This window comes from Cryptomeria japonica, chromosome 11 (assembly GCF_030272615.1).
Source record: "Cryptomeria japonica chromosome 11, Sugi_1.0, whole genome shotgun sequence".
NCBI classification, from domain to species: domain Eukaryota; kingdom Viridiplantae; phylum Streptophyta; class Pinopsida; order Cupressales; family Cupressaceae; genus Cryptomeria; species Cryptomeria japonica.
This window is the reverse complement of record NC_081415.1, coordinates 43,571,539-43,643,627: the sequence shown is the minus strand read 5'-3', so window position 1 is coordinate 43,643,627 and position 72,089 is coordinate 43,571,539. Positions and strand designations below refer to the sequence as shown.

Sequence of the window (72,089 nt, the reverse complement as noted above, 5' to 3'; positions counted from 1 at the left end):
AATGCATTTTACTTCCTTTGTGAATAGTAAACCAGGGATTGGCAACTCTAGCTTTCTTTGGAGTGGGTGTTAACATGGTCTTGTTTTTTACAAGAGTCCTTCAGCAGAACAATGCAGAAGCAGCAAACAATGTGAGCAAGTGGACTGGAACTGTGTATATGTTTTCTCTTGTTGGAGCCTTTCTTAGCGATGCGTACTTGGGACGCCATATGACCTGTGTTTTGTTCCTAGTTATTTTTGTACTTGTAAGTAAATCCACATACCCTTAAAAATGTGATTTTCTTTCTTGGTAAATCTTGGATTAGGTTATGAACAACATTTCAGAAGGTTTTGGGTAAGGTTGGACTGTAATGAGTTTAAGAGTCCAACATATTTTATACTGGTTACATCATTAAGTTGGCAAAAGGATCTTGAATTTATGGGCCCCCTTGTTGCAGATAGATTCTAAGCTTAATATCATTATAAAGTGTTTGTGCTCAGCTTTTATTCCTTACAAAATTAAGTAATATATTTTAACTGCAAATTTAAGAAGTAGATAGTGAATGTTACCTTTGTCTGTAAATATAAATCATTCTCCTATACACACAATAATCCCAACATATGTCCTGTGGAGCTGGACTGATGGGCAGTCTTGATGACACATATTTTAGGCTAATTCGCATTTTCACAGGGAGCAATCACATGTTGTATTTGTCGATATATGTTGTTAAGTGACAGACTAATAAGTACCTGTTGTTTCTGGATTGAACTGTGTACTTAGATTCATTTGTATCAATGTTTCAGATAACACTCCATGATCTATCGTCAAGATGTGAAAAGGGAGCTGAAGGAGAAAATGGATTGTCTCCTTCAGCTCTCTTTTCACATCCTGATGATGGATCATGGAGTATGATCCAAAACGTTGATGTAAACGAATCTTACATGGTTGAACCCAGAAACAACAAAACAACACGTACTTATAAGTATGGACTGTGAAAATCTAATGACTCTAAGTGACAGTCTATTAAAGAGGTTGCTTGGCTCACTAGAGTCTACAAAGCATCCATTCTTGTCGATAGTTACCCCTCTGACCTCTGCAGCACTTAAATAGATAATGATAATCAAAACAATATACATTTTTTATCAAGTAAAAAATTTGGAGATATGAAAACTTCCATTTTAATTTGAATACTCTATGAAAATATCTATTGATTTGATTATCATTATATGAATTCCAAAAGTAGAAACTATGGAAACGCTTACACAAGTATAGCAGCAGGCATCATCTAAGAGGAAAACATCTAGCCAGAGGATTGACAAAGGAATCTATGCAGGGGCTTCCTAATTATATTCAAAAGGGAATATGAATAGATTTAGGGGCCTTTTGTGCAAAAGGCTGCCATGAAATCAGAAAATTAAAGTTTTTTATATTCCATATATTTTCTTTTTGCCTTTCCTGCAAACTTGTCTTAAACATTGACACACAAGCTGCCAATTTGAAATGATTTTTTTGAAAAACTGGTAAAATTGTGAGCAAACAATATTTACCATTTCCACAACAAATCTCACAAGCTATAGGACATTAATTTTCAAACAAAAATCCCTGCACCTGTATTGCAAGGTTAACAGTGGGTTTAGCCTCTTAACTGGGAGAGTTAATATGCCATAACTTAAGGGCCCTCTATTTTCTATGATCAGAGCTAACGTTCATATGCCATGCTTTGTGGGCCCTTTCTTTGCTATGATCACAGCTAAGGTTTATCTGTTCTTTCTTGTGGACCTTCTCCTATATAAAGAGACATTGCTAACTTTCATGTTACATCTTTGTTGGTTTTTGCTTAAATATTAAACATTGTTGTTTGTATCACGCCTCATGGATTTTGTTTAGTTTGTGGTTGTTATTTAGGTATGTTATATTGGTTATTCTGTACTAACACGTGTGGATGGTGGATTTTAACTGACGGAGTGAAGCCAAAATATGACAAACATTTAATCATTTCACTTCTATCAAACCAAAAAAAACATACTATGATTTAGGTTGAAAAAAATTGCAGGGGGGCAGTTTCTTCTAAAATATCCCACATCAATTAAACCTGTTTTGCCATAAGTTTCAGCCGTTCTATCTGTTTCTTGTTTTCTCCTCCTCTTATTTGATATAACACAAGGCTGAGTGGCACTTTTATCATTTCAGCCGTTGCTATCAGTTTCTTGTTCTCTCCTCTTATTTGATATAACATAAGGCTGAGTGGCACTTCTATCATTTCCCGTGTTCATCTTGGTGGAAGATGACTTCTCAGTACATTGGTTCTCTTTCACTCCCTTCAAAGCAAAGTAGCACCTTGATCCATTGTGGTTCTGGGAAAAGAGACACCACTGTAAAGGACTCCCCTGCATTACCAATCCAATCGAAGCCTGCTACCATTGACCCACTAGAACAGTATTCCTCATTCACCAGCCATAGGAACAAAATACCTCTAAATTGAAAATAAAAAACAACTCTTTTTTTTGAGCGGTTATAATGAATTTATAGCCTGGCCAATAATCAGGGGAGACCAAAAATGGGGAACCTCATCCCCTGCATTAACACAACAACAGCAGCTCAGACCCACAAGCACAGTAACATCAGAGTCCGCGAGTGCACCAGCCCAGCAAGGGTCTGGCACAGGCATGAGTACCTGTGAAACCATCAGCATAAATGTCATGAGCACCTGTGAAACCATCAGCATAAATGTTACAACAGTTCACAGTCTGCAAGCACATTGGATCAGCAGAGGCACAAGCCTATGATCACAGTAGCCTAGCAGGGATTTGAACCTTAATGACACTATAAAAAATGCCACAACTTAACCATCACAAAACAGCTCTTTTTTAAAAATAAATAATTTGATTTCAGTTTATTGGATAGAGTAGCTTATCACTTATCATTAACCTATTCTCATTATCCTTAACTGTTAGTAAACCAAACATTTAGATTAGAAACAAATAACTTTTTTTATGATATCAAAAGCTCAGATTGGAAATGGCTTCCAATTAACTTAGTCTCTCTGCCATTAATTGACCATAGATGGAATTTATCTGAAGGAAGTTCTACATTTGCAAAAGGTTCTGTGTATCCAATTTTAAAGATTCTACTCTTAATTCAAAAGTTCTGTATATCAACATTTTAAAAGTTCATTTTTTTTGTTTTATTGGGAACTAATGTGAAGACTCCAATTACAGGGTATAGCAATGCTGGCTCTGTCTGCTCATTTCTTCTTAATAAACCCTCCTGGTTGTGGAAAAGTGGGTTTCAACTGCCAGCATACATTACCATGGGAGAATGGCATATTCTACCTATCCATCTACATGGTGGCCCTGGGGAGCGGAGGATACCAACCTTCCATAGCCACATTTGGAGCAGACCAATTTGATGAAGAAGACACCATAGAATCTGCATCAAAAGTCAGTTTTTTCAGCTGGTTTTATCTGGCCCTTAACTTGGGGTCTCTTATTTCCAACACAGTGCTGGATTACCTGGAAGACAATGGCATGTGGGCATTAGGGTTTTGGGTCTCTTGTGGGGCTGCTGCACTTTCTTTACTGATATACCTGTGGGGTACTCCATTTTACCGTCATCATAGGCCTCGGGGCAATCCTCTCACTCGTTTTGCTCAAGTGTTTGTGGCTGCTACAAGAAATTGTAATGTTGAGGTTGCTTACAGTAAGCTTTATGAACTGCCCAAGAAAGAGTTTGGCCTTCAAGGAAGAAGAATGATTCTGCACAGTGATGGATTCAGGTTCGTGATTTCTTAAAATTATCCACATTTTTTTCATCTTGAAAATTATATTAGGAAAACATTTTAAAAAATAATTAGCCAATATTTTTCCAATTATTCATTATTAAGTTCCCTCCTTTTAGTAAAATTTTGGCTATTAGCCCTCCTACATTTATAAAAAACATATAGAAGTTGTGGAAAAAAAATTAGGTGATTTCTTTAAAGATTATTTTCAACTCTTTTTAACAAACAGCATAGCTCCCTCTCATAAAAGGTATCAATTAATGATATCGAATTTAAACAATCCATAAATTTAATCAGTGTTAAGTAGTCATTACATTAAGCTTCTAGATTAGATTGAGAGAGCTAAGAGACATCAAATGACCAATTGCAGATGGGACCTTCGACTAATAAAGGAGAGGAGGGAGAGGGGTGACGTGGTGGTTTTAGAATTTTTGAAACAAAAATTTAAATTAAACAATGTAATAAAAATCTATATATATAAAACTAACAATGTATTTGATTTTAATTACATATTATTCAATATAAAATCATGTTCAATCATTGATAAATCACAAACTCTTTGAGACCCACTAATTAATAAGGTTTTTTTTGGTTTATTTTTTTTAAGTTCATATATTTATTTTATAAATTGAAAATATCATATCTAATATTTTAATATTATTTTTTGTATATAGCTTTTTGTTTAAATAAAATGTTGAATTATATATACTATATATATATACATGTACATGTAGATAGATATACATATACATACATATGTGTATATGTTATATTTTACTAGAATAATACAATTTTATAACTTATTTTTTATTTGTACACATCAATTTTATTAATTCAATAATTTATTATTTAAACTCATTTTCTTTAATTAAAATTGTTATTTTAAAATAAATTTTCAATTCAATTTTTTTTTTTTAAATTTATTATAATAATATAAAAAAATCTAACATAATAAATTTGAACTAAAGCTAATTGTAGCTTTTTAAAATTTAAACTAATTTTAACATATAATTTCATGTTTGATTGTTGTAAAGGTTTAACAATGACAAATCTTGAACAAATGCATAAGATACATTTTTTTTCACCTTTAAAATTTTAACAACTTATTAGATGAGATAAGATAGAACATAACTAGTATAAATATCTTAGATAGAACATTACAAATATAAATATCTTAAATATATCTATCTAAAAATCAAATATTAATCTTGAAGTGTATATATATATATATATATATATATATATATATATATATATATATATATATATATATATATATATTTTAAAGTTAGACATTTATTTAAAATATCTATATTTGTTAATACTTTTAATATTTTTGTCACCTTTATTTAAATATCAAACTATTTAATTGTAAAATAGTTGATGAACGTCCAAAGGGTTGAGCTTAGTTGGTTAAAGCATTGTTGTGACCTTTGGTCTTCCAATTGTTGTTTCTAGTTTGGTGCTGGAAAGGAGCTAGTATTTGTAATAAGTTTGGATGCTGGAATGAGCAAAAAATGAACTTTGTGATTCTATGATACTTAATACAAAAAATAATTGAAGAATGTACAAATTTTATTTTCAAAATTTAGAGCAGTTCAACAATGTTCTAGAATAATCTCTTTGATAAGATACTAAGAAGTTTGAATTCTGCCTGGTTTTGTAGGTGGCTTGATAAGGCAGCAGCAATGGAAGAACCAGAATACTCACCTAATCTTAACAACAAAACCCAAGAAGATCCATGGCATTTATGCACAGTAACTCAAGTAGAAGAAGTAAAATGCATACTGAGAATGCTACCCATTTGGCTATGCACCATAATATACTCAGTTGTATTCACACAGATGACATCTCTATTTGTAGAGCAAGGCACCACAATGAACACCCACCTGGGAAGATTCAGAATACCACCAGCTAGCATGTCAGTGTTTGACATTCTGAGTGTGGTCACATGGGTGATGTTATACAGGAGAGTTCTAAGCCCCTTTGCCTCTCTTATCACAGGAAACCCAAAAGGCCTCACAGAGCTCCAGCGCATGGGAGTGGGCTTAATAATTGGCATGACTGCCATGTTAGCAGCTGGTCTTGTGGAGTTGGAGCGCCTTAAGAGAATAGAAAAGGGGGCTGGTTTTAAGCCCCTGGGCATATTGTGGCAAGTCCCACAGTATGTTCTGATAGGTGCTTCTGAGGTTTTTATGTATGTTGGGCAATTGGAGTTTTTCAATGCACAAGCACCAGATGGGCTTAAGAGCTTTGGGAGTGCTCTTTGCATGACTTCAATTTCACTTGGGAACTATGTTAGCAGTTTGTTGGTGACAATTGTGATGGATATTACAAAGAGGGAGAATAGCCCTGGTTGGATACCTAGGAACCTTAACAGAGGTCACATGGACCGTTTCTATTTCTTGTTGGCTTTACTTACAACAATTGACTTTGGAGTCTATGTAATTTGTGCTAAATGGTATAGGTGCATTAGTTTATATAGAAATCCAACTATAGAAGATTTAGACCAAGAGCTCATGTGAAGTGTAGATATGGAAGACCATTGTATACTTTCAGTGTAGAGGTAGATCCATATAGATTGTGCTTCATGTGAAGTGTAGATATGGAAGACCATTGTATACTACTTGTTTCAGTGTAGAGGTAGATCCATATAGATTGTGCTTTCATTAAGACTTTAGTGTAATCTACATTTATTGTAATAATGTTTTAAACAATTTTATAAAGTGGATAGGTTTTCATCCTATCTAGTCATTGGTATGAACAAATTGAATGGAGATTATGAGTTTCTAGTTTAACAAAAAAAAAAACCATTTTTTTAATAAATTTTGCTCACATCTTGTAATGATCATTCAAAGGTAGATCTTGGCATTTTGTGAAACTACAATTATAAATTAAGCATTAATTTTGTGCATATCTTCTAATCATCATGATATTCGATGAAATAATATTTCATTTAGGCATTTTGTCAAATAGTTTAGGTGTCTTCAGTGTGCTTTCACATTTCACATACATTTCTTTGAGGTGTTTTGTCAAACAATTCATACATCTTGTCTATAATTTCATATTTGGATACATGTCTCACCAATTTGGAACATAACATAGTTCTCACCAACAAATCTCACTTGCTCTATTACACAACCCAATTATCCATGTAATTATATAATTGAGATACTAGTCTCTAACCAATTTTCTTTTACTTTCACAAAGAAAAAATCCATTTATTTTTATACATTCTTACTTACTATTGTAAGCTAGGAATAGGAAGTATAACAAACCAAATACTAGAGTTTCAACATATGATATGACAGTCTTAGATATATGTGTTCTCATTTTTATCTAAGATGTAAGGAGTACAACTCGATATGTTTGTTTAGGGACTTGTTTGCATTCATTACATAATCATTGAATCTCTTTTGGGGGGTTCAAACCATCTTATTTCCACTGCCCTAGAAGCAATGCAAAAACAATGTTATAAGCCATTTAAAATACATATGTCGATACTTTCCTTCAACTCTTTGAGTACAAATACGTAAACCTTCTTACAACTTGGCTAATACAATATTCAAAATGAAGATAAGAAGGTCTTGCAAGACCCAATAGCTTCAAGATTCAATTTAATGGGAGAAAGGCTTCCCAACCATGTAGAACCACGATCTCTACCCCACCTTGCTTAGGAGAGTGGTACACCTGGGAAAAAGAAAACACCATTCAAAGAACACAAGTTTTTGTCACATAAACAAACAAATACATAAAAGGGTATTCTCAAAGCACAATTTGGCAAGGAGATGTAGGTGAAGCAAGACCATCGAGTGTCTTTTACTAAAGACCACCAAATTTATTTGACAAGTTTAATGGATAAATCTTAAGGGTTTCAATCCACACTCCATATCTCCTACACAAACTAGAAAACTCTTACACGTCTAAATGACATCAAAACCATATAGATGACTCTCAATAAGGTGTCAAAATATCATTTACACAAGTAAATCAACATAAAATATTTTCTTTTCAACTATGAACACTTTTTTTTGTAAAGTTCATCTTGGTTAAATATTAGAAACACTCTCATAAAATTTTACATATCCAAATCACTAGAACTTCATCAAAACATTCTAAAGATTTATTTCTAGACACAGAAAATAAAATATTAATATTTATTTTTAACACATTCATGATAAGAATCATTTCATTCCATCATGCAACACAAAGGAAATATTAAAATAAGTGAAAAAGAATAAAAAATGGCATACCTCTAAACTTCTAAATATTTCCAAAATAATGTGCAACTCTCTAATTCTTTTTAAGGCACAATCCTTGCATTACCCAAGCTCAAACATGGATTCCCTAGCTCAAGATATATTCTTTAGCACAAGAAGTCTCTCTCATGAGCTCAAGAACTCTACTCTCTTTTTCTTTTCTCTTCTCTAATCCCGAGAAAATAAAAAATAAAAGTGAATAATCAATCCAAAAGTGTCTACCCCTCTCCCTAACCCACCCCAAAGGTTAATAAAAATCAACTTGCCTTTCTAATATTCACCAATCACAAGATGACAAGTGTTCCTTTTCACCCATGAAATTAAAAGGTGGCAATAAAGAAAATAAATGATAAATATCTGTAGTCCATAACCATTAAATGCAAATACAAGTAGTAAAGACAAATTGAATTTCAACATATTAAAGGCTCTTACAAAATTACATGTCTCATGTAAAGAGTGCATAGTCTTCAAAAGACCTTCCAAAACCATTAATATTCCCTAAAAATACATGGAATATCTAATCTAAGTGGTTTGGGTTGCCCAATCTTTCTCATCTCCAGTTTGTGGATGATACTGCTCTTATGGAGATTGTGAGACTGCATGAAGCTGAGGCCTTTAGGAGAATGTTGGATATTTATTTGGCTGCTTTAGGTTAGAAAGTCAATGAGCATAAATCTTCAATCTATTTTTTTAATACTTTAGAGCATGTCTAGAGAAGGATTGCTATCACCCTTCGATTTCAAATTGGATCTCTCCCCCTATGTTATTTGGGCATTCCTATTGTTATTGGCAGACAACCTAGGCTATTTTGGCAGGATTTGCTAGATAAGTTGCGTCGGAAGGTTAATAATTGGACCCATCGGTGGCTTTCTACTGTTGCTCAGGTGACCTTTCATCAATCAGTGATTCAAGCTCTTCCTATTTATACAAATATGGTCCTCGTTGATTCTCTATATTTTCTTAGGGAATTTGATGCCCTCTCGTGCCAATTTCTTTGGAGTGGTACTCTGCAGAAGTCCAAATGGAGCCTAATTAAGTGGGAACTTGTATGTCGGCCTAGGAAGGAGGGGGGTCTTGGCCTTCATTCTAGTATCTTGAGTGGCCAGGCTCTTGCAGCTAAGTTATATTGGTGTTGGTGTACCAATCAACATCAGCTTTGGACCCGTATTCTCACGCATAAGTATTTACCAGGAGTTGACTATTTGAATGTTTCTTGATATCTTTTGGAGCACGGTGGATTTATGGTTTGGAATACTTTGAAAATTGGCGCTCAGTCGATTAAGAGAGATCTTTTTTGGATTTGCAACAAGGGCTCTGAAGCTCTCTTTTGGATGGATTCTTGGAATAGTAACCCCCCTCTTCTTTCCATGTATTCGCATTTGTAGGCTCTTTGTGATGTTTGGCTGTTGGTTACAGATGGAAGGATTCTTCTTGGCCATCGGGTGGGTCAAAGAGGGATCGAACTAAGTTGACTCAGATTTAGGATTTTAGGATGTGTAGTTCCTTGGGGGGACCCAATGTCCTCGCCTGGGGTAGTGAGTCATCTGGAAGATACTCTGTTTTTGCAGGGTACTTGGAGCTTAACAGACAGGTGTTTGAATGTTGAGGTGCCTTGGTAGAAACAAGTTTGGAATAAATTTTCCTGGCCCAAATGCAACTTCTTCTTGTGGCTTGCGGTTCACAATTGTTGTCTTACCTAGGATAATCTTTGCAAGAGGGGCTTTCAAGGCCCTTCGATATGTGTTTTTTGTTACAATAGTGAGGAATTTGTCTCTTATCTATTCTTCCAATGCTCCTTTGCTAAGGAAATATGGCACTTTTGGTGGGGTGTTTGGGGTCAGACTTGTTGTCATGTTTCTTCTTCCTCTGAACTTTGGGCATGTTGGGGTAATTCCCATGTCAAAACCCATTTTCTTCATGTTGCTTGGGCTCTTGATCCTTTTATCATTTGGCATGTTTGGCTAGAAAGGAATCAGAGAATCTTTTGGGATTTAAGGATGGATTCTATACACTTGTGATGGAAAATTATTCATTCTCTTCATGAGACTGTTGTGGCTAAGTGTGATTTGTCTGGTGGCGTGGATCCTGGTGATGTTTCTATTTGCACTCGTCTTACTTTTCCTCTTCAAGGGGGTGCTACAGTGTTTAAAGGGTAGGGTGGTAGAGGTAGGTGTAGACATCCATTACAACAGGTCAATCGGGAGGGTTGGTGGACACCCCCTCCCCTCGGTGTGTTAAAAATTAACACCGATGGTTCATCTCAGGGGAACCCTGGGCATGCTGGCATTGGTGGAGTTGGGTGGGATAGTTTTGGTGATGTTCAACTTATTTTCTCTATTTATAAGGGTTTTAATGGAGGCTCTTGGCATTTTGTATGTTGTTCAACATTGTTCTGGTCTTGGTTGGCGCAAAACTATTTGTGAGTTTGATTCTCAAGTGGTGGTGAATTTGCTAACCTAGCAGGAGCATGAAGATGTTAGTTGGCACCTGGCTTCAGTTATCAATCAAATACTTTAGTTGTGTAGTTCCCTGGATTTAGTTTCTTTCACACACATTCCTAGGGAGTGGAATGGTGTTGCAAATTGTTTGACCAAATGGGCCTTAGATCAAATGTTGGGTTGGAATCTAGTGGATAGGGGGCAATTGCCTCTTGATATGGCTCTTATGCTAGATCAGTTAGTGGATAGGGATAGTGTTCTCTAGTTCTCTTTTCTTGACTCTCTGTTTGCATCTCTTTTGTGATTGAATAAATTTCTACCCCTCTTTTAGTCTAATCTAAATGGTCTATAGGGATTTCTAGAAGCCTTTAGATTATTTATAACATATCTACCATTTTTCATAAGTCAAATTTCACACTCAAATGAAGGAAAAATCATGTTATGATTATTAATCACTACTACAATTGTACATTTATCACATTGAGATTAAACAAAACCTTATCACATGCCTACTAGAATTATCCTAGAATTATTACCTTACAACTCTTATAGTCTTTCTGAATGTAAGAAATTACTAACCACTTGATTGTTAATTTCCATTAATGGGGTGACTATTGGACCATTAAACATTGTTGATCATCTCAAGAGGATTTAAATCCATGCATTTACATAAATCCAATATTTAAATGAGGCTCCCAAAAAAATATCAAATAAATAATTAAATTCATAGATAGATATATTGGCCATAAAAGTTTCCTTGATTATGGGATTGTTTTCTTTGGTGAAGAAATTAGCCTTATCAAAATATAGACCATCTGCTAACACAACCATTATTTGGTGGTGAGGATGGGACCTCTTTAAATTGGTATGTCTTAGGGAATGTCACGAACCCTATTTTTCCATAATTATTTAATTAGGAAAATAATGTTTATTTTACGCAAATGAATTGGAAATGAAATGAAATTAGAATTTTCAATGAAATAAGATAGAAGATCGAATGTACTGAAATGATTTATATACAATCGAATGATCAGTAATAATTTTTATTGCAAAATTTGGATCGTCATTGCTAATGAGCAACTGAGTGCAAGTGAATGTAGGAACTGGTGAACGCAGATGAAGGCGAGAACATGGTTCAGGTAGAGTTGTATTAGCTCTTGTATTTTGTTAGAATAGATGGAATCTCTCACACACCACATTAGGATTTATAATTTGCATCTTATAACGATGGATGATTTAAATGACCTTATTTGAATGTTTGTTTAAATTGGAATAATGAATTTAGAATGAGTAGTAGATTTATTTAAATGTTTATACATGTGCATTGATTGCATGATTTGAACGGTGATTGAGTTAACTCTAAGTTACATGAGTGATTGTGAAATATTATGCTTTATTGTTAAAAGAGATGAAATGTGCAAATAATTCAAAAACGAATATTGACTCTATGTTTATATGTTCTTTTGTTCAGATATGTATAAATGTATGAAATATCGTACTAATGAGTTTACTATGGTAATTTGAAAATAGTATAACATATATGTGTATATAAGATATTGATTCAATCATATACATATATATCTATATAGTTAAAATATAAATATCCAATTATCGTGAAATTTGATTACATCATGAATTTTGTTTATATCTATACATGATCGTTTGAGATTAAATAAATATAGATATGTATATGAGTTCCAATAATTCGATCATGTACTTATAAATACATATGTAATTATGGTATATGTAAATAGATATATGAAATTAAATTATTTTATAAAAATCAATATTATATATATATAAAATATGAAAAGTCATTATTTATTTATATTTAGATATAAATAAAATTAAAATTAAAAAAAATAAAACAAATTATTAAAAGTTAATAACGAGGGTGGTCGATATTGGCGGGTTAAGTTTTTAAAAGAAAATTTAACAATAACGACTATCAACCACCCCCCCCTTAATTAAAGGGAGGGGTTGGTATTACCACCGACCACCCCTCGTCCCTTTTATTTATGCTACAAACCACGTGCATCCACATACCCGATAGGGTGGCAGGGGTTAATGCGGTCATAGTCAACTTTAGTTTCACACCACTCCTCCCCCTATTTAATATGTTAAACCACAATGGCTATTCCATGTAATGTGGCATGAATTAATAGAGACGTAAACCCACATGGCAGCCATTAAGACTTGAAAGATCACTTGCAAATAATCGATAGTTTTGGAGACTGCAAGAAAACAACGAGTTAAGAGAAGGAAGTCGATGAGTTTAGGGATTGTTTTGTATGTAGCAGAAACCGTTATGAATAAAGTCGACTATCACAGCATAAAAAAATGGAAGTCGACTTAAAGAAATCGTGTTGGCATTAATTGCATGGGAGATCAAATTGCTAAGGAGACGGTATGACTTAGGTAACCATTAGCTGAAACTTAGTAACAGTGAACCGCAAGTTAAGTGAATGAAGATTGTTATCAAACACTTGGTGTTCGTATTGAACAGGATCTGTAGATTAATGAGAACTGATTAGATGTGGAGTAATCAACATGAGGTGGGTGATTAATAGCAGGATTCTCAATGATTAAAACAATATTTGCAGTTCATGGACGACATGCAAGCATTCCATCATGAGTTTTAATCCTTTTGAAACTGAAATGAAATTATGACTAACAGATGTGGCATCATGACTGATTATAATAGTTAATGAAAACCAAAAGAATAGGAGAAAACATAGCACGATATTAGTATAAATAGCAACATAAGCTTGATAGAAACACACAAGAAGATAGGAAGTTAAGCAAGATAGAGGAGAGCAAGAATGTAGAAGAGCGACAAAGAGATAAGAGAGAATAGAATAATGGAGATTTTGATGTGTTTATGACCGATTCGTAAAAGATCGACGATGATCATTTTCGATTTAGTCTCGAACTTAGAGGTTAGGCTCTTGGATGAGTGTTAATTACTTTATTATTATTAGAGAAATTCTCATAATATAGAAAGGATAAGGACTAGGAATAGAGAGCTCATGAGATAGAAGAGCATCGAGGAGGAAAGCATTGGAATCCATACATATTGCAGACAATTTGAAGTTATCAGGGATCATAATAGCCATGGATCGCATTTCTTGAGGTAGGCTCAAATCTAGTATATTTTGTTGAAGAGATTTAAGAGATAAAGAATGATCTAGTTTTAGATTTATGGAAGAGTTAGAGTCGCAATATGAATCATTTTAATTGTTTAAATTATGATCATGTAAATATAAAGATGCAATAATGATATATATATTTTATGAAAGTTTGTTGTTAAAACTTAGTGAAACTCTTAGAAATTAGACCACCAAATCCTCTAGAAACAGAGTAAAAAGATAGAGTGAATGTGTGTATAAAACTTGTAAATTTGAATCTAAAAGAAGATAAAATACTAGGATAACGAATTATTAAGAATTGAAGTTTATTTTGAATTTGTGTAGAAAAGACTTACACTTTCGAATTTGATCCTTGCATGAAAAGTAAAGATGGTTATTAGGTGTCTCATTTAAAAGGCCATGTAGATATGCGCTTTAAGAATTTTTCATCATGTTAGATTGTTGTTATGGAAAATTAGTGAAATCAATGAGTTGAGTTCTTAAATAATGGAAAGTTACATATTAATATGATGTTTTGAGAAAAGAGGTAAATGAACCAAGATACATGGAAAGATAGAGAGCTTAGACGATATAGAACTTAGATTTCTAAACCATAAGAAATGGAATGCATGTTAATGATTACGCTATTTAAATGTTTTGATAATTGAATAAAAGAATGTCTACTCATTTTATTCAATTTATATGTAAGATGCATACATGTGTTACACCTTCTTAATATTTAATTCTTGTCTTTGAATTACTTGAAAGATAGAATGGAAAGATTGTTTTCTTTCAGATGTATATTTGATTATCCATAAAAGATTGTTTCCTGTCAGATAAGATTGGTTGTAATAAAAGAGTTATTCTTTCAATTTCTATTCAAACGTAAGATTACCTTCTTAGCATTGTATTTTTATCTTGCAAGAAATAGGAAGCTAGAATTGAAAGGCGAAAGATTGTCTTCTGGATAAATTTATTTTAAGATTTATGTGAACAAAGCTAGATAGGCTTGTGTTTGTGGAAAGTTACCTTCCAGGACGGGTACCGAATGTGGATTATAGAGAGAATAGTTGCTTTTACCAAACTATTTATTTTTGCTATGCATGGCATTATACTCGGCCGAGTAAACAAACTGAATAAACCATTGAAATAGATGGAATTCTTTTATTTTATGCTCTCTACCATGTCCTTGATTGATAATGAATGCTTGTTTATTAATAGAATTAGAAAATTGAAAATGCATGTATCATCTAGGCACGCACCAGATTCCATCTTGCCTTTTAAATTCTTTTGCTAAGCAATTTGTATAGGGTCGGGTATTCTTGATTGACCAAGAATTTTGGGGAAGCGTAAGCTTCAAGGTTGGGCGAAAAAAGCGCCTAAATCTTGTTCTCGTCTTCGTGCTAAAGATTGCATTGGCAATAGCTTGGGTTGCAGATCAACAGACACCTCTCACCCTTTACTTTATATTATTTATTATTGAACTTATGGCAACTTGAAATGCTTAAGTATTGTATGATTGAGATGCTACTTTTAGCGATTTATTGAATGAAGAATCATTACTTTATAGAAATTCCATGTTTATTACTATTTTAATGGAATGATCAAATGAAGCTATGGATGGAAAAGTGGAATGAAATAGATTTATTAACTGATTATGAGTTTATTTAAAAATAAAGAGTTTTTTCGGCTATTTTTGAAGTTAGCACGGTTTACGCCTTTACAGGGAACCAATCATTTTAATTGACAATTCAAATTGGTATTGCAAGGCCTGTTGGGAAAATGGTGTCTCAACCTTGCATTTACATGAGGTTACTATTTATAGTAAGTTTTCATTTGAGCACGAAATGGTGCAAAACTCTCCCCAAAGCTTCTAGTTGGCTAGATAAGAATTTTGATAAAGTTACATCGCAAGATCACAGCTACTTTTGAAGATATTAAGTTTTCCGTTTTGGAGGGGTCCAATGAAAGATTTAAATTTGATTTTGAGGACTTTAGAGGCCCTAAAATGCCTTGAAAAGTGGGTGTAAATGGCATAGCGGTTTACAAGGCAATAGAGCACTTCACGATCTTTCTGGCACTTCAAACGATTTGTCAATAGGACACACGGTTCTCAAGTTATGGCCTTCAAAAGTTTGTACTCCTGAAATAAGAAATATAAAATACATCGGACACATAAATGAGTTGTAAAAAGCGAGGGACACTTCATAGGGCATCTAGAAGGGAGATAAGGTCAGCTACACCTTATTGGGTGGTTTTATCCCATGGTTTTGTTATACCGTTTGATGGTTTCTTGTATTGTATCTCCTATATATGGGGTGAGTGAGATAGAGGTTGTGTGTAAGAGTTTTACAACTATTGAGTTACCTCTGAATCTCTGATTAGTGGTACTCCTGTGAAGAGCTTTCTCTGCAAGTATATCGTAATCTATTTTGATTGCAGAATAATATTGGGCGGCTTTTGGAGTGTGGGGTTTTTCTCTAGAAAGGGTTTTCCCCATGTATATCATTGTGTTATGGTTTGAAAGTTATTATATCTATTTTTATTTTTTGTAACTATTGTGATGATCTATAAAAAAAATTGCATTACCCTCCTCTCAAGGTTAGTGTAGGAAATTGTTCAGCTACTTAACTTCCTTACGAGTGGTATCAAATCTTGATCACCTTTGGTTTCAGTTGTGGGTTGTTGGGTTTTTTAAACTAATCCAGATTTGAGTGTGAGTTTGTGCAAAAGACACTTTTTTATCTTGTTGCAGGAATTTTCTGATAGCAAGTTTGTCAAGGAAAATAGAGGTGGAGAAATTTAATGGAACAAATTTTGAGATGTGGAAGCTGAAAATGGAAGATCTGCTAATAAATCAAGATCTATGGAATGTTGTTGATGTGAATGTCCAAAGGCCTTCAAATCCTACTGCAGCGGCTCGGTATGATGTTATGGACCGAAAAGCCAAGGTTCTAATCAGATTGTGCCTGGAAGACTCTATTTTGATCAATGTCCATGAAGAAAACACTACAAAGAATCTATGGACTAAGCTTGGTGAGATGTATCAAGCAAAATCTTTATTAAATCAAATTTTCTTGAGAAAGAAATTGTATTCCTTGAAGATAGAAGAGGGTGGACGAGTTGCAGACCACCTAGAAGCATTCAATATATTGGTGGCTCAATTAGTATATGTCGGTGTTAAGATGAACGGAGAGGATAAATGTCAAATCTTGCTTTGTTCTTTGCCTGATTCATGGGATTCTCTTGTTATGGCTATTGGTAGTACTTTTGTTGTTTTGAAGTCTAAAGATGTGGTGGATGCCCTACTTGGTGAAGAGATGCAAAGGCAGGTATCCCACAATTCGAAGGAAGCCCTAACTATTCATGGAAGACCTAAGGAGAAAGGCAAGAAGAATGAGAAGCGTGATAAGTTCAAATCGAGAGGGAGATCAAAATCTCTTGGAAAGTCCAAAGTCATTTGCTGGAATTGCAGTAAACCAGGTCTCATCCGTAAGGATTGCAAAGAATAAAAGAAGATAAAGAAGAAGATCGATTTTGATTTAGAGTCTGAGAAGGAAGATGGTGACGAATCTATTGCATCTTTGGCAACTCATGTAGGTAGTGATGTATGGTTAATTGACTTAGAAGCATCTTTTCATATGACTGGCAATAGAGATTAGTTTTCTAAATATGAAGAATTTAATGGAGGTTAGGTGTACTTGTGTGATGATTCATATTTAGACATTGTTGGTCGAGGTAAAGCTAGAATCAGGTTTTCTGATGGTAGAATAAAAAGGATTAATGATGTGTTGCATATCCCTGGTTTAAAATGAAATATCTTATCTGTGAGAAAATTGATAGATGCGGGTGTGTAGGTAGTCTTTTCTGAAGCAGGATGTAAGATGATTAAGGGTGCTATGGTAATTGATAGAGGTGTCAGGTTCGACACTTTGTATAAGCTAGACACATACACTGTTGAGTGTAATAGCACTTTTGTAAAATGTAAATATGTGGAAGATATGAGGGTTTCACCTTCAATAGATGGAAATGGCTTTTGGGTACCTAAGGGTGCTTTTTCTTCTAAAGCAAAGTTATCTACAGAGAAGACTATGTTATGGCACTAGAGGCTTGGCCACATTGGAGAAAAGGGTCTAAGGACCTTGAAAAATAAAAACCTTGTTGAAGGTTTGAATGATTGTAATCTTGACTTTGATTTCTATGAACATTGCATTTATGGAAAACAAAACCACGTTCAGGTTTACTCAAGTTCTCATAAAACTTGTGGTGTTTTGGATCTTATTCATTCTGATGTGTTTGGTCATGTAGATGTTCCTTCGATTGGAAAATCCACATATTATGTTTCATTTATTGATGATTTTAGTAGAACATGGGTATATTTTCTAAAGAGTAAATTTGAAGTTTTCAATCAGTTTAAAGAATTTAAAGCAATGGTTGAGTTGCAGACTGGAAATAAAATTAAAAGTTTGAGAACTGCTAATGGTGGTGAATTTTGCTCTAATGATTTTGATAGATTCTGTAAAGACTGTGGCATTAACAAATAGAAGACAACTTCATATTCTCCACAGTAGAATGGAGTTGCAGAAAGAATGAACAAGTCACTGATGGATAATGCTAGGAGTATGCTAAGTGGTGTTGGTCTAGAACAAACGTTTTGGATTGAAGTTGTTGCCACTACTTGCTATTTGATTAATAGGTCTTCTACGTTAGCTCTTGTTGATAAAACACTTATGGAATCATGGTCGGGTCACAAGCCTTCATTGAGACATCTTAGAGTTTTTGGTTGTGAGGCATATGCACGTGTCAAAGGAGAAGCAAAAATATTTGGAGAACAAGGTTGTGAAATGTATCTTCATCAGGTGCAGTTATGGTGTGAAAGGATACAAGATTTGGGACCTTGTTGCACAAAAGGTGATTCATAGTAGAAGTGTTATTTTTAGAGAAATTAAGTCTCCTTCTGTTATATTGTAGCCAGAACAGACTAAAAAAGAAGATGTGATTCAACTCCCTTCTACACCTAAAAGAGTTGAATCGAGACCCCTAGACAGGCAAGAAGTTGAGGAGAGCTCATCTATCTTTGAATCTTCAGAAGAGGAGGAAGAACCTCCAACTTAGCTTGTTCGAAGGTCTAGAAAACCACCTGAAAGGTATTCACCTGATGATTGGAGATGTATTTTTTCTTTGAATACTAATGTGGATGAATCAAAATCTGTAGAAGAGGCATTAGGTATGAATGATGCAGAATCCTGGAATATTGCTATGGAAGAAGAAATGACAGCTTTGAAACAGAATGATACATGGGATTTTGTACCATTGCCTAAAGGACAAAAGCCTGTTGGTTGCAAAATGGGTGTTAAAGAAAAAGATTGGTTCAAACGGAAGCATTGAAAAGTATAAAGCAAGGTTGGTTGCAAAAGGTTACTCTCGGGTTGAGGGTGTTGATTATGGTGAGATATTTTCTCCTATTGCCAAAATGACATCCATTAGATTTTTGCTTTCTATTGTTGTTGCTTATGATTTAGAAGTTGAGCAAATGGATGTGAAAAATGCTTTCCTTCATGGTGATTTGGAGGACGATATCTATATGACATAGCTAGAGCACTATGTGGTGAAAGGTAAAAGTAATTTGGTCTGTAAATTAAAGAAATCTATGTATGGCCTCAAACAGAGTCCTAGGATGTGGTACCGGAAATTTGATACATATGTGTTGAGTATGGGATTTGTACACTCTGAATCAGATCATTGTGTTTATTATAAATCTAATGATGATCATTTCATGTACATTGCATTGTATGTTGATGATATGTTATTCATTGGTAAAGGGAAAGGTATGATTTCAGAACTAAAGTCTCAACTCGCTGCTAAATTTGAAATGAAAGATCTTGGTGCAGCGAAACACATTCTTGGGATGGAAATTAGAAGAGATAGAGTGAACAAAAAGCTATGGCTAGGCTAGAGTAAGTATGTGAATTCAATATTACAGAGGTTCAACATGCAGGATTGTAGATCATTGTGTTCTTTTACAGTTGGAACGAAATTATCTATTGTAGATTGTCCTACATCCCCATCAGAGATGGAAGACATGAGAAGAGTGTCTTACCAAAGTGCAGTTGGAATTTTGATGTATGTTATTGTCTGTACTAGACCGGACATTTTCCAAGCAGTGGGAGTTTTGTCCAAATATATGTCTAATCCTGGTAGAGTTCATTGGGATGCAGTCAAAAGAGTCTTCAGATATTTGAAGGGTTCCTCAGAGTATTCTTTGTGTTATCATGGTAATTCAGTTGGAGACGTGATTTCCCTTGATATTCATGGTTATGTGGATTCAGACTAGGCAGGTGATATTGATAGCAGAAGATCCACCGGTGTTTATGTGTTTACTTTATTTGGTGGTGCAATTAGTTGGATGAGTAAGCGACAGATTGTGGTTTCTTTGTCCACTACTGAAGCAAAGTATATGGCAGCTACTCATGCTTGTAAAGAGGTCATTTGGCTTAAGAGGCTATGTTCAGATATTGGAATAAAACAAGGAGTTGTGACAGTCAGAGTGCGATCTTCCTAGCTAAGAACCTGACATTTCATGCCCAAACCAAGCACAATGATGTTCAGTATCATTTTGTCAAAGATATGGTCAAAGATGGCAGGGAAGTTGGTTAAGGTAGAAACTTTGATGAATGTTGCAAATTCTTTAACTAAGGTTGTGAGCACAGATAAGTTCAGATGGTTCTCGGAGTCTATGGGCCTCATGGCCCCTAGAAATTGATTTATTATGTTGATACTCCCTTTGCTCTTGCAAGGTGTTCGACAAGTGGGAGATTTGCTGGGAAAATGGTGTCTCAACCTTGCATTTACATGAGGTTACTATTTATAGTAAGTTTTCATTTGAGCACGAAATGGTGTGAAATTCTCCTCAAAGCTTTTGGTTGGCTAAATAAACATTTTGGTAAAGTTACGTTGCAAGATTACAGTTAGTTTTGAAGATATTAAATTTTCCGTTTTGGAGGGGTCCAATGAAAGGTTTAAATTTGATTTTGAGGACTTTAGATGCCTCAAAATGCCCTATAAAAGTGGGTATAAATGATATAGTGGTTTACGAAGAAATAGAGCACTTCGTGATATTTTCGGCGCTTCAAACTGTTCGTCAATTGGACACACGGTTCTCAAGTTATGGCTTTTGGAAGTTTGTACTCCTAAAATAGGAAATATAAAATACATCAGACACAGAAATGAGTTGTAAAAAGGGAGGGACACGTCATAGGGCATCTAGAAGGGAGATAAGGTCGGCTACACCTTATTGGGTGGTTTTAGCCCATGGTTTTGTAATATTGTTTGACAGTTTCTTGTATTGTATCTCCTATATATGAGGTGTGTGAGATAGAGGTTGTGTGTAAGAGTCTTACAGCTATTGAGTTACCTTTGAATCTCTGATTAGTGGTACTCCTGCGAAGAGATTGCTCTGCAAGTATATAGTAATATATTTTGATTGCAGAATAATATATTGGGCGGCTTTTGGAGTGTGGGGTTTTTCTCCCGAAAAGGTTTTCCCCACGTAAATCGCAATGTTATGGTTTGAATGTTATTATATCTATTTTTCTTTTTTGTAAATGTTGTGACGATCTGTAAAAGTTTTTGTGTTACCCTCGTCTCAAGGTTAGTGTAGGAAGTTGTTCCGCTACTCAACTTCCTTACAAGACCTTCCTTCTAGATGGTGCTAATAGAAAACACTTTACAACCAATTTATTTAGGACCAGTATTCATGGTATATCTAGCCTATGCTTGCCTCCCTTCTTGGTTATGGTAGGAGATTGTGGCATGTTACAATATCAAAAACTCAAATATGTTGATAATCTTAAGAAGATAAAGGAAATAGAGTTTTTGTGAGATGTAATCCATGTTAGGAAAAGGTATGTTGCACAACCTATATAATAAAATAATACTGTAAAAATACAAAAAAATATATTTAATTATGGCATGTCTTAAAGATGTTGAGACCACACAAACTAGGTATCTTTGTGTACATTTTGTATATTGTATGAGACGTTGAGATAAATATTGAATATATTTATTGAATACATTTGTCACATTGAAAATATATTAAATATTAGGATAACTTAGTACAAAATATATAATTTCGAATTCATGGTTTAGTGAGCTCATAATTTTGAGGTAGATGATTTATGTAATAATTGTTTTAAGTTTCGTGCAAGATTTTATTTAGAAAAGAAAGCACATGAGTAGTTTTTGTAGTTGGCCTATGTAATTTTTGGCTTGTTGGCTAATGTTTGATTGAGCATCTCTTGTAGGCTACGTTAGGTCCCAAAGTCGTAGGTCCAAAATCCTAGAACTTTTCTTCACCTCCAAGGCCAAGGTTTGTCTTCAAGAAGGTAGAAGGAGATTTCATTAATAGATTAAGGATGCTTGAAGGCCTATAATGAGATTGGATAAACTCTCCTAGTCTTTGAGCCTAAATTAAAATTCGGAGGCCATTTCCAAAGGTATGGCTTAAAATGCATTCAAATCAAACAAAATGGACAACCAAAAAACAATAATTATACCAAAATTGCATACTTGACCCCTATTCATATCACTAGGTCAAGGTTTACTAGCTATAATGACCTCTTTTAAAGTTGATTCAAGATTTGCAGATGTATCTATAGATAATGACATTATTACCTTGAGATATTTTCATTTTAAGTTTCATGGAAATTGGCAAAGTGTAAGGTGCTAGAAATGATTCATAAAACATGAACTATATCCTAGTTTATAGTTGAATCATAAACAACACATGCACACACTTACTTCAACTCCTACAACTATTGGTGTGATTTTAATGGAATTTATAAATGTGATTCAAGATTATAGTTTTCATTGACTAGTACCTCTGAGGATAACAAAGTTGTATCTAGCCAATTGAAAGGCAACTCAATAGGGAACAAAATAAACAATATGAAAATAAATCATTCTTATTATTAATAATTCCTCTTTTAACTCCTTTGAAATAGCTAAAAGACAATCACATATACAAATATGTTATTGATTAAATGTCGCAACACTTTCAACTACCCATTTACAACTACATCAACAAATTGAAGAGCACATGATTACACTTAGAGGGGGTGAATTAGTATAATAACAAACTTTACTTTTCAAAACTTGATTAGATGCAATAACAATACTTTAATAAGCTTAATCAACCACACATGCAAGATGTAGCAAGTAAGAACACAAATGAACACACAATTTACATGGAAACCCTTGCAGGAGAAAACCATGGCAAAATATTGCTTTTGTATTGAAAAATTCTTACAAATTTCATAGGCACCAACCCACTAAGACACCAATCCCCACAAGTGACCACCAACTCATCAATAGACACCAATCTCTTTAAGTGAGAGGCTCCAACCTCCTAATCTCGCAAAGTAGAAGTCACCAACCTTCGAAATGCAAAGTAATAATAGTGTTGGATCTACCCTAGATCCCTTCAAGGTCTTCAACAAAATCCACCCACTCCTTCAAACAAATCTGTCTAGAACTTTTTCTCTCAAATCTCCACTCAAGTTTGCAATATGATATTAAAACTATGCACTCACAAATTTACATTAACTTCACATGAATCAGCGCTATGAACTTTAATGATCTTCCCTCACAAATCTCGCATGAGTTTGCTCCAATGTTGCTTCATATTTGGGACCAAATGAGTCCCATAAATCTTCTCAAATATTTGGCAAATAATTTCTTCCATAACCCTTTCTTTCTGCTCTTCATACACCAGTAAAGTTGCTTTAAATTAGAATGTTATTACCATTGAATTGATGATATAAAATGTCCTCAAAAACTCCTCTATTTATATCCATGAAGTGTCCCTTCAAACCAAGGGTTACAACCCTTTGATTTGGTTGGGTACCATCATATATTTTTACTAAATTAAATCTCTTTTCCCAAAGTTGGGTGATTCACATTAGGAGGTCGACCCAAGCAGATGTAATCTTTTTTTATTATTATTTTTATTTTCTTTCTAGAGGGTCATCCCAATCAAAATGCTATTTTTGCATACCTTTTTTCATTATTTTTCTCCTCTAGGAAGCATAACATGGGTCAACCCATGTAGACCAAAAAACTAGTTTTGCTTGCAAATAAAAATAAAATAGTTTAAGGAGCATCTATGATCACTAGTAAGAGAGGGAGAAAACCTACAAATTTAAGCTTACCAACAAACCAACGGTAGGACCACTCTCTTGTTGGTCCTAATGACAATATCACCTGGACTGTAGTTTGTTGTAGGCGGAAGGGGAAGTCCTCCCTCATCCCCTAAGCCCCTCCTTGTCAAGGCTTAGATGTTTCCCCCCTGCATTGAGTGGGCTTGTGTTGTTTCTCTGCCTGCAGACTTTGTATTAAGGGTCAGCACCTTTTTTGTTTTTTTTGTTGTTAAAGTGTTGTTAATAGTTTATGACTATGTTAAAGGGTCAGTGCCCTAGTTAATGTTGCTTTTTAATAATAAAAAACAAACCATATGTATGCATCACATCTTCTTAGCCTTTTAGCTACATCCTTGAATGGAGTAGGTGACCAAAATGCAGCTCTAAGAACTTTATATGCATTTTTTTGGTTTGGAATGACCCCCATAAATGCCTTAATGGAATTCATCAATCACTTAATTGGATTGTTCTTGACTTAAACATTTGAGCAATAGCCCGCTTGGGTCTCTCCACATCAAACTATCGTGGATCACCACATACTATTTTTATTGCAACCTTAGCATTCTTAATTGAACATCGTTCATCCCAACTAGGCATCTCATGTTAAATAGATTAAACAATATCCTCATACCAAATATCATCTTTTAGTGGGCAATCAATATGTGCATGGCTAACGTCCACTTCATTCACCTCAATAGCCTCCAATATCACGTGTGCCATTAATTTTTGCTAAACCTTGACCTCTTACTAGTTTGGCCTTTCAAAATTTAAATTATTGGATTGTATTTACCCACATGCATCTCTTTCTTGATGCTTCTTGTTAGGTAAGAAAATTCTTCATGACCATGCGTAGAGAACCCTTTAATCCATAACATTTTTAAATTTAGAAGAGACTATTGCAATTGCTCTCGCCCGCTGCAATTCAAACATTGAAGCTCCCGCCTGCTGCAATTCAAGCGTTGAACTTCACGCTCACCCTGGTTCGCCTGTTTCTCTACAGTCCTTGCCTGACACATTTGTTGTGCCCTGGAGTGTTGCTTTCCCTCCCCTTCCCCCTCGTGCTGGGGTCGTTGGTGCTCCCCACACGACGCTTGCTACTGGGTTTTCTTTGGCGATGCTCCGTGGGTGGACTTCGTCGTTCCCAGTGGGAACTTGCCCTCGGTGATGGGTGTCATGGCTTCTTGTGAGGTGGATGGTTCATGCCCACCCCGACTTGTGGATTCCCTTTCAGGAGGATTTGCTCGTGTTGACTCTTTGGCGTTTGGTGATGCTTCTCAACTGGCTGCTACCGATGTTGTTGGTGCTACTGTCCCGCCCAGACCTTCCTTGGCTAATAGGCATAGCTTTTCTCATGTGGCCAGATCTGCTGCCCAACCCTCCAAGGGAGTTAGTCCTCTTCCCTATGCCAAATCCTCCCATGTGGTGGTTTGTGGACAGAATGTGATGGACAACATTGGGTTCTACCAACGTTGTGCTCTAGTGTGCAGATTCTCTAGGCTTTGGCCTTCACTACCGGACCTTCATCATTGGGTGAGTGACTCTTGGAGGCCCTTGGTGACTCATAATATTGCTCGCTTTTTCCTTATGCTAAAGGTTTTTTCATTACTTCTTTTACATCTTTGACTGATCGGGATTTGGTTTTGGGCAAGTTGTGGGCTTGGTGGTGCAGGGGCACTTAACAATTTTGTTAAGTTTGTTTCCAAGATGTTGGAATCTTATTCTTGCTTTTTCATAAGGCCAATAGGCCATTGAGTGTGTGCTCAAATGATTGTAAGGGCCCTAAGAGTTTATGTTTGGCCAATGTTGGCATGTGAGCTCTTAAGGGTGCCAAATAGAGCACTTGCTAGGATAAGTTGTTTTTGGGTTAATGTAGGTTGGTTGGTGTTATTTTGAGGTTGTTGAGGTCATATGAGTCACTTGAAAGGGACCAAACTTTGGGTTGAGCAAAATTTCTTACCCAATGCAAAAATTGCAAAAAGTTGCAAAAGTTGCTCATAGCAACTTTGCAACATTTTCACCAAATCTTGTACACCAATGGCTAGTTGGTTGTCACAATTGGTTGTGAGCATGTGTAACTACTCCAAGGCTAGTATAAGCCTTGGAAAGACCGATGAGAATCGGTTGTTGAAGATTTGAGGCAAATAGACAAGTTTGGTTTCTCCATTCAGTCTATTTTTTCGAGTTATTGTCTGTTCTTTGCAAGTTTGTACGGCCTGTATGGGTTGATAATTCCAAAACAGGGACATGGATTGTTAGACTAGTGTCTTACCTTCATTTTTATTTTGGTTTTAAGTCTTGAAGTGTTGTAGTTTGTAACTTATCTTTATTTTGTTGCAGGCAGGTGCAAAAGCCCTAAAAACCAGGGTCTTGAGAGAACAATGGCTCCAACCTAACATTCAATGGTGGATATCCACTCTGAAACCTTGTGGAATGTTAGTTTGCAATGTATTTTATGTTTTCTTTTTGGTTTCGAGACAGGGGAAGCTAAACTAGAGATTTGCCACCATACCTTAGGCTTGGCACGTTGAGTTGGCAAGCATAAGGTAACAAGGGTAACAAGCCCTAATTGGGTGAATCCGGTGGATGGAGGTGAAGGATGGTTGGATTGGAATTCCTTATGGAAGCACAGACCTAAAAATAACATCAGTTCATTCAAGCAATAGGACCAGTGAAGGTATTTAAGCAAATCCTTACTTTTAAGCCTAGGAAGGGGCAATTAGGTCTAGTTAGCCCTATAAGGGTTAGACATGTTAACGATAGAACCCATCTCTGATTTTAGAGTATTGTATGTAAAACCATAAAGGGTGTCTGGAATAGTAATGTATTCATAGGGTTGTTAAGGAAGATTGGCAGATAATCTCATAATACCCCACAGATAGGGCTACTAGAATCAGGTCTTCTATTAGGCCTAAAAGTGCAGTTTTGCTTGTGAAGCTTGGGATCGGTATATACCAGAGCTTTTGGGGAAGGAGTAGGGTTGAGAACCCATACAAATTCATCCATCCTTGTGTGATTAATGTGGGGAATGAAGATCCTGCGGTAGAGGGGTTGAACTCTTAGGCTGAGTGTGAAAGGGAGTTAGCAAACAAGGTCTCCTAAGCAAGAGTATGGAACTCACAAAACAAAAAGTGCTTATCCTAGTCTAAGGACCTTGGGAAGGTCAAAGAGGGTAAGTCTTGCAGACCCTTGGAGGGTGTGAAGGTGTAGAACCATTGGATGGTTCTAGTGTAGCCTTGAGGAGATACCAAGACAAGGTAACCACAAGTAGGTGTGAGTCAATTCCCTCTACATCAGATTGGTATCAGAGCCAACTGATTGAACAAAGTGGTGTATGTCAGACCCAAAGGTAGAGTCAGAAGCCAGCAACATGCCACCAAAGGCAATGAGCCAAGAGGCCATCATGAAGTTGGTCCAAGAAATCCTTACTGAAGTCTGGGTGCAAGAAACCAAGAAAGGCAAGGGCAAAATCATTGAATGGGGTGATGAAACTGGTGATGAAGATGCATATGTGATAGGAGTGATAACAGAAAAGGAGTTGGACAAAGATCAACAAATTTTCTTGGATGCCCTCAAGTCACTTAACAAAGACAACATAGAAGGTTTACCTATCTACAATGGAAACCTAAATGGAGAAGAGTTATTGGATTGGATAGAAGCCTTGAACAATCATTTTGAATACAAAGAAGTTGCAGAAGAAAAGAGGGTCAACTTGGCCAAGACAAGATTGAAAGGATCAGCCCTAGTGTGGTGGAACATGATGCAAGAGGAAAGAGAACAAACAAAGAGGAAGAAGATCACCTCTTGGGAGCAAATGAAGATCAGGATCAAAACTCAATTCCTACCTATAGACTATGTGGTACAAATGCACAAGAGGTTGTAGAATTTAAAACTAAGAGAAATGGATGTGAGTACCTATACAGAGGAGTTCAACAAACTTACCTTAAGGGCTAGGAAGCAAGAGGAAGAAGTGGAGAAGGTTGCAAGGTACTTAAATGGCCTTAGACAAAACATTGAAGATGAGATTAGCATGATAGCACCTGACATAGTCCATAAATGCTTTCGGTTAGCCTTGAGAGCAGAGGATAAGATCAAAAGAAAAGGTGAACGTAACCAAAAGGGCAGAGGTGGCAGAGGCTTTAGAGGAAGAGGCACCTTTGGAAGAGGCTATAACCCCAATAAGAATGAAGAAGGGAATCAATCAGAGAACAGTGGTGATAATCTTAGAAAAGGAGGATAGTATAGAGGCAACTGTAGAGGAAGAAATAACTATAGAGGCAAATTTGGCAATTCGGTAAGAGGAACCACAGTCTTCATTGGCAAATGCTACCATTTTCACCAAGTGGGGCATACCATGAGTCAGTGTCCTGAAAAGACTTCAAGCTCTTACATGGGAGAAAGGAGAACTCAGTTGGTGCAAGAAGAAGATTGTCAAAGTGTTACCTCACCAATCAGCAAGGTTGGACTAGTCCTAGATGGAGAGAGTCTAATGCCAAGAAGGACCTTGTTGAAGGTACCACAGTCCAAAGAACCCATGCAAAGGAAAATACTTTTCAAAACCACTTGCAAATCTCATGGTAAGATTTGTAAAGCTATAGTTGATTCAGGGTCTACTGAGAATATTGTAGCAGTTTAGATGGTAGACAAACTAAAATTGAAAAGGTTGCCACATACCACCCCCTATAAGGTTTCTTGGTTGAGTAGGGGTCAGTATGTGCTTGTAGATGAGAAAACTTGGGTGGATTTTGAAATAGGAGATTACAAGGATAGGGTGTTATGTGACATATTGCCCATGAATGCATGCCACTTGTTGTTGGGACGCCCTTGGCTCTTTGATGTCAAAGCCATACATGATGGGAAGAAGAATTCTTATGTTATCACCAAGGAGGGTAGAAAGTTTCAAATGGATCCCTTGATTGATCAGGGTGAAGAAATACATGTTGGATCAAGTGTTATGTTTCTTAGGGGGGAAGAATTCTTGAAGTTGTTGAAGCATGAAGGGAACCAAGGATGTGCTCTCATAGTGAAACCCAAAGAAGAGACAAAGGCTGAAACCAAACCGGTGATACCTCAAGAGGTGCAGACCTTGCTAGACCGGTATAAAGACATAGTTGTCAATGAGATACCGGATGTTTTACCCCCTATGAGAGATTTTAACCATTAGATAGACCTCATACCTAGTTCAACTTTGCCAAACAAAGTTGCTTACAAGATGCCACCTACTCAAAATGAGGAAATAGCAAAGCAAGTGCAGGAATTACTAGATAAAGGGTTGGTAAAGAAGAGTTTAAGTCCATGTGCAGTACCCACTGTTTTGGCACCTAAGAAAGATGGAAAGTGGAGGATGTGCACGGATTCAAGGGCTATAAACAAAATCACAATTAGATACCGGTTCCCAATGCCAAGGATTGAAGATCTAATGGACTGCCTAGGTGCAGCTTGCTACTTTTCTAAGGTGGATTTGAAATTAGGTTATCATCAAATTAGGATTAGACCCGGTGATGAATGGAAGACAAACAAAGGGCTATATGAATGGTTGGTGATGCCCTTTGGGCTCACAAATGCACCTAGCACCTTTATGAGGCTCATGAATGAAGTTCTTGCAGAGTTCATTGATAAGTTTGCCATTATTTATCTTGATGACATTCTGATCTTTAGCGGGTCAAAAGAGGAGCACATCAAACACTTGAATCAAGTTTTGAGGAAGCTACATCAAGAAAAGTTGATGATCAACTTGGATAAATGTGAGTTTTTCAAAAATGAATTGGTGTATCTTGGTTTTGTAGTTTCTCAAGGTTGTTCGAAAATGGATCCATCAAAAGTAGAAGCAATAGTGAATTGGCCTACTCCTAAGTCAGTAGGAGATGTAAGAAGTTTCCATGGTTTGGCTTCTTTCTATAGGAAGTTCATTAGGGGTTTTAGCCATGTGTGTGCACCTATCTTGAACACCATCAAAGGTGGGATAAAATGTCAGTTTAAGTGCACTAGTGCAACAGACAAGGGGTTTGAGTTGCTGAAACAAAAGGTAGCAGAACTCTCTTACCTTAGGCTCCATGATTTCAATCACCCCTTCACTGTGGAGTGTGATGCTAGCAAGTTGTCTATAGGGGTCGTTTTGAGTCAAGAAGCTCACCCGGTTGCATTCTTCTCTGAGAAGCTCAATGAAACAAAACAAAAGTATTCTACCTATGATCTAGAGTTGTATGCCATGGTGCAAGCACTCAAGAAGTGGCAACATTATTTGTTACCTAAAGAGTTCACAGTCTACACTGACAATCATGCACTTAGTTTTTTGAATGGGCAAGAGAAATTGAACCAAAGACACCTCAAGTGGGTTGAGTATTTGCAGGCCTACACCTTTTCCATCAAGCACAAGAAAGGAGTCACCAATAAGGTAGCAGATACCTTAAGTAGAAGGGTTCTCACCATTCAAGAGGTGCAGCTAAAAAGTGTGGGATTAAGTGACCTCAAAGATCTCTACCAAGGTGACAAAGATTTTGGTGAAGCATATGATGTTTGTTCAAAGTTTGCTAATGCCTTTCATGCTGCCTATTCTGATTTTATGTTGCAGGAAGGGTTATTGTTTAAAGGACACCTACTTTGCATACCACAATGCTCCACAAGAGACAATATCATCAAGGAGAAGCATCAAGGCAGCCTGGGTGGAATTTTGGTCTTGACAAGACCTTAGAGCAGGTTGGTAGATTTAATTATTGGCCTAGACTTCAAATAGATGTTAGAAGGTTTGTGGAGCAATGTACCATATGCCAAAGAGCCAAGGGTACCTCTAGTAATTTAGGTTTATATCAACCATTAACCATACCCACAAGACCTTGGGAGTGCTTGAGCATGGTCTTTGTCCTTGGTTTGCCTAGATTCCCAAGAGGATATGACAGTGTCTATGTCATAGTGGATAGATTCAGCAAGATGGCACACTTTGTGCCTTGCAAATGCACTAATGATGCCTCCTACATGGCAAGGTTGTTCTTCAAAGAGATTGTGAGGATCCATGGTTTTCCACTTAGTATTGTGAGTGATAGAGATACTAAATTTGTGAGCCACTTTTGGCAAACCTTGTGGAAGAAACTTGGTACCAACCTTTCTTTTTCATCTGGATACCATCCACAATCTGATGGTCAAACTAAAGTAGTTAATAGATCCTTGGGTAATTTGCTGAGATGTCTCACCAAACAGCATGGTCAAGCTTGGGATCTAGTATTGGGAAAAGCAGAGTATGCCTACAATGACTCTATCAATAGGAGCACAGGCCGAAGTCCATTTGAGATTGTATATGGATGTCATCCAAGGGGTATCTTATAACTAAGGGATCTCAGCTCCATGGACCATAGGAGTGCCCAAGGTGAAAACTTTGCAGAGAATATGAAAGAGATACATGAACAAGTCAAGAAAACATTGCAGCAGAACAATGAGAAATACAATATACAAGCAAACAAAACAAGGAGAGAAGTACACTCCAAGGTAGGCGATCTGGTTATGGCTTATCTGAGAAAGGAGAGACTCCCTAAGGGGCAGCCTAGCAAACTATGCATGAAGAAGATTGGACCTCTTAAGGTTGTGCATAAGTATGGGACCAATGCCTATGAGGTGGAACTACCACCAAACTTGGGTATATCACCAATCTTTAATGTATGTGATTTGTTTTAGTATAAAGGAACTCAATCAGCTACAAACCAAGAAGATCCTACTGCTATTGAAGATGTATATTGGATACAAGACCTACCTCCAAGCCAACTGGTGACATTGGATTGCATTCTAGATTCCAAGATTGTCAAAAGAGCTAGAAAAGGAGTCTATAGAGACTATCTGGTTAAATGGACATGACTACCTGAATCTGAAGCTACATGGATGTCAGAAGTAGATATACTGCAGCATGGAACCACTATTCAAACCCTATCCACTCAAGGGACTTGAGTCTTTCCTACCCCGGGAGTATGGTGCAGGGGCACTTAACAATTTTGTTGATTTTGTTTCCAAGATGTTGGAATCATGTTCTTAGCTTTTTCATAAGGCCAAGAGGCCATTGAGTGTGTGCTCAAATGATTGTAAGGGCCCTAAGAGTCTTTGTTTGGCCAATGTTGGCATGTGAGCTCTTAAGGGTGTCAAATAGAGCACTTGCTAGGATAAGTTATTTTGGGGTTAATGTAGGTTGGTTGGTGTTATTTTGAGGTTGTTGAGGTCATATGAGTCACTTGAAAGGGACCAAGCTTTGGGTTGAGCAAAGTTGCTTACCCAATGCAAAAATTGCAAAAAGTTGCAAAAATTGCTCATAGCAACTTTGCAACATTTTCATTAAATCTTGTACACCAATGGCTAGTTGGTTGTCACAATTGGTTGTGAGCATGTGTAACTAATCCAAGGCAATATAAGGCTTGGAAAGACCGATGAGAATCAGTTGTTGAATATTTGAGGCAAATAGACAAATTTGGTTTCTCCATTTGGTGTATTTTTTTGAGTTATTACCTGTTCTTTGCAAGTTTGTATGGCTTGTACGAGTTGATAATTCCAAAACAGGGACATGGATTGTTAGACTAGTGTCTTACCTTCATTTTTCTTTTAATTTGAAGTCTTGAAGTGTTGTAGTTTGTAAGTTATCTTTATTTTATTGCAGACGAGTGTAAAAGCCCTAAAAACCAGGGTCTTGAGAGCACAATGGCTCCAACCTAACATTCTATGGTGGATACCCACTCTTAAACCTTGTGGAATGTTAGGTTGCAATGTATTTTATATTTTCTTTTTGGTTTTGAGACAGGGGAAGCTAAACCAGAGATTTGCCACCATACCCTAGGCTTGGCACGTTGAGTTGGCAAGTATAAAGTAAAAAGGGTAACAGGCCCTAATTGAGTGAATCTGATGGATGGAGGTGAAGGATGGTTGGATTGGAATTCGTTATGGAAGCACAAACCTAAAACTAACATCAGTTCATTCAGGCAATAGGACTGGTGAAGGTGTTTGAGAAAATCTCTACTTTTAGGTCTAGGAAGGGGCAATTAGGTCTAGTTAGCCCTATAAGGATTAGACATGTTAACGATAGAACCCATCTCTGATTTTGGATTATTGTATGTACACCCAAAAAGGGTGTCTGGAATAGTAATGTGTTCATAGGGTTGTTAAGGAAGATTAGAAAATAATCTTAGAATACCCCGCGGACAGGGCTATTAGAATTAGGTCTTCTATTAGGCCTAAAAGTGTAGTTTTTCTTGTGAAGCTTGGGATCTGTATATACCAGAGCTTTTGGGGAAGGATTAGGGTTGAGAACCCATAAACATTCATCCATCCTTGTGTGAGTAATGTGGGGAATGAAGATCCTGTGGTAGAACGGTTGAACTCTTAGGTTAAGTGTGAAAGGGAGTTAGCAAACAAGGTCTCCTAAGCAAGAGTTTGGAACTCACAAAACAAAAAGTATTTATCCTAGTCTAAGGACCTTGGGAAGGTCAGAGAGGGTAAATCCTATAGACCCTTGGAGGGTGTGAAGGTGTAGAACCATTGGATGGTTCTAGTGTAGCCTTGAGGAGATACCAAGACAAGGTAACCACAAGTAGGTGTGAGTCAATTCCCTCTACATCACTTGGGGAGTGCACTCCCTCTTTGTTAAGCCTTGGACAACCTCTTTTAACCATCTCACTGAATTTCTTAATGTGCGTTCAGTTTGGGTTCGCCTCCCAAATCTCCCTATTCGTTTTTGGGAGCATTCTTTCTATGAGGCTATCGGTAACTCTATTGGTCGTTTCTTAAAGGTCGGTGATGCTATGTCTTCAATGGACCACATTACCTTTTCCTGCATCTTAGTGGACATTGACATCTCCTCGCCTCTCCCAGGAGATGTGGTTCTCATGGTGGGGGATCGTCCTTGGACACAGCTATTGGATTTTGAGGGCCTCCCCTTTCGATGTCAAAAATGCTTCTTTATGGGTCATCTTGCTTTGTACTACTCTATTTCGTGCCACAAAGGTGTTGCTACTTGGTGAAAGTATGCTATTGTTAATCACTTGACCATCCATGTTGTTGATCCTGATTTGGATGGCTCCTCTCAGGAGGATGAGGTGACCCTTACTACTATTGTCGATTCCACACTTATAGCTCCTCCTCTGGTGGATTCAACTCCTTCTATCCTTGTGGATTCAACTCCTATCGGTCCATCTTTGTTGCCCCGTTCTTCTCCTACTGATGTTGTTGTTGTTTCTACTCCTATTGTTGCTCCTTTGCAACAATCTGTTGCAGTTCTACAGCAACCTGTTGTTGCTTTGCAGCAACACTTTGTTGGTGCTACTGTTTGTAACCCTATGGGGTCCTCCCCGTTGGACTAGTCTCTTGTTGGTCCTAATGATAGTATTGTCTGGACTATGGTTTGTCACAGGTTGAAGGGGAAGTCCTCCCCCCAACCCCTCCTTGTCAAGGCTCGGATGTTTCCCCCCTTTATTGAGTGGGTTTAGGTTGTTTCTATGCTTGCATACTTTGTTTTAAGGGTCAACACCCTTGTTTTTGGTTATTGTTAAAGTGTTGTTGATATTCTTTGACTATGCTAAAGGATAGGCACCCTAGTAAACACTTCTTTTTAATTAAAAAATCAGATGAAATTACTTTTGCACCAATCAAGTATGGCCTATAGTTCTTCACAACCTTAAATAAGGCATATGTGTGTTTTTCCATCATTAAATACTTTAGATGCAATGCAATAGGCTTTTCATGTCCATCCTTGTTCTTTGGAGTAACACGAAGAAATCATGTAGAATGATGCAAATAAAAACAGTTGAAAGGGCCTAGAGTAATCAAGGGAGCGATAAGGTGATTAGCTACAAGAGCAATATCAATTTGCAGAGAAAATCCATAAATTAATTATATAATAAATAAGATAAACCAAACCACCACATTGCTTTGTTGCTCAAATTACATTTAAAAACCACTAGTCAATAAGATATCATCATCTAAATATTCATAATTAGCAAGAAAAACTGACTTAACATGTAAATATGCATCCACTATATCATGAAATCGTCATATAGAAAATCCTTACTAAGAGAAACAATATCATCATCCAATGAATGAGAAGACAACCTATCTAAGAATCTAATGGATTTGCATAATACAAAGTATTGCTAGGTTAAACACCATCATGAATATCCGTAAGACTTAGATGAGATGTAAATGAATGATCATCGCAAAGCATATCATCATGTATAAAACAAGGTAGCTCACATAGATCATCATCCTTAGATTAATCACAAGGAGTATCATCAAAAGTACACAAATCTATACACATAGGCTATCACAACATACAAGAAGAAAATCATCACAAAAACACAATACATCATGAATAGGCAAAGGTGCAACTTGATCAAAGTCCATTACACAAGGTGTAACAATAACATATGGCAAAGGCTTAATAGATGCATGCAAATCATTGTCCCAAGCCATAGGAAAGATAGAATCAATATGAAGCATATGGACAAATGAAATGAGTGTGTCTAAAGGAAAACGATAGGTGCTAACCAACTCCATGAAAGAGGGGAAAATATGTAGATGACATAACAACACCTCCATAGAAAATATATCTTGAATCATAGCATAGAAATTTATGTGCCAAGAATCGAAAGCCACAAAAGATAGGAATACATCAAAATTAGTAAAACATGTATGTAAATCAAATAAATAAAATGACCTACCATGATAAGTTTATGATATAATAAAGATACTTAATCCAAACGTGGGTGGGTGAGGCTACATAGATATGACAAAGTACAAGTCCAAACCCTAGTCAAATCTAATATAAAATGAATAAAAAGTTTAGAACTAAGCTAATTAAATAATCAAAGCAATTGCACAAATGAAGTAACCTAGATTTAAGACTTGGGACTGATATTAAATAATTGAAATTAATGTTATAATAAATGTGATACATTTTGAGCTCATGTACTTGGCTTTAGTTATGATGTGGATATCACTCCACAAATAGGAGAATTCCATTCATAGTGATGTCAAAATTTTAGAACCTACAAGATGAATGTTGTTGATTTAGGAATTAAATTGTGAAACTCTAGTTCATTGGCAAAAGTGTCAAGGTGATTTCTACAAGTGTACAACTAAACCTACACTTAGACCTAAACTTGTGCATGAAGCTAAACTCGTGATTCGTGGATTTAAACTAGCAAAATTCTACTAATTGAAACTTACTTGCCTTAGTGTATGTGTTGTGAATCTAATAAGGAATAAGATGACGATCATTTTTAGGGAATATGTTGAATTGTGAGGTCATGTTCTAATTCAAATTCAATGACAATGAACCCCAATTGAGAACAACAAACAAGCATGTCAAATGCTCCTTGGATGATGATATAATGTTGGTAGATATATCCATTTGTAATTAGGATTCTAGATTTGCTCAATATATTCTTCTTTGAATCCTATATGATTCATTAGAATTAGGATCAATATTTAAATGCATCACCCTAACATGCAATTTGCAATAATTGCACTTTAATCAACTCATTATAACTAGCATAAAAAGGTGGTAAAGGTTTGAATTTTGAGATTTAGTGTCAAGATCTAAGCACATGAATAATTTGATATAATTTCACATTTGTACACTTAAACTAGGGTTACAAATGGAAGATATAAGGATCAAGAATGATTTTGTGAATGAATAATGATGAATTAAGGTTGAATAATAAATTTTTTTCAATCTCCTATATCTATCTTATGCACTAGTTATTACATAAAAGATAACTTAATTACCATCAACCCATAACATAAGAGAAAAAAGACAAATGTTTCTTTTGCACTATTACAATAACTAATAATAATAAAAAGAAAAAAAAAATCTAACATAAGATACACTTTAAAATAAAAATTTACATCTTGAAATTGGTTCTAAGACTTGAAAAGTCCTCACATATTAGTTTGAAGAAATACATAAGCGGGGTAAAAAGATTCATTGTTGTGATTTGCTCTAAGGATAGTACTTCATCAAACCATATTCTAATTTTATTAATCACAATGACCAATCCAAAGAAAACCCAAAAACTTAAGGAATCAAACGTGTACTAACTTGAAACCTTTTTTCCGTAATGGTGGATCCAACAAAGAACCAAGAAATCTGAAATTGACCAACAACGTATATACGGCAGTTTATCATATATACTTTAATGAAGCCCTTAGTACAGAAACATGAAGTACATTTGAATGTAAAGTTCAAGAGTAAAAGATAAGTATATTTTGTCTTAAAAGCAAGGTTCTAAACAGTGAGGCAAAGGGTCCCTCTACCAACTACAATACTGTATGCTGTGACGTCCAAGCTACGTTATGATTCATCCCATAGATGAAAGAAAAGATTTGGATTAGCCAGCAAACCTATATAATCCCTTCTGCTAGAGTCTTTAGCATGCTGGTTTGTTCACTAGTGTGTTTGGTGTAAGATTACTAAGAAGATGGCCATGGAGATGGTACAAGGGGAGGAGCAAACTAAGGACTACAAGGATCCTCCTCCTGTACTTCTGGTAGACAGGAAAGAACTGGGCCTATGGTCATTCTATAGGGCCATAATAGCAGAGTTTGTGGCTACATTGCTTTTCCTCTACATAACAATCTCAACTGTAATAGGGAGCCAGAAGAATAGTGCCAATTGCAAGGGGGTTGGGCCTCTTGGAGTTGCTTGGTCTTTTGGAGGAATGATCTTCCTTCTGGTGTACTGCACTGCAGGAATTTCAGGTATAATCTAATTTTAGATTTTACAAAAATCCATAAGTGCTTTTAGATTTTATCCTGATGATGGATCACGGAGTGTGATCCGAAATGATAATCAAAAAACTTGCACACAGTCTAAACCAGAGAAAGGCATCAAGCATTTCATAATAGTTAGAAGATTTAGATGCTGAAATTTACTTTCCATACAACCCTCCATCTTCTATACGAGTCCTGAAGTTTTAGGTGTCATAAGATTGTGATGAAAACTACATAATTCCAGTATCAATTGTGATATAATACATTATGGGTCTTCAGGTATCAATTGTGTCGTTTATGTATTCTCTAAATTATATTTTTTCTCCAATCTTCTTCTCTCTGACAATTGATCTGGTAGAAAGATCTGAAATGTCAGATACAAACATTTCTGCTTAGTGATTTCCATAACATTGTGAAGATGGAGCCAGTATAGAAATAAAAAATGTAGAACACAAATATTTCTTTAGCTCAATTCTTTCCATATTCTTTCCATAACTATTTCTACAAGAAAAAGCCTAACCTTAAATCTATAATTCTTTCAATTTCTATGTTGTCCAAATTATTATTTTATATATGATTTTTTCTATAATTTATGTAAATATAGAGAAATTATATTATACCAATACTGCCCTGTAATAGATAATTCATATGCAGACTTGATACAAAGGACAACATTTCTTCATAATTTTTGGACATCCCCAGACCCGAGTGTTAGTTTTGAAACCTTGTGAATCAATAAGGTTGACGGGCTCATTTATTCATATGTGAATTTCAGTTTGCAAGCTTACAAACTATCATAAATAAATTTCACAGTTAATGGTAAAAGATAGCAAGTAAAATACACGATCTATAGTAATTTACACCAAGTAAACTTCCATTCAAATTACAGTATAGTTTAAACTCCCAAAACTAGCTATAGCAGAACAGATTCAAAAATTGTATATAACTTCGGAAAATAATCTTTAGCCTGTCAAACATTGATATGTTCTAAACTCTACAAAACAAGTTGTAGAGTGTTGAATTTGAGGGCCCTTAAAACACTACAAACCAAATTATACCCGCTCAAACTCAAAAAATTGTTTAGGATAAGATATAGATTCTTAAGAATGTGAGTTGATTTTTGGGCTTGAACATATTCGTATTTAATTGATAGCGGTTCTCATCTTAGTTAAGAAATGTGAATTACAAGAACACAGTCAAGTAGATTATTAACTTATCGGGAAATACAGACATTCCTAGAATCAACATCTTTCATCCTATTTACTAATGATGGGTCTTTTGGATGACAAGATATGAATTGAATGGCAATGTTATAGGATTAATTGCATGGCGTGATTAAGTTCTGATATTTTTGTGCCATACTACTGTATGCAGTTGATCCTAAAAGAACATAGCCATTTGATTCACTGTGAATAGAACACCCTTAAATGTATGAATCGTATGTTTAGTAGCTTTTCATTCTTGAACATTTTCTTCTAATTCACATATATATTCCACATTACCTCTCATCCTACAACCCATCTTCAAGAGTAATTGGAAGCTCAATCCACGCTACAGGAAAAACAGAACTTGTGAGGGACTGGTAGCTGTGCTTCTCATTCTTGAACATATTCCTATAAAAGACATCATCCACCCTAGGACCTATCTTTAAATGTGATTTGAAAGTCAATCCATACTTCAGGAATTATGCATTTTTATAAATGAAATCCATTTAAAGTTTACTACATCTGAATGAAGTGTGTTTATGCTTGCAGGAGGGCACATTAACCCAGCAGTCACATTTGCCCTTTTTCTTGCCCGGAAGGTGTCACTACCCCGGGCAGTTATGTACATCATGGCTCAATGTGTGGGAGCCATTTGCGGCGTTGCACTGGTAGACTGGTTTCAGGACTCTTATGTTTCAGGAGGGGGAGGAGTGAACACTGTCCAGAAGGGATATTCAAAGACAGCAGGCCTTGCGGCTGAGATTGTTGGAACCTTTATCTTGGTTTATACAGTCTTTTCTGCCACAGATCCTAAACGCAAAGCCAGAGACTCCCATGTCCCGGTTAGAATAATATTAGGCTTTCATGGCGTTTGTTTTTATGATAATTTCCTTCTGAAATCACCATGTGTTTCTTTTTTCATTTTGTAATTAACTATTATGATGATTTTTTCAGGTATTGGCTCCGCTGCCAATTGGTTTTGCAGTGTTCATGGTTCATCTTGCCACCATTCCTATTACTGGCACAGGCATAAATCCTGCAAGGAGCTTTGGTCCAGCTGTTATTTATGGCCGTAAACAACCCTTGGGAGAGCAGGTAACAAATCCTCTTTAGTTTGGCCAAATGGTGAAGGCAATGAACTCTATAAAGGAATCATAATTTCTAATTCTTGAAAGCTCAGTTTTCTCAGAATCACTTAAGACATTGAACTCTGCTTACCACCAATATGCTTGTGTTTGTCTATTTCATTTGAGAAGTTCCCTATATATTTTCTAAATAGAACAATGATGGCTGTTGGATCTTATGACATGCTACTTGATTGCATTAACCTCTTTATATATTTCATTATTGCTTTTGGATTACCCAAAAGATTTTTAACACCTTTAGAATCACCAGGTGGAAATCTTCAAAATCCACTTTAAACCCAACTAGCAGACATGGCCTACTTTGTTATTAAGATTTTGGATGATGATGCCTCCTCTGTGGCTAAAGTTCCATTGCCCTTCTCTGTTGATATTATTTGTCTTCTTCAATTTTCAGTCTCTGTATAAGGGACACTGTGAAGTATATACACTTACAAGGAGCATATATTTTAGGGGAATGCATAATGTTTGTAGGATAGATAGATTTTCCATTTAGTTACAACAAATATTTCTATAACATATATCTTGCAATTTAGTTGTAAATAGTGTTGGCTGATGCACTGACAATTTGTAATTGCATCACATATGGATTTGAATATTGATCAATTCAGCTGTGAACTCCTTAATTCTTATTTGGATGGATCTTTTTTATTCTCCAAAATATGATTTTGAACTTGAACAAAAACATACCTAAACCAGCTTTGGATGCATTGATTGTCAATATTAACAATGTTATATTTATATCTTTCCTTTCTTCTGGCCGTTTAGATTTAGGGAGATCATACCCTTGCTTCACAAAAGCACACATAAGCAAAAACATCCAAATCCCTACCAAGTTTAAACATGGAAAAGAAAGTGTAATGTGTGATTGCTTTTAACTTCTTTTCATATTGATTTATATATTGTATTTGCAGTGGATATTTTGGGTGGGTCCATTGGTTGGAGCTACAGCTGCTGCAGCCTACCACCAGCATGTGCTTCGAGCAGAAGGGATCAAGGCTTTTGGGTCCCTTCGTAGCCAGCCCAGTACTACAGTGTAAAAATTCCTTGAGACTCAGTATCGATGATAAAGCTCTCTTAAAGATTCTAAATAAGAGGAAACTCATTTGACGCTTGTATATGTCTAGCCAGTCAAAGTATTTTTATAAATAATTGAAAATAATCATCTTTGTATTTGGAAATTTTCCTTTTGCTGGTCAAACCTTTAGCTTACTCCAACATATGAGGCCACGTATAGGCCTGGGTGAATTTGATGTAAAAGATGCACCTCATTCGTGGCATCTAATAACGACTTAAAAAGGAATATATGTAGTTGTTTTCCTACTTGCTATACTTCATAATGATAGTTGATCGTTGCAACCATGAGGAACAATTATATGTTGATATAATGATGCTCAACTCTGACGAACATGATGGATGTAAATTATTTGGCTGCTGGCATAATTACCATTGTAAAAACGAACAATGGCCATTATGAATACGATAAAAAAAAATCTGGGTCACTCTTAGAGTTTATGACACATGATAATATTGAGAGGAGAGATATCATGCACCTGAATATTTTGATTTTATATTGTTATAATATTTCTTGTAAATAAATGCGAAAATAAGTTAATGTAGACCACTTCAATGGGGTTACGTCAAATAATCACAAAATAAAGGGGAAAAATCAATAGAAAAAATTTAAGGTGGCTTGCGAAAATAAGTTAATGTAGACCACTTCAATGGGGTGACGTCAAATAATCACAAAATAAAGGGGAAAAATCAATAGAAAAAATTTAAGGTGGTTTGGGACAGCATTTTCCTTCCTTATTTATAGGCATAACTATGTAGGTAGGCTCCCCTTCATCGTAATTAAGTCAGCTTAAAGTATAACTAAGACCAATAAATAAGACTATTAATGTTAAGCATGCCACAAGTGTTTATCCTTATTACACTTGCGAATACAGAATAATAGGACCATAACGTTCCCATCACCTTTCGAAAAGTGTTGCCCTCAATACTAAACAACTCTATAATCTTTTGCAATTGTTCATCAGTTCATATTTTACCATAGATGAAGATGTCATTAAAGAATACCAACATCATTTTTTGAAGAAATGGGTGGAACACGAAATTCTTAAGACTTACAAAAGTTGATTAGACATTAATGCTACCAAATGGCATAACTTAGAATTCATAATGACTCGTGTTCTAAAGATAGTCTTCTGTACATCCTCTTAAGTTGAATTTGATGATAGCCTAAACGTAAATCAACTTGTTAACAAACACTTCATCATTCGATTCATTTAATGATTTATCAATAATATTAACAAGAAACTTATCTTTAAAAGTGAGCTTGTTGAATTCACTATAACATAGGCACATTCTTCATGACTCATTCTTCGTGTTAACCATTATCTGTAAGATCCTCTACAGATTTCAACCCAGTTTTTACCTTTTCCCACTGAGTAATTTTGTTAGACAGTTTGCTTGTCTCAACTGAGAGAGGTCTCAGGTTTCAAGTAATATTGCACATTGCATTGGCAAGAAAGTATAACAGCAGTTAATATTTATTTCCTCAAACTCGATATAAGCCTTGCACAGAAATTACAGAAATAAGATGTATAATACCGACCTTTATTTGATATTAATGATTTAGCATAGGACTGAAGTACAACTGATATGAAGTCTATTGCATGCTGCAACTTAGCACAGGAATTAACAGCAGATAAAGGATAAGTTATCCCACAAATTAAGTGCTTGACAACATACCCAACCTCCAATGTATGAACAGCAGCAATAAATAACTCCCAACACTTAGAAAAACCTTCCACATCACTGCTGGGGTATTTCATTCCCCTTCTACCTTGGGTTATCTGTGCAATGAAGCTGCAATATCCTTGTTTAGAGTTTGAAATTGTTAAGCAAGGAGGTGCCACTCACCCCAAAGGCTGAAGTTAACTCAGCAAAGAAGATTTGAGGCTCACGAACTACAGGAAGAGGCCATGTCTAGCAGATAATGCTATCCTGAAAGTTTTGATCCTTTTGAAAGGACATTCTTGGCATAACACAAATGCTCCAAAGAGACAACTGATCCTCACACCACTATGAACAGATACACGAACCAACACCACTGAATATTGAAGAAGCAAACAAATCCCACGCCTACAAGTTTAGAAAACTCCTTGAATGGCATCCCAAGATAAAGCTTTCATTAAACCTTCAAGTGCCCAGCCAAGGGAAATTATGGCGTCCAAGTGTAATAATTTATTTTGATTTGCAAATATTCTATGAACTTTACTTCAAAACTGAAATATTTACCAAGGTAGGTGTCCCAATATTTTGCCTGAAACTTTTGTTCACCAACAACCCATTAAAATTTGTCTTCCAAAGAAGATCTCACAAATTCAATAACCCAATCGTTGAATCCAACAAGATCAATTCCCCGTATCTTTATGCTCAAGCTGCAACCCCGGATGAGCTACACTGCAACAACCAGGGTGGATCTTTCACCACCGAGCTTATTCTTCTCCAAGAGAGTTTTTATCCTCCAAAAGATTCAAACCAATTCCAATTTCAAAACTCCAAGGTTCTCACCAGAGACAAATAACAGTAAACTGTATATTGTATATACCCTCTTTATAAACTTTTCGAGAACTTTCTGAAAAAACTCCTTTATAAAATCACTTTACTAATTTAATAAGCCTTTAAAACACTTCCGGCACTTAGAAGTCACTTTTTAGCATCTCATCTTTTAAAATTTTGCATTCTCTTTCCAACAAGCTATAATATGTTGTCTGATATATTATTTTAATAAAAATGACAACCTTAATAAAATGAATTAGTTATAGCTCAATATTACACCCAAGTAGTAACAATGGTCAAAATGCATCAGAATCAAAAACTGACTGGGCAGGAGTGATACCAATGATGAAAGATGTTTGGACCTGATCGGGTGACTTAAAAGTTAAAAATTGACACTCCCTCCAAGAATCTTGGAGAACAAACCAAAAACTGGAAATAACATCAGAAAGCATCAAAATAACTCCACTAAACAATTTGGGCTCACCCAAAAATGGAGACATTACATTATCATTAAAAATAAACATGCACTTTTGTTGGGGCAAACAATGCTCGAATTAAACATTTCCTTGAGCAACTTTTATTTTTCTGACTTTTGCTGATGTTGTTGAAAGAATTCTTGAGACACTAGTGAATTTTGAGTTTTTACATCTTGTGCTTCTACAAAATTAAGAGAGCTTGTAATTTGACTTGGTGATGGCTGTAACTATATAAGTTCATACTTTTGTCCATTTGTATTAAAAGCCATGACTATGTCCTTAAAATTGAAATACATTGTTCCCAATTAGTAGAGAAAACGCTTTTGAATGTAATTGATAATCTCCCATTAAGAGTTTTATATGATCTTATTTACCACCAGGGAGTTGTTTCCCATCAAATATCATGACCTGTAAATCAGAGACTGGATAAACAAAAATAATTGAGCTCACTAGCCAATCTTCTATCAACAAAGTTGTGTCTACTACATGGCACCAGAGGGCACATCATGTCAGCGCCACTGGTCTTGTTAAAAGTTTACCCAACACAATGCAGGTTATAGGGGGCTACCCGATTCCTACAGTCTGAAAAAAAACAAAGCTGTGTCTACTAGCTATATCAACCAACATTGTCCCCTTTCAATTTTTTAAAATAACTAATCACTTTGAGTGTTTGTGGTGTGCTTGTACCATACAATGCGTGTGGAAAAATTATGTCAAAAGTTAAAACTACAAGAGAAAAAAATTCATTGGGCACACATAATACAACTATAGAAAGGAACTCACCTCTTTAACTTGCTTTTATTTAGTAAAAGCCAAGCACTCTTATTGAACAAAGCATAAGCTCATGGATGTTTTCAACTGTTATTCAGTGCAAATGCATCATACTGCATGTTCTGGACACAAGACTTCCACTTGTAGTATTAACCTTAATTGTGTAAAGCTTTCACGGGAATATCTAAATGGCCTCATGTAATGCACCATACATATTAGGTACTGAAATTGTTTAAAATTCCACTGAAAACTTTACAACAGAATTGTGGATGGCAGAGCTGAAGTTTCCTAAAGAAATATTGGCAAGAAAAATCTCCTTGAGAAGTGCATACTTGAGCATCAGTTCAGCTTGCTCACTTAGGTCAACCTCCATCACACTTAACATCCCAGAGGGATTTCTTCCCTGCATACAAGAAAGGTCACCCTAATGCTTTGAAGACTCCAACATAGAGAACATTCAGAACCAGCAAAGATAGAATTGGAAAACCGTCCTATGGAGCAAACCCATTTCAGGTTTATTAAGGGGCAGAAGTAAATCATGATGAACTCCATGAAGGGGGCATTAATTGTGGAAATTCTTGATGGCATTGCACAATTAGTTTCAGGAAAGATAAACGTTAAAAGAAATGTAATTGCAGCAAGAAATCTTGGCAAGGTGAATGCAAGTTCACGTATTAATTATTCCCTTGTTAAGTAAAACAATAGAAACCCCATGAAAATTGAAAGATGGTCAAAACTTACAACTAGAGACATCATAAAGAAAACATGATAAGAGTTAATCTCATAAATGTTTTTCCACGAAGGAGGTAATTGTCATAAATCAGAAATAGAAACACATTAAAAGGTAAAAGTTTGACTTTCAGGTCACAACCAAACCAGATGCCAATTTGGCATATGAAACATCATTGTAGAAGCCCACTAGGGCACTTCTTTCCATTTAATTTTATCTTATATATCATTCAAATTTTATACTCCTGCGTTTGAACCCCATACTACGCTTGGGAATAACTCAGACCTTGACAATCAGTATTGCTGAATTCTAACAGAGGAAAGCAATGATGTTTAGTGTGGCAGAGACATGAAAAAAATAGTTTAAATGTCATGTTAATGATGACCATAAGACTAGCATGAGAAACTTTAACATGGACCTAGGGTATATCATTGCCAATAGCCAGTGTACAGAGATTCTCATGAGTCATGTTGTTATATGCATTTTGAGTGCTCAGGAGGCCAAAAGTGTTTTTTTTCTTGATTGCATTGCGAAATTAGTCTCAGAAAATGAAATGATGAAGAAATGCACTTGCAGCAACAAACCTTGGCAAGATAAATAAAGTCACATTTTCATTATCCCTGTGGTAGGTAGAATGATAGAATGCATAAGAAATTAAGAGCCAGATATAGAATGCATAAGAAAATTAAAAGTTAGATATAGAATGTGATGTCCCTTTCTAGTTGACATCTGTCAGCTGAGTAGATTAGCCTATCACTGACCCTCGTAGGCTGATGAGGTTGGTTAGGGGGTCTCCCGGAGATTGATTCTTCATCTTCAGAGTGAACATTACAGGACTGGCTTTCTTTTGAGGTCTCCAGGACTCCGTTTGAGACACTTTCTATTTTTAGCAGTCATGCTATGTTTAGCCAGTGGGTTGGGCAGTGGCAGAGAATGGCTTGGCAGTCTCCAGTTCTGACGGCAGGCAATTCTGATGGATACTTAGAGAGATATTAATATTTAATTACTTTAATTAAATATTAAATGGCAAACTTTAATGTTTTAATATTTTAAAGTCACTTTAAGTTATAACATAAGTGAGGGTCTACTTCTCATCGGATGGGGCCACTTTTATATTAAACTGAAAAGAGATTTATTTTTGAAGCTTCAATAGTCAAAAATAAATATTAAAAGTTAAAAACATCATTTAATGCCAAATCGTACTTTTCTTGGGAATAGCGCCAAACTCTAAAGGGGAGAGATAAAAGAAGTTTTTAGGTCTTCTTTTCATTATGTGAAGATTTGATATTGAGTTTGCTCTGAGGAGATTTTGGCTTGAGGGTTTCAGCAGGGGTTTCTTCCTGCAGATGATCTGAAAGTATCGGTACAAGAAAACGATGGATTTATGTGCATCAGCATTAGAGGCTGTGAAATATCAGTTGATTTTGCTTTCAGTTGGTTTTATCCAGGAACTAAGATTGGGCAGATTAGAAAGGGTTTTATTCATTTTATGCAAAGGATTGATTGCTGCCACAGAGTCAGAACAGAGGCAGAAATAAGTGTGTTTACAACTGGGGTTTTTGTGCATGTACGGCCTGCAGATCTGCCGTAACTTTCTTCTTTGAAAGGGTACGATTTTGTTGAAGGAGGAGTCCAAAAATTCTGAAATAAATCCTAAAGGAGACGCCTAGTTGGTAGCTTCAGTTTGAGCTGCTAAACTCACCATTCCGGGTAGTTTGGACTGATAAATAATTTTGTTGTCATTATTTACTACTATACGGCAGCAAGGACAAATAAGGGGTTTCATAAATTTGAGGTATTTGACAATAAATCTTCCTGGTCTTGTCTGATTTCTTTATTGAAGGTGTTTATGCAAATTGGATGTAATAAGGATTTGATAATCCTAATTTTATAAAGTTCAATTAATTTCCAGCTCTTTCCAATGTTGCTTTTTGCATACTATTTGTTCAAAACTAGCTTTGTTGTTAGAAATTGCAAAATACGAAACATAAAACGCAACAGGTTCAACTAAACCTCCGTTGTCTGAGTTGAGAACCATTGGTAGGTTCTTACAGTGGTATCAGAGCTAAATCCTACCATCCTAAGTGTTTAGAAGTTACATGCAGTCACAGGAAGTGGGTTCACACAGGTATTACACACGCAGAAGAGCCCTCCTTGAAGGAGAACATAGTCTTAACAGGCAGTCAGACACTATGGGTGATAGGCATACAGGCAGCCCACCCAGAGGCCACAGAGCTGAGGATGAGGAGACGAGAAATTTTTAAGACTATGACTACAGGGCAGCAGCGGGTTGCTCAGGCTTTGCATGCACTCACCACCATGATGGAGCGTATGAATCCTCCAAACCGACACAATCAGGAACCAGAGGATAATAGGAGTGTAGCCAATATTCCTAGACCTCACAGGGTAGCTACACGCACAGTTGACAGGCCTTCAAGGCCTAATTTCTTGGTAGAGGAACCTGAGGATGTTGCTAGAGCTGAGGCAGAGCCTGTCTTTGTGGATAATGTCATGACTGTACATGATGAGTGGAGTCTTCTTCCACCTGATGTTAGGCAGAATCTGAATTTTGATTAGTTCATGAGGCAAAAACGGAAGGTAGAGAGAAACAGGCAAGAGAGAAGGCCTCGTTTCCAACATAGAGATCTTGAGTTTGCCACAAGCAAGTTCACTCTACCTTATTATGATGGCAGCGGTGCAGTTACAGCTAGGTCCTGGATCCATAAACTGGATACATACTTCACACTGAGACCCATGATTGAAAGGGATGCAATTAAGTTTGCAACCTTACATTTGGACGGTACTGCACATGAGTGGTGGCATAATGGACTCATCACTCTCCAACATGATGAGATTACCACCTATCAGGAGTTTGCTGATTTGTTAGTGGAGAAGTTTGATAAGAAAGATCCAGAGTCTTACTTCCGTGAATTAGCACAGCTGAAACAAACAAGGAACTTGGAGGTGTATGTTTCAGAGTTTTTGAAATTGTCACGCATGGTAAATAACATGTCAAATCAGCGGTTAGGAGTCTTGTTTATAGAGGGACTCATGGAGCCTTTGAGAGGTTGGGTCAAAGCATTTGATCCCCCAACACTTCTACTTGCCATTAAAAAGGCACGAAGTATGGATGTTACAGCCACACAAAATAAATTTGGGTCGAAAGGATCAACGTCTTTCAAAGATAATAAAAATTATAACAAAGGGAAGGAAAAATCAGACTTTAGAAATGATTACAAAGGGAAGCAGCCCCCCCCTTAGATCGTGAGACACTTAACGACTTGAGGCAAAAAAAATTATGTTTTTATTGCAAAGGTCCATATGATGCCAACCATGACTATCTTTTGTGGCCTAAGGGCAAAGCAAATAGAGTAATGTGGGCATATTATGAAGATTCAGAATCTGATCAAGAAGGTCAACCTGCTGGTTATGATGATTTAGAGGCTGAAAATGACACACAGGGCCCTCCGAGACTTGACGACATGGATGCAGAAGGTGATGAACACCTTAAGGAGGCACTTCTCACTAGTATTCAGCAGGAAGGATCATTTAGAATGAGAGGAGTACTTGTTGGTCCGAAAGTTATTACCCTACTAGATATTGGAGCCACACATAACTTTATTGATGCCAAGTTAGTTGAGAAGAGAGGAATCCAAACAAAGGAGTTTGAGGGCATCAGTGTGAGGGTGGCAAATGGTTACACTTTAAAGTGTAACGGGATGATTACACAACTCCCATTGCGTGTAAACAATGATGAGTTCAAAATTGATTTCTATGTGGTTTAGATGGGTGATACAGATTTGGTCCTTGGTATGAGGTGGTTGCATGAGCTAGGCAAGTTTACACTTGACTTGCAGGAGATGGAGATGTCTTTCACTGTTGATGGAAAGACACGTGTGCTGAAAGAAGGGCAGCAACTTTAGGATGATTACACTCAAGCGGATGGAGAGGCTTGTACGCCATGATCAGACTGAGTGGGTAGCAAAGTGTATGATTATGCCTATACAGCAGGATGCTCAGAAAGTTGAATATCATCCTGACATTCAAATACTAAGAACCAAACATAACAAGGTTTTTAGTGACATACCATCAGGGAGGCCACCAGATAGGGGTTTTGAGCACATCATTGAGCTAGAGGAGGGTGCGAAGCCAGTGATGATTACTCCATACAGACATCTGAAGCGCTTGAAAGATGAAATAGAGAAAACCATACAGGAGCTTCTGGCTATGGGAGATATTCGGCCTAGAAAGTCCCCCTTTGCTTCTTTAGTTGTTTTGGTGAAGAAGAAGGATGGCACATTGGGGATGTGTATTGATTACAGGGTCCTTAATAAGCGGACGATCAAAAACAGATATCCCATTTCGCGTATTGATGAGCTCATAGATGAGTTACATGGTGCCTGTTATTTTTCAAAGATTGATTTGAGATCAGGCTATTGATTAGTGTCCGTGAGCAGGATATTGAGAAGACTGCTTTTCGTTGTCATTATGGACATTTTGAGTTTGTGGTTATGCCATTTGGGCTAACCAATGCACCTGCTACTTTCCAGTCCACAATGAACAAAGTCTTCCGACATCAGTTGAGGAAATCAGTATTGGTGTTATTTGATGATAGACTAGTTTACAGTCGCACTTGGGAGGAGCACCTCAGTCACTTAGATACAGTTTTGAGCATTCTGGATAGGGAGTCCTTGTATGCCAAGGAATCCAAATGTGAACCTTGGAATGACTGGGTTATTGTACTTAGGCCATATTATCAGTGCAGAGGGAGTGCAGATGGATCCAGAGAAGATCTATGCTATTGTAGATTGGCCTACTCCTGTGAACCTTACTCAATTGCGTGGTTTCTTGGGCCTATGTGGTTTCTATTGTCGTTTTGTTAATGGTTATTCACACCATGCAGCACCTTTGACAGACTTGATGAAGAAGGGTGCCTTCTTATGGACTCCTAAGGCCCAGGAGTGTTTTGATAGGTTCAAGGAGCTCATGACTTCATGTCCAATACTTGCTACACCTGACTTCTCGAAGTCATTTGAGTTACAGTGTGATGCCTCTAGTGAGGGCATTGGTGCAGTGCTTATGCAGGACAAGCACCCTATTGCATATGAGAGCAAGAAACTTCGTGGACCTAAGAGGAGTTACAGCATTTATGATAAGGAAATGTTGGCCATAATGCATGCATTGGCCAAGTTTAGACAGTACTTAGTGGGCAGCAAGTTTTGCATTAAGACTGACCAAAATAGTTTGAGACATTTCCTTGGGCAGCGTAACTTAAATGACAGGCAACAAAAGTGGGTCAGCAGACTTTAGGCTTATAATTTTGATATTTCCTATATCAAAGGCACACAGAATGTAGTTGCAGATGCCTTATCACGCAGTCCCCACCTGAGTTCTATGGTCCAAATAGCAGAGGATTGGCAGCATATTCTATTGGCAGAGTATGCCAAAGATAGTTGGGCTGTAGGTGTGATAGAGGGATCAGTAGTGGACAGCAGGTATACAGTTGTAAATGACTTGATCATTTACAAGGGCGGAGTGTACTTGATCCCAGGATCAGAGTTGAGGAGTAGGGTATTGCGGTTCTTTCCTGATGAACCAATGGCAGGACATCCCGGGTTTTTCAAAACCTACAAACAGGTTCGTGAGCGCTTCACTTGGAAAGGGCTCAAGGCGGATGTTCTACAGTATGTTAGAGAGTGCCCTATTTGTCAGCAGAATAAACAAGAGCATACATACCCTGCTGGTTTACTTCAGCCACTTCCAATTCCTGACAGCAAGTGGGAATGTCTATCTATGGATTTCATCACAGGGTTGCTGAGAGCACAGGGACGTGATTGCATATTTGTGGTTGTGGATCGTTTGACAAAGTATGCCCACTTCAATTCGATTACCACCACTCATTTAGCTATTTAGGTAGCAGAGTTGTTCTTTAGAGAGGTATTCAAATTACATGGCTTGCCTCGGACTATTGTTAGTGATAGGGACACTCAATTTTTGAGCCACTTTTGGCAAGAGCTTTTCAGACTCTGTGGGACCGAGCTTACACCGAGCACCAGTTACCACCCTCAGACTGATGGTCAGACTGAGATAGTTAACAAATGGGTGGAGGGATACCTCAATAACAATATTTCAGGGCAGCAAAAGGCGTGGGTGAAGTGGACTTACCTCTGTGAGTATTGTTACAATACCACTCACCACATGTCCATTCAGATGACACCATTTACAGCACTATACGGGTATGAGCCTCCTAGTTTCATTGACTTGTTGCTGAGTGACAGTAGGGTGCCTAGTGCGGGAGACATGCTACAGGAGAGCCAGGACATTGTGAAGACTCTTAAGGAGAATATAGCCAAGGCACAAAATCAGCAAAAGCAATATGCTGATCAGAAGAGGACAAAGAGGTCATTTGAGGTAGGAGACATGGTGTATTTGATGTTGCAGCCATATCGGCAGTCTACTCTCAAGAGGAGTGGAGCAGAGAAGCTCAAGCCACGATATTATGGCCCTTTCAGAGTGACCAGGCATATAGGTGAGGTGGCTTATGAGTTGGATTTGCCGACAGATAGCAAAGTACAAAACGTGTCACGTCTCAAAAAGGCGTTGGGACACCGTATTGTTCCTTCTACAGTTTTACCACCCCTGGATGATGAAGGGAAGTTGATACTTGTACCTAAGGCTATCATTGAGTTCAGGGAGAGGAATTTCAAGAGACGTACTATCACAGAGTACTTGGTGAAATGTAAGGATTTGCCGATAGAGGATGCTACTTGGGAGAGCGAGGAGATTTTACAGCATCCGGAGTTGAGATTGCTTGAGAAGTTGAGATTGCTTGAGGACAAGCAATTTCAGGAGGGGCGGACTGTGATGTCCCCTTCTAGTTGACATCTGTCAACTGAGTAGATTAGCCTATCACTGACCCTCGTAGGCTAATGAGGTTGGTTAGAGGGTCGACCGGAAATTGATTCTTCATCTTCAGAGTGAGCATTACAGGACTGGCTTTCTTTTGAGGTCTCCAAGACTCCGTTTGAGACACTTTCTATTTTTAGCAGTCCTGCTATTTTTAGCCAATGGGTTGGGCAGTGGCAGAGTATGGCTTGGCAGTCTCCAGTTCTGACGGCAGGCAATTCTGATGGATACTTAGAGAGATATTAATATTTAATTCTTTTAATTAAATATTAAATGGCAAACTTTAATGTTTTAATATTTTTAAGTCACTTTAAGTTATAACTTAAGTGAGGGTCTATTTCTCATCGGATGGGGCCACTTTTATATTAAACTAAAAAGAGATTTATTTTTGCAGCTTCAATAGTCAAAAATAAATATTAAAAGTTAAAAACATCATTTAATGCCAAATCGTACTTTTCTTGGGAATAGTGTCGAACCCTAAAGGGGAGAGATAAAAGAAGTTTTTAGGTCTTCTTTTCATTATGTGAAGATTTGATATTGAGTTTGCTCTGAGGAGATTTTGGCTTGAGGGTTTCAGCAAGGTTTCTTCCTGCAGATGATTTGAAAGTATCGGTACAAGAAAACAGTGGATTTATGTGCATCAGCATTAGAGGCTGTGAAATATCAGTTGATTTTGCTTTTAGTTGGTTTTATCCAAAACCAAGATTTGGGCAGATTAGAAAGGGTTTTATTCATTTTATGCAAAGGATCGATTGCTGCCACAGAGTCAGAACAAAGGCAGAAATAAGTGTGTTGACAACTGGGAATTTTGTGCATGTACGGCCTGCAGATCTGCCGTACCTTTCTTCTTTGAAAGGGTACGATTTTGTTGAAGGAGTCGTCCAAAAATTCTGAAATAAATCCTAAAGGAGACGCCTAGCTGATAGCTTCAGTTTGAGCTGCTAAACTCACCATTCCGGGTAGTTTGGACTGACAAATAATTTTGCTGTCATTATTTACTGCTGTACGGGAGCAAGGACAAATAAGGGGTTTCATAAATTTGAGGTATTTGACAATAAATCTTCCTGGTCTTGTCTGATTTCTTTATTGAAGGTGTTTATGCAAATTGGGTGTAATAAGGGTTTGATAATCCTAATTTTATGAAGTTCGATTAATTTCCAGCTCTTTCCAATGTTGCTTTTTGCACACTATTTGTTCAAAACTAGCTTTGTTGTTAGAAATTGCAAAATACAAAACATAAAACGCAACAGGTTTAACTAAACCTCCGTTGTCTGAGTTGAGAACCCTTGGTAGGTTCTTACATAGAATGCATAAGAAATAAAGAGTCAGAAAATGAGATGATGAAGAAATGCACTTGCAGCAACAAATCTTGGCAAGATAAATGGAGTTACATTTTCATTATCCCTGTGGTAGCTAGAATGATAAAATGCATAAGAATGGTTGAAACTTAGGAAAACGTGATAAACAAGGCACTTTTACATAGAAGAAAAGAAGATACTTATACAAGGAACATTCATCTCATTTAATGATTTTCAAAAAGTTGAGAAGAGATAAACTAGCACATTAGAAATGAAAGCATACTAAAAGGTAAAGGTTCTTTGTGACCACAGACAAGCTACATGCCAATTTTGTGTATAAGTCCCCTTGTTGAAGCCCACGAGGAGAATTCTGTATGTTTATGTTTTATATTGATCAGATTTTGTAATCCTTGACTTAGATCTCATGACCAAGCTTGGGAGTAACTTGAACTTTTTCCAATCCTTATTAGTAACGGGGAGGTGGTCAATGACATCTACTGTGGAAAAGAATGATGGCTAACAGCTTCATTGTCATTATTAAATGATATAAAGAGCATCATAAGACAAGCATGACATTGAAAACATGGACCGTGTCTATCGTTGCCAATAGCTGGTACAGAACTTATTATGAGTCATGTTACATAAATATCAAGCACTCAAGAAACCAAAGATTTTTTTTTCTTGTTTATCACAACATGTAAGAAGCTGCAACCCATTACAATTGCATTTTTACAGGTTGGAAAAGAAGTAAAACTATAAAATGTTAAACAGAAAAAAATTGCCAGAGGCAACTTTCCCACACCATAAACAAACTCATAACCAAGAAATGTCAGAAGCAATAAACTTGTCAATATTAAAAAAATAATATCCATTTCCATCCATAATAATTCAACCAGCAAGCAGGTAGGCATGAAGGATGAACCAAAACACAGTCCTACCATTGTTCAAAGTTTTCAATTGATCTCATTGTTGAATACAAATTGTAAACCAAAAGTAACAGAATTTGATGACTATTGGAAATTCAAAGATCAAAATGAAAACATATCTTCATTCTTCGACAACAATATTTATCCTTTCAGAGTTTTTTAGAGTGATCTGTGATATATCAGAAGCCCTAAGTCCACTGGGTACTCTGGGGCATCCCTTTCTAACCCATGTCCATTTGTGTGTTTGATTCTGAATTTGCATAGGAAACTTCACGGATGTGTATTTGATATATCAAAGAATTTCATACCATATCTGGATGCAGAGCATATGGACAGAGCTGCATCCAAATCATACCTGTATAGGTACAGGCACAGCAATATCTGGGGCATATTCAATCAGTGGCCTGGTATTAATGGAGGAAATAGAAATTATTTCATCATATTCTATGTTTATTTTATATCTGCTCACCATTGGTGAAAAGCTGGTCAATTTTTCGGTTTATTGCCAAGACTTTAATACCTTTAAAATAATTTTCCATTTCTGACATCATAAAGCTTGGGGTCCGTTATAGATTAAAACAGCATTGAAATTAATAAAGGTGAATACAATGTCTTATATTGCATTATTTGAAATGGGAAATAAATGAAACCATATTAATGAAGGTATATAAAACGGAAAATGGAAACAATGGCTAGGGCATCAAGGTTCAAAGCAGGCCCTTGTTAGTAAATGCCTCCTATAAACAAACACATGCCAATCAGATATAATGATGAAGGGTTGGAATTAAAGTGTGAAAGAGTGTGATAGGAAACAAGTATACAATGTTCAACATCTGGAGCATGTTTTTGTCATTTGTTGTTCTAGATTTGTGTGTATTCTGTATGGAAGTATCCATGTCATATCATATGGTAACTTGGCAGAAACCATACAATCAAGGATCGAGATAAGCAAAAGAAAAAAATTGAATAAAATATGCAGTGTCTGTTGTTCAAGGTATAAATATCCAAGTAACAAGCATCGGCCAGGGCATGGAATTTGACCAATAGCCTTTACAGGAAATAACATTAGGCTGATAGCCTGTACTGCTTTTTGGTTGGATGAAGTTGCATGCAAGGGAGTCTAACTGTATTCATTTGAGAGACAACTTGCAGAAGATGAATGTGAGTGTGCGCTATGCGTTATGAGGGAAAGTTTGCAAATAATCAGAGACCTGTTTCCAGTGTGCTTCAAATTTACTAGTCTACAAATCACATGGAACAGAAACTCTAGTTATCTGTTACAAAAAGATGCATGCTATATAAATTCAAATTGACAGAATGCACAGAATTCATACAAGGCGTACCATTTTAGTACAAATGACATAATATGTCAGTTCCTCTCGCAAACTCAAAAATTACAATAAACAGCTCACTGCTCTTGGTCTGAAAAACTGCTTCAAGAACAGCGCAGTCCATTTAATTTGTGAAGAAGAAAGAATTCAAAAAATCAAACTCTACACAATAAGACTGGTGAAAAGCACAGCACATTTTTTGGTACAAAGTCTGGAAAAGGAGAGAGCAAGTGAATGACAATACCAGGTTATGGAAACTGAATTTAAAGTTTAAACACCCCATCTGCTGTTGCCTTTGAAGTTTGGGGCAAAAGGATCTCAAAGAAAGGACCACCGAACTTCAAAGAATGCTCAAAACTGTCGGGATTGATTGATTTTACCATGAAATATTCCTGGACAATTGTTCTAACCATGCAGCCACATCTGACATGGTTGGTCTTTCATTTGGATCAAACCTAACAGAAAGTTCTGCAATATCAGCTATTCTTAACAAAGGCTCTACATTTCTTGGCAGATCCACAATTCGGTCTAGAATGGTTGCTGACTTTCCCTTACTAATCAGGGGTACTGCCCATTGCACGATGTTGGATGGATCAAAGCTTGTATCATATGCCTTTCTCCCACTGAGAATCTCAAGCAAAACCACACCAAAGCTGTATACATCGCTCTTCTCTGTAAAACTCTGAGATTTATAATAATCTGGATCAATATATACAGCATCACCTTCATGCATAGGAGATGGAAGACCTTTATCTCCAGATATTGTTAACCCAAAATCTGCAACTCTAGCTCCCCATTCTGCATCCAAAAGAATATTGGAGGGCTTAATATCTCTATGAACAACTGGAGGCAATGCATCTTTATGAAGGTATTCAATTCCTCGTGCTGCTTGTATAGAGATTTTCAATCTCAAATTCCAGCTGAGGGGAGAGAGACCTCCATGCAAATGATCATGAAGAGTTCCATGTGGCATGAATTCATATACTAGAAGCCTTTCACCCATCTCTTCGCAATAGCCCAACAAGTTAACCAGGTTGCCATGGCGAAGTTTGCACAAAACTTCAAGTTCTGCTTCAAAATCACGACTGTTGCTATGAATTCTCCGCGCTGCATTGGCTCTTTTTACAGCAACCTGTCTTCCATCAGGAAGAACAGCTTTATAGACAAATCCATAGCTTCCTCTACCCAATTCATTAAACTCTTTAAATCCATTTGTAGCATCCCGAAGTTCTGCAAGACGAAAAGCTTGCATACGGATCAAATCATTGGCTGTAAGCCAAGGAGCTGTAATTGCAGTCGAAGATGTTTGAGAATTATGAGTTTGTTGGTTTTCAGTACCCAGTTTCCGTTTGCCAAAAAACCATTGGCTTTGCCCCCTTTTCCTCCTGATTAAACAGGGAACAAAGCATACAATAAATGCTAAAAGAAACGCACCTGAAATGGATACCCCTAGAATTTTTGCGAGGGTCATATGCGGTTGCTTTTGCTGTATAAGATTTGGCTGTTGTTGCTGCTGTGAATTCAATGGTGGGTATGCAGAGAAAGGTCCATGAGAACCATCTGCACAGACTGCTTGACAAGAGCTGTTTTGGCACAGTGAACAAGATGTGCAGACACGGTCAGAAGTCTGAGTACAAGGATTTGAGAGGAAAAACCCACTTGGGCAATTATCTGCACAAGGGGAACAGATATATTCTTCTTTGTTCAGACATACCGTCATCAAATCTGGCAACCCAAGAACACTCACGTTGAAAAGAAAATGATTTACTGGGCAAGGCTGATTACTGCATAAACCAGGACTGCAAAGCTGTAAAGGTGGGTCATAATCTGATGCACTGCCCCAGCAATCCACTATCAAATTAGCTTCCCTAATACCACATGTCACAACATTGGAGGCAGCTATAGCCAGAAATCCCACGCTTCCGGGAATGGAAGACTGGTTGAAGCTTCCCCAGCACTCTACTGCATGATTATCTAAGCGGATTCCACACGAATGCTTTGCACCTCCTGCCAGAGCCATATACCTAGTTTGCTGATAAGGGATGATCAGATTCATGGACTCACCCCAGCATTTGACCTGTGCAGTTTCTTTCAAGATGCCACAGACATGGTTGCTCCCAGAGACAATGCTCTCAAATTTATCTTGGGGAGGGGTAGTTATATTGTTAGATGGCGAACCCCAACAGATTGCGCTTCCTTCTTGGTTCAATCCACAGGTAAAGTCATCCCCTGCAACAACGGATATCAGGGAGAGATTCGAAGGTGGGGTGAATAAGGCCGAAGAGGACGTTTTAGGTGATTTTTCTTGCATAGACCAACAGTCTACCATGCCAGGATATGCATCCGAACTGCTTCTAATACCACAGACATGGTTTTGCCCTGATGCAATGTGTGAGTACCTTCTATTTTGGTAACTCAAAGGGACAAGATTAGTACCTGTAAGATTGCTCCTCCAGCACATAGGATAGAAAGTGCCGACCTTGAGTCCACAGATGAATTCTCTTCCTCCTGACAGAGCAGCCAGAGATGGGCCTGAAGTGGCATCTGTAGCTGCCGAACTACTATTCTTTCCCCAACACATGACTTGCTGTTTCCCACTGGCTGCAATGGCGCAAAACAAACTTTCTTCTCCAAACGATGCTGTTATGGAAGCCATGGAACCGTACCCTTGCGCTCCATTCACCATACAAGAGATCAAGATCAATGCGGTTATACACCAAAACTGGATACATGGTAGGTGTGATTGCCCTGATAGGCTAAGGCATTGGGATTGCTCAGAATGCGTAGGCATTTGGAAGGAAGCAAAAATGGCATATTGGGCAGTGACGGTACCGAAAAGAAAACTGATGCCCACGCGAATGCCGAACAACCCAGATAGCCCAAACATCCACCAAGCCAGTTACAAAGTGCATAAACCAAGCAAGCCAAAGTGCGCTAGTGGGTATTCTATAAAGACAAAGATGCAGTGAAAGATGCAGTGAAATCGAGAGTCATATGGGCTTATTTCTTTAAAAAGTGGCCATTTTGGGTAGTCCCTCTTCCTGTTCTGTGGTCCTATTCTTTTCCATGGTCCCTACCAAACTGCAATGTACTCTCATCCTAGGCTCCTGCTTGACTGCATTGAACACACAATTTTTGACCTCCAAGATTGTGAATCTGTGACCCACCTGCTGGGCCATGCCAGCTGCTAGCGTGTTACTACGGTGTCAAGACCACATTCCCTTTCTCCTATATGTTCGAGAAGATAAATATGCTGGTAGTCAACAATCGCTTGATTTAGTCAATGGGTTGGTATAGATTAAAATATTTCTCGCACACAGTCAATTTCTTTAGTAAACAGGAATTCCGAATTCCTCATCACTTTGTCAAAAAGCGAAGTTTTAAGATAAATTCGTCAGACATGATGGTTTCCTGACGTGTAAGGTGCAGATTCATTCATGTACAAATCATCTGACAGAAAATTCGAGGTTTCATGCAATTATGACCATGGTAAAAAAGGTTCCACCATAGTACATATTCATGGATATACTAAAGTGAAATTGAATATTCCTGGTTAGTGGGTATAGTTCAGGGTGCAAAGTGCTCATAGCTGATTTTATTCAGCTTTTATCAGGATATAGAATTGTTGAGATCTGGCAAATTTGGAAGAAATTTCTAGGGTTTCTAAGATTAGTTGTCAAAACAATTGGAAAACGAGAATATATTCGCAGTTACATTGCCAAATCCATGTACATTGTATATTTGCGAGGGAAGATTTTGTATCACGGTCCATAAGTCTGTTAGGTATCCAAGGGAGCTAAATCACATGGAAATAATTGGAAATTGAGAATCTCCCTTTTTTTATGGAAGAACAATAATGGCAATAACATTACGAGTTTGTACAACGCGGAAATCTTTTACTTGCATAATATTGCAATAATTTTTTTTAGTAAATTTTAAATTGATTCCAATTCTATGTAATTCAACTTTATAAATGGTATGGAATTGAAATTATCAAGAATATATTATCATTTTTTTTTTCCAAATAGGGGTCAAAATATATTAATTCTCAGAAGAAAATTATATAAATGTATGAGATAAATCTGCCAAATGTCCATAAAATTTTACATAAATTCAAAAAATTATGGAAGGGAAACGTTATTATGAGAAATTACACATATAGGGTGCAACTAAACATATTTTGTCATAGAAAAGTTTATACAAAGGAGAATATATGGTAGACAACAAAGTTAAAAACCTAAAATTTATTGAGGGTAGAAATAGACACCATCCATGACATAAAAATGTATTATTCGAATTCTTCAACAATTGGCCACTCTATAGAAAGGACCTTACAACCAACTAGAGTGTTTAAAGTGACTCGGATGTTCTTGATGTAGCGATGATTGATTTGGTTCAACAAACCCTCATTATGGACGATGTCACAAAGAGTGGAAAGGATCTTAGAATTGTTAGCAAGGGCCATGATGATCATTCAATAGATATCATATTTGGATTCATGTACCTATAATTGAGCTTGGATGTTAGTGGGTTGAGCAATGAGATCTTTAGAATATTTGTATTTTCCTCGACAAGACTAGAAAGATTTGACATCTGAAATGACAACATACCAAAGAACATATATAATTCCACTTCAAGCAACTTTTCTTGAAAAGACTAGAAAGGTTTTTCATCCATAAAGACAACAAACATGAGAACGTCTATAATTCTACTTCAAGAGGAAAACAAGTATCAACAAACATGGCAAGTCAATAGTTATTTTAAGGATCATTCTTTATCAAATAGACCTACTTAAGTCTATGAATATAATAGATATGTTAAACACATCTATTCACATAATATACTTCAAGCATTGTTATTTACTTAATAATTACTTTATTTTACTATCTGGTTTATTTTTTAATCTAGAATGATTTTTATTTATTTATGAATTATTTATTTTACTTAAGAAATTATTTTAAAAATAAATTTTATTCATATTTACTTAAGAATTATTTTTTATTTTATTTATTTAAGAGTTACTTTGTTTGCTTAAGAGTTCTTTTATAGTTTTAGTTTTTTATTAAATACACGTTTTTGTTTTTTGTCTTTTATGTACACAATCATGACATGGTGTTCCATTGGTACCACTATAGAACATCACTTTACATAATGACAAAAAAAAACTTAAGAATTAGTGATGAATATATCAAGTTGGGAGACATATAACTTCTATTATTCTAGGGAAGAGCATTAGAATTCTTATTGTAGGTGTTAAAAGTAGCATTATTATTGTACTACTTATAAGGATCACTACAATCAAAATAACTTCCATTTCATTACTATGGGTATTCTACTATAATGTATTAAGAAAATTAAAGATTTTATACCAAAAAAATAATAACATGTTACTTAATTAGGACTTGGGCATGAGTAATTTGATGAAAGTGCCTTGTGTGACTTTAAGAGTCACCAAATAGAATGATTTATATTTAGTTCTCACCATTTTTCTATTCCATTTAAATGTTAATTAGGGGAGAGATTATAGTGTTCCATAGGCACTTTAATATTAGGAACACATTTTAATAATTTGTATAATGTCCTTGGTCAAAGACTTATAAAAGTTATTTTGTTTTAAGATAGGGGCAAAGACCTATAAAAGTTATTATGTTTTAAGATAGGGGCACCAAATAATTGATGATTAAAAGGTGCATTAGAGAAGTGTAAATCCTTTTTAAATTATCTACAATGGTATAAGAGCATCTATGATTAAGGTTACTTTGTAATTCATCTTTGATTTCTATCATTAAAATTATGAATCATTTCAAGTAATTCTCTCTGAGAAGAGATGCTCTTCTCTTATTTTTTAAAGTTGTTTGTAAGATAATCCCATGATTGTAGGGATTGATCATTGACTCATTATCATCCCCATTAAAAACAAATACATGGAGTTATACCATTTATCTAAACTTCTATATTTTTGCCTCAGCAAGGAATATTTGAATGGGTCATTAGGATTCATAAGTCCCCTTGCATGTCTTTTTATATTTCATAATTGGTCAATTATTTCTACTCATTATTTTGTATTACCACATGGTGGTTCTGTGGAAGCATTACGTTTACGATGCAAGTGCATAACATTGTAAAATCATAATATGTTTGACAAGTTGTGCCTACTATTAGAATATGATTGGCATAAGAGAAATCTCATTGTATCAAGAAAATTTTAATGCTAATATAGTTGATGGTATTAGTGTTCAGGGATTGGCACAAAGTAGCCAAGGATATAAGGAAGTTAAGGTACAACTAAGCAACTTCCTACACTAATCTTGAGAGGAGGGTAATGTAAAACTTATACAGATCTTTACAATAGTTACAAAAACTTAACAAAAATAAACATAAATAACATGCATACCACAACACATGATTTACATAGGGAAACCCTTTCGAGAGAAAAACCCTACACTCCAAAAGCCATCTAATATATTATTCAGAAATCAACAACAGATTACAATATACTTGCAATTTTCTTATAGGAGTATCACCAATGTATATTTAGAGGCAACTCAATGACTATTAGACTCTTCAAATACATCATAATACACAGTTGTAATACAATGCCTTCAGAAAATAGGGTTGCCTACTAGGGCAAATAAAGCACATAAAATATCCACTGTTAGATCAATGACCTAATGACAAATGGTTAGGATTCACAATGATAAATGATAAATGAAATTTCATTTCAGGGGTTTTGTACCCGAAAACCCCCACCAGGGAGCATTGCCTCTTGGACCCCCAATCGATTAGGGGACCAAAGCCCACAAGGGGGTGCCCCCCCTTGTAACCCCTTGCACTTACATATCAATAGTACCTTTTTATTATTACAAGGCTGAGAACCATTTTCCTAACAAAAGGAGAACATGTTATTTCTAAAAGATTAGTAAGGAAAAATTTCATTGTATTGTGAACATTATTTGTTAATAAAGTAAATGGTGTTGTTGTAAGATAAAATGAGTTTTAAGATGCGCATGTCCGTGATGTTAGATTTGACTGTGAAGCTACCCAAGATCAAAATGACTAAATAAAAGCAATAATGGAAATCCAAAGATGAAATAAAATTAGCACCCTAGTAAACTAGAACTCATGAACTAGCTAAGGGGAGTGGTAAGTGGTGTTTATATAGAAAAATAAGGAAAAATAATTCAAAGAGGAGTGATAGCTCCCAATTGCTTAAAATGGGCAGGAGTTTTACCTACCTAGTAAATGCTAGATTACATGGTTACACCTACTTAGGTATAGACAAATAAATGGTTATGAGAGGTAGAAAATAAATCCAAAAGAAAGTGTGAGACTCAACTATGCAAGGGTGGGTGAGAGTGACACATGTAACTAATGGATTCTACCATGTGTCCTTATATTAATCATTTCTAGTATAAATTATGCAAGCTTAATAATATGTGTAGGAAAATAAGTATTCCCTAACATAAGGAAAATTGAAAAAAAAACCTACACTAACAATCACCTTAAGTGTATATTTTTTTTAAAACAAAAGAGGGCTAAATAATTTATTAATCCCCAGAAAATCAAAAAATAGAAGCAAGAGCCAACATACTCAATAATAGGCCAAACCCTAGAGTCACCAACCAGTCAATCAAGTATCACTTGAAACCCCCAAGTAGTCTATCATGTTCTCCATAACTAACTCTTCTAAAATATAAGAGTACTTTGTAGATAGGTGTTCCCAATCCCTCACATTCCACATCCTCATTTTCTTAAAAGCCCATTTTGCCAATTAATCTACTACCTTATTTCATTCCCTAGGAATGTGGTAGAAGGTAACAAAATCCAAAGATCTATAGAGTCCCCCAATTTTATTGACCACCAATGTTAAATATCACTTTATTCCCTCCACTTATCACTTATTCAGCATATCAATAACTATCGATGAATCAAATTCACAAATAATCTCTCTATCCAAGGACACTTCTCTCTAAATCTTAAAAGATAGCAAGAGCAAGTCCATAAAATTATTAGTATGCTGACCTTTATACAATGAAACAAAAAAAGGAAAAAGACAACCCCATAATTATGTCTACCAACTCCACCAATCCCAACATGACCAAGATTACCTCTAGAAGAACTTTCAGTATTTATCTTCAAAACATCATGAGGAGGGGGCAACCAGCATCCATCCCATCAGACCTTGCATTTGACCTGTCAACCCACCCTAGAAGAGGGAAGCCTCATACTACAACCCAGCAAACCCAACCCTTGAACAATAGCCAAATCACCCAGATCCACCTAGATATATAGATATATAACATTTTTTTATAAGGTTTCTTGCAGAACATTAATAATCTGCATCTATAATTGATAACTCAACATTTTCTTATCCTGAAAAATCCTTATGTTTCTTTCTATTTAGATTTGTCAAAGGATAAAACAAGGGCCTATATACTAGGAAATGTGTAGAAAGGGATAGCTAGATAATTTCGCAAAATACTCCATTCTCAAATCATCCTAGGTGAGGCACCTATTCTGAATAAACAGTCACGAAAAGAAGTTACATTTGGACCAATAAAACTTACTCCACACTTGTTTCCACCAAGGAACCCTGGTACTCTTGTGAGTCTACCTATCCAACTCTTGACATCCTGAAGCAACCAAGAGTTTACCTCTCAAATTAGGGCCCCAAGCAAGAATACTTCTCCCTTCTAATGAGTTACAAGATTTTCCTACCAAAATCCTTCCAAGATCTTGATAACCCTCCTCTAAACCCCCAGGAGGCCACTCATGAGGTTCTTTCCCTCTAAGCACATCAATTTGTCCCAAAATCTAAGAAGTTTTATAATCCTCTACCTTACTCCAACCCGCCTCAAGAAAATAATTACACAAAGATCAGATATGAGGATACATATATATGATAGGAGGAAACCCATCCCAAGAATCAAAATAAAATAGAGCCTTTGATCCTTTATTGCAAATCCAAAAAAAACCACACTTGATTAATTCAATCCCTCTTTGAGAGTGCTCCAAATTATAAAGTCTTTGCCCTCAAGGCTGTAAAAAGGAACATCAATACCCTCCACTCCTTTTAGATACTTAAAAGTAAGGATCTTAGCCCAATCTTAATCTTGATGACTACACCACCTCCAATAGATCTTAGCCTCCAGAGCCTAACTAGTAAGACTTGTTTGTTAGAGACCAAGACCTCCTTCTTGCTTTAATCCACATATAGATGCCCACTTAACAAAACTCCATTTCTTTTAGGTCAAGCTACCTACCAATAAAAATTATCAAGAGGGCATAAAACTCATAGATGAGGCTATAACTTGAGCACCCTACATAAGACACATGTAGGGAGAGCTTCAATCACTAGCTTTAAAAGAGTCAACCTCCCAGCAATAGAAAGTGGCATGTAGGTCCAATGAGTGAGTTTTGTTCGAAGTTTATCTAAAAAATGCTACCAAAACCTACTAGGAAAAGAACCTATAGCAATAGGGATACCAAGATACACAAAATGAGGAACGTTGATTAGGAATCTAAGAATTTGAGCAATCCTAATCTGGATATGCTTAGGAGTATTGAAGAAGAATATGGAAGACTCGTCCTCATAAATTTTTATCCTAGAGGTATCCAAGTAAGTATTTAATGCCCTTATTAGATTGCTTTCCTCGTTAACTTTAGCTAATCCAATTAGAGCAATATCACCCACCAATTGTAAGAGAGAGTGAGGAGGCACTCTATCACCTCAAGTCTAGCCCCGAATCAACCCTTTCCTCACATGAGACTTTAAAAATCTCCCAAAGCCTTCAACCATTAAAATAAATAAGGAGAAAGAATATCCCCTTAATACAAACCCCAAGAAGAACCAAAGAGCTCAGTGGGTTCACCATTAATAAAAATTGAGAAAGAGGAGGAGGTAACACAACTCATAACTCATTTGATTCGTCCAATGCCAAACCCAAAAGGTCCCAAAACCTTATGCAAAAAGGTCCAGTTGACATGATCATAATTCTTGGTCATGTCAATTGCTTGATTAACATGTTATCCCTAATTTTGGCTTTGGTGAAAACATGGGATAACCCCTAAAAATTTTGTCCAATTTGAAGTCCATTTTTTCTAAGCACGTTGATTTAGCTAAATTTCCATTATCCTTATTCATGTTTTGGCCATCATAAGATCATCTCAATTTTAGTTTTAAGTTATCAAATCTAAAAGGTTGATAATTGTCACCTAAGTTTTTATTTTTCTATGTCTTTTTGGAGTTAAAGTTTGATTTTACACCTACCTCATGGCTAAGTGCATTTCAGGGTTACAAATTCAAAATACACATGATCACACATTTTGGATTTGTAACCTCAAAATGCATGTATTAATGTTTGGCATGATTTTAAACAGGTCTTAAGAATAGGTGTAGTTCGGAATTACAACTTCAAACTACACCAAAGTCCTACCACAGGTGCAATTCAAAGTTACAATTTCGAACTACATCGGTCTTACCCTTCAAGCGCAATTTGAAGCTACAACTTTGAATTACACCAAAGTCCTTCCCTATAAGTGCATTTTGGAGTTACAACTCTTAACTACACAAAGACTACATTTCACTAAGTATGATTCGGTTTTACAACTCTGAACTACACTGGACTTCCATTGCACTTAAGCCAAGTGTAGTTCAATGTTATAACCCTGAACCACACCCAAAACATTTCATGATGTGTAATTCAGGTTTATAACTACGTTACCCCAAGTCAATTTTGGCATGAATATAATGTAGTTCGGGGTTGTAAACCCAAACTATACCTAGCTTGCTTTCATAACTCCACATGTAGTTTGAGTTTATAAACCCGAACTACATCATTACACCATATAAGCCCGATTTGTATTAAGTATAAATTGAGGTTATAAGTTTGATTTGCACCTTTGTATCTTCTAAGTGTAATGTAGGTTTCAAAATAATGATTTGCAATTTTTGGTCTTTTTTGTTTAATTATAGGAATTCTTCAAATCAGTACCGCACTCCAGTCCAGATGCCAAATTTTGCACACCAAGACCAGATGACTTTGAAATACAGGTCACCTTGCAACAATATAAAGTTTTTTTGAAGAAGGGCGATGATAATAAAGATGTGTCTTCAGGCACTTTGTCATTTTCTCCATGTTTTCTAGTTTATGTAATTTGTAATTTGTTTTTAATATTTTAAATAAATATCTTTTTGTACATATGAAATGACAAGTAACAACAACACAAGTCCAAAGTCGAATAGGACTTTGTTGTTGAGTTGCAACTTTCCCTCTTTTTTCTCATAAGCTCTCTTTTATAAATATGAGGGTGCTTATTATAAATATCATCTTTTGGCAATGTAACAAAACTCTACTGATTTGAGAAGAACTCTAAAACTTTGTTTTTAGATGTAAATAAAATTGCAATCAATAAAAGAGACAAGTTGATTTCAATATTTGTGTTGGAACAAGTTGTAATATGACGACATTATTTGGAGTTGATTGTGAGTATTATGGTGTTATTTGAAAGAGATTTAAACCCAATCTTATAGTCTTTGAGCCACCTATTGTGTTTAGAATTAATGTTATGTTGTCACACTTGATCTTGTAGTATTGTAGCTACTTGTCACATTTGAAGCTAATGTTTAATGCTCAAGCAAAAAGAGATAACTTGTAGTCTTAGTATTGCTTTTACCTTCTATGCTTGTGCATTTAGGATGAAGTGTATGTTGAAGCCTTTGAGATCTCTCTCTCTCTCTCTCTCTCTCTCTCTCTCTCTCTCTCTCTCTCTTTATATATATATATATATATATATATAGTAAAGTGTAAAATTGGGGGCTTAGCAAATTCATCATATGGAAAGGAGAAATCACTAAGTCAATTTTCACTTGGAGAACTTTACATTCAAAAGAGGAGATGAATCCACTAGATCCAATCCTAAATGAGGCAAGGATTGAATACTAAGTGGATTGGATTGATTTGGGTTTTACTCTATTGTAAGTTGAATTATTGAAATAGGTAGAATGCTGGAATTATAGACAAAATATGCGGAAACAGTGAGCTACAAATTCAAGATTTTGTCGTGCACCTGGATTTGAGAAATTTGAGGTTTGAGATGATTCAGAGCTGCTCTACGAAATATACCAAAAGTTGTAGGGACCATGTGTTCGGACCCTCCTATCGGTCCTTCGAACTTTTTGTGCGTCAAAAAGGGGTTTTTCATCTTTGTAAATAAAGCTTAATTCCAAAAGTACAGCTGCACACCTGCTTCATGCACACAGGAAGAAGAAGAGAGGAGCTGGGAATAGGGGTTTGCCTTTGGTCAAACCCCAGTTTAGAATCAACCTTAAATGAAATACTGCAAATACTAAAGTAAATAATGGAAAGGTATACCTTAGATCTGCAATGAGTGAAAATGATGCTTTGCTTCTTGAATGTAATCACATATGTTGTATAAAATGGCATGAACATGACAAAACCATAACACACACACACATGCTTGCAAATGAATGATGTAATGTTGCTCCAATGAATAGATGAAGAATATCCAGCCTTGAAGAATGCTTAAATGTGGTCTCCTTGCCTTATGATCATCTCCGCCTTATTGCCTTATTATGCTCAAATGAGAGAGAGGAAGACCTCCTTATATACTTACCTGTCGTCCAACATATTAATTTTCGGACATAGGCCGACATGGGGAAAAGTTTCCTGCTCAAATTTGAGATAAGGTCAAAGGTTCAAATTAAGGCCCAATTGAGGAGGACCATGGTGTGGCGCCATGGTCTTGGTGAGGACTGTGTAGTCCTACCCCAATTTAGGGCAAAGACAAAGGGTCCCAGCAAGGTAAAGTGTAAAAATATGATGTTTATTGCATGGGGGAGACATAAATAGGTCTTGATCAAGCATGAAGATGAAACTAAGGTGAGGGACCCAAATACAGTCAAAATTGTAAGGGGTGTAATTTTAGGATGTTACATTTAGCCCCCACTTTAGAGCGGTAAAGTAGAAGAAAGAGAGATGAGGAAGATGAGGAATGCAAAGAAAAATCACAAGGAGTATAACATATCACTAATTTCGAGGAACCAAGCCCCCAATCTTAGGATCTTAACTCACTCAAACATATGCAAGGGAACACCAAAAACAAGACAAACAAAAAGGCAAACAAAGAAAAAAGGATAAACAAATGCAAAGGACACACAAAAAAAGCTAAGAACAAACAAGACTTCAAGTCAACTAGCCGAAGAGACCTCAATATCAAAATGTCTCAACAACTAATTGTGTGTGTGAAAAGTGGATTTGTATCTGTATCTGTATCTGAATATACAACACTTCAATTAAGTCATTAGATGCATGGCTAGTAAATCAATAATCAATGAATAATGAAACCATTACAAAGCGACCTATTGCCTTCTAGTAGATGTGAGTTTAGTTTTGCTCTCAGATTTGTTTATGGAACACTAGTGACTAGACGACACCTAAATGAAGGATTTAATCTATATGAGTATGAAATTGAGCTAAATGGATGCAAGATATGCAATATTAAGCTAACACGATTTAAGCAATTTATCGATCTATATGATTTTAATCAAACTAACATGATTCAAGCAATACGATTAAGCTAATGCAATATTCTCAATAGACCTAGACCAAAAACAACATAATAACAATAATCTCTAGGGTTTTTTTATGAGAGATGAGGGCCTGAATTTATAGAAAATCTAGAGAGAGACCAACGGTCAAGATCGATCAATGATGAATGACAGAGATTCTCCATGAGGAAGCACAATCTAGGTGAATTAATGTGATTGGCTTCTTTTCTCAGCTTTAAAGGAAATTGAACTAAATTTAAGATAAAATCTGAAAAAACTGATTTATTTCATATTTTATTCAATTTTGATATTTAATTGATTTAATTGATTTTCTGAAACTTTTCAATTTAATTCCATTTTGATTTCTTTTCTCAATTTTAATTCTTTTTTCAAATTAATTCTTTTTTTCCAAATTAATTCCTTTTTTTAATGATTTAATGGTAAATTGAATTATTAATTAAATATGCTAGGATATTTAATTAAATAAATAGGATAATTGATTAAAATGATCTACTTGGAATGATTAATTGATTAAATAATCATTTGATTAATTGATTAAATAATCATTTAATTAATATAGAATGATTTATTTTCCATGTGACATTGATGACTGAGAATTAATTAATTAGGTGTTTTGGATTGATTTAATTTGCCTTTGGTTAGGACCTTGGTGATGTAGTCGAGATTAGGGGCCCGTAGTTTAGATGACCATTTTTAGGGTATTACATTTTCCCCTCTTTGAATTGATGTGCGAGCAGTGCATTGATTCAAAGAAATTTAATGTCAAATAGATTATCAATTCTGAACTTGATGGATCACAAACCAATGAAGAGCGAGATGTTCAGCTTGATTTGAAGCGATGAAACTAAATAGACTAATTAAAGCGACACTGATCCTGAACTTGATTGAACTAGGACCGACAAAGAGCGAGATACCGATCTTGAACTTGATAGATCAAGAAATGAGTATCGATCTAGAACTTGATTGAATTAGATTGAATGAAGAGATGAAATCGATTCTGAACTTGATTGAACTAGAACCGATTAGCGAAACATAATGTTCAGCTTGATTTGAAGCAATGAAACTAAATATTGACTTGAATTAAGCACGATTCAGATGAAGACAATATCAGCTTGATTTGATGCGATGAAACTGATATGCCCCTAGAGATCAATTCGATTTTGAAGAGCAATAAGGTTTTGTTTGATTAATCTTTGATTAAAATATTTTTTGCTCAACTTTAGATGAAGATTTGAAAAAAAACTCGACTTTTGATGATGCAATTGCTGATAATGATGATGTAATGATCATGTTCCCTTGGGAGTAAAATCGAAAGATGGCAAGGTTACAATGGTTGTAGGCAATCAAAAGGATAAAAATATTTAGTGATGATAATCTGAGCATGAAGATGTATTTGAGATTTAAGTTGAAATCAGAATTGATTTGAGCGAAAAATGATGAGAAAAAGTGATCTGAAGATGAAAGTATCAAGTGGTCAATGTTGTGAGATTTTGACTAGAAAAATAATCTGAGATTTCGATTTCGATCCCAAAAATAGAGTCAAGATGGTCGATTTAGTCAAGGGTATAATTTTCACATCCATCGAAGCAAGTTGAAAAATTAGGGTTTTCTATATAAGGAGTGAAAAGGGTCATTTCATTTCTTTTTCACTTTTTAAATTTTAAAAATTCAAAAACCTTCTCTAAAGAAAAGTGACAATTCCTGAGCATACCCACCGATTCGAGCTGCAGAGAGACATAATCGACCTAGGAACTATCCCCTTGCGATAAGTGATCGATCTTGAGCTTCTTAAATTTCCAAATTTGTTATTTTTTTTATGAATTTCTCGTTTTAATTGTGTTTTAGCTCGTGTCTTATTGTTTCGTCGTACTACCAAGTAGGGTTTGTCATACGAGTAACTGTTCAATAATGTTTACTTGTATAAAGTCATATGTTTTGTCATTTTGTAGATACCCTTAGGTTGTACGAGATATTTCATTTGGGTCAGTTTAGTCGTATTGTTTGAGATAGTTACTCGTATCATAAAGTTTACTCATACTATTTGAAATCTTTACTCGTATGAGTTGTTGCCCCTCTGTGTTTACTCATTTCAAAAATAGTGAGCATTTTCTATCATTGAAACTTGACATTTTGATTTTCGTGATTGATTAGTTGGATTCATGGGCACTTTTAACAACTTTCTAACTCAATTTGTATTACATACTGACGAGTTTATATTTTAATTTTACAGGTTAGCTTGCCAGACATACAGTTTCGATGTACCTATCCGCCTACCATGAGATTAGTTCGAAAACTCTCAGATGCTCAAAGGGCTCATATTAAGGCATGTAATTTTGGAAACTTGTTGTAGATGTCAGATATTCGTGTGAATCGTGGATTACTAAGTGCATTAGTCGAAAGAGTTTTCATTCAGAGCATAACACGTTTCACTTGCCTACTGGGGAGATGACGATCACTCCTGAGGACACATACAGGATTCTGAGGATTCCGTTTTCAGGTGGTAGAGTGGATTATGATTCATCTCCTCACATGGACATTACAACATTATGAAGGGTTTTCCAAGATGACAGTCTTATAGTCCGATCCATTTCATGGGATGACCTGATGAGCAGATATGGAGGGAGATTTCTCGTTGC

The 72,089-nt window shown here is 36.2% G+C and overlaps 3 protein-coding genes across 6 annotated transcripts in view; 2 read left to right on the top strand and 1 right to left on the bottom strand.

Moving 5' to 3' along the window:
- The window catches only part of LOC131076792 (protein NRT1/ PTR FAMILY 7.2), an 8,121-nt gene extending 1,774 nt beyond the window's left edge, over nucleotides 1–6,347 (top strand). For all 3 annotated transcript variants that reach the window (XM_058014118.2, XM_058014119.2, XM_058014120.2), the window contains 3 exons: nucleotides 28–245; nucleotides 3,199–3,755; nucleotides 5,425–6,347. In XM_058014118.2, coding sequence (XP_057870101.2) covers nucleotides 28–245; nucleotides 3,199–3,755; nucleotides 5,425–6,283 — 1,634 coding nt within the window. In that variant the 3' untranslated portion in view covers nucleotides 6,284–6,347. The remainder of the gene's footprint in view (nucleotides 1–27; nucleotides 246–3,198; nucleotides 3,756–5,424) is intronic.
- Nucleotides 6,348–37,165: 30,818 nt separating this feature from the next.
- On the top strand, nucleotides 37,166–41,180 carry LOC131076794 (probable aquaporin PIP2-8). The gene is made up of 4 exons (XM_058014123.2): nucleotides 37,166–37,498; nucleotides 39,265–39,557; nucleotides 39,670–39,810; nucleotides 40,772–41,180. The coding sequence occupies exons 1-4, from the start codon at nucleotides 37,219–37,221 to the stop codon at nucleotides 40,895–40,897; spliced, it is 840 nt and encodes a 279-aa protein (XP_057870106.1). The 5' UTR covers nucleotides 37,166–37,218; the 3' UTR covers nucleotides 40,898–41,180.
- LOC131076793 (serine/threonine-protein kinase-like protein CCR1) lies at nucleotides 37,858–59,228 on the bottom strand. Of its 2 annotated transcripts, XM_058014122.2 has the most exons (3): nucleotides 56,107–59,228; nucleotides 55,875–55,961; nucleotides 37,858–37,874 (listed from the first exon to the last, which is right to left on the bottom strand). In XM_058014122.2, exon 1 carries the CDS (start codon nucleotides 58,747–58,749, stop codon nucleotides 56,239–56,241), a length of 2,511 nt encoding a protein of 836 aa, XP_057870105.2. In that variant the 5' UTR covers nucleotides 58,750–59,228; the 3' UTR covers nucleotides 37,858–37,874; nucleotides 55,875–55,961; nucleotides 56,107–56,238. The 2 variants fall into 2 exon arrangements, with proteins under 2 accessions (XP_057870105.2, XP_057870104.2); XM_058014121.2 differs by lacking the exon at nucleotides 37,858–37,874 and having other exon boundaries at nucleotides 55,807–55,961.
- Between the last annotated feature and the right edge of the window lie 12,861 nt (nucleotides 59,229–72,089).

What these genes read in the sequence shown, in the direction of transcription:
- LOC131076794 (XM_058014123.2), top strand. Translation starts at nt 37,219, where the DNA reads ATGGCCATGGAGATGGTACAAGGGGAGGAGCAAACTAAGGACTACAAG. An exon ending in CCAGAGACTCCCATGTCCCG is followed by an intron (nt 39,558 to 39,669) that starts GTTAGAATAATA and finishes TGATTTTTTCAG; the next exon opens with GTATTGGCTCCGCTGCCAAT. An exon ending in AACAACCCTTGGGAGAGCAG is followed by an intron (nt 39,811 to 40,771) that starts GTAACAAATCCT and finishes TTGTATTTGCAG; the next exon opens with TGGATATTTTGGGTGGGTCC.
- LOC131076793 (XM_058014122.2), bottom strand. Translation starts at nt 58,749, where the DNA reads ATGTTTGGGCTATCTGGGTTGTTCGGCATTCGCGTGGGCATCAGTTTT.